The sequence below is a fragment of the Nicotiana tabacum genome, chromosome 12 (assembly GCF_000715075.1).
Source record: "Nicotiana tabacum cultivar K326 chromosome 12, ASM71507v2, whole genome shotgun sequence".
Taxonomy (NCBI): Eukaryota; Viridiplantae; Streptophyta; class Magnoliopsida; order Solanales; family Solanaceae; genus Nicotiana; species Nicotiana tabacum.
Genome location: NC_134091.1, coordinates 19,923,982 through 19,996,070, shown reverse-complemented (window position 1 = coordinate 19,996,070; position 72,089 = coordinate 19,923,982). Strand labels below are relative to the sequence as shown.

At 35.4% G+C, this 72,089-nt stretch overlaps 3 protein-coding genes and 1 pseudogene across 3 annotated transcripts; 3 read left to right on the top strand and 1 right to left on the bottom strand.

The window, feature by feature from the left end:
• Positions 1 to 20,775: 20,775 nt before the first annotated feature.
• LOC142167041 (uncharacterized) lies at positions 20,776 to 21,717 on the bottom strand. Its single transcript, XM_075227192.1, has 3 exons — positions 21,560 to 21,717; positions 21,367 to 21,439; positions 20,776 to 21,321 (listed from the first exon to the last, which is right to left on the bottom strand). The coding sequence occupies exons 1-3, from the start codon at positions 21,715 to 21,717 to the stop codon at positions 20,776 to 20,778; spliced, it is 777 nt and encodes a 258-aa protein (XP_075083293.1).
• A 15,028-nt stretch (positions 21,718 to 36,745) lies between these two features.
• On the top strand, positions 36,746 to 38,761 carry LOC107807534 (WUSCHEL-related homeobox 4). Its single transcript, XM_016631942.2, has 3 exons — positions 36,746 to 37,069; positions 37,687 to 37,974; positions 38,307 to 38,761. Exons 1-3 carry the CDS (start codon positions 36,761 to 36,763, stop codon positions 38,460 to 38,462), a joined length of 753 nt encoding a protein of 250 aa, XP_016487428.2. The 5' UTR covers positions 36,746 to 36,760; the 3' UTR covers positions 38,463 to 38,761.
• A 5,269-nt stretch (positions 38,762 to 44,030) lies between these two features.
• Positions 44,031 to 48,788, top strand: LOC107807539 (polyadenylate-binding protein 2-like; annotated as a pseudogene).
• A 1,486-nt stretch (positions 48,789 to 50,274) lies between these two features.
• Positions 50,275 to 51,919, top strand: LOC107807544 (putative acetyltransferase At3g50280). Its single transcript, XM_016631957.2, has one exon. It carries the CDS (start codon positions 50,312 to 50,314, stop codon positions 51,668 to 51,670), a length of 1,359 nt encoding a protein of 452 aa, XP_016487443.1. The 5' UTR covers positions 50,275 to 50,311; the 3' UTR covers positions 51,671 to 51,919.
• The last annotated feature ends 20,170 nt before the right edge of the window (positions 51,920 to 72,089 follow it).

The following is a 72,089-nucleotide window of genomic DNA, read 5'->3' as shown; positions in this document are numbered from 1 at the left end:
TTGAAAGAACAACTCTTTACTATGGGAGAATATAGTGTTTTGATTACAATGTAAGCATGAAAAAACTTACCCTCTACCGAAATGATAATCATCCCTTTTTATAGTAGAGGGATCTTACTTTAAATATAATTAAATATACATAGTGGAAGACCATGATATATCAGCTTTTTCACAATTCCTGTCGAGATTCTCTCCTCTAGTGGGATTACAACGGATCTTGTCTATGAGCTCGATATTTGAGTCTTCGGTCTTGACTCGAGCTCTCGATTTTGGCTTGAGCTCGATTCTGACTCGGACCCTTGAATTGATTTGGGATCGATGTTGGTCGGTCTCTGGATCATAAGCTCGATAATTTTACTTTGCATCATAGCTCGATTTGGATTCGGGTTCGATAAGGATATCGGCCCCTCGGACTCGAAGCTTGTTTGTACCAACTTCAGAACCCGACTCGAAGTCTCGCTTCGATCGATTATGTTTCAAACTCGATCGATCATACGAATGCCGAAATTTATTTCGACCGCATACACACATATTTTTCGGGCGAAGGTATTCAATTGAAATTTTTTTCATTAATTACCAGTCAGGTCAAGTAATTTGAACTTCTATAGAATGGCCAATAAGAAAGGAAGGTGGAAAATACAAGAGTTTTACAAAGGTAAGTAACTTTAAGTTTTTGCTGTTTTTATAGGAAGTTACTTAAAATATTATTTTTTTTTCATGGAATATGATTAGTTTTTGAAAAAAAATTGAAGAAATTTTTTAACTTCTCAAAAATTGGTTTTAGGGCAGTTTTTGGGTAATTTTTTCTTCCACTCACAAAACTTTAACTTTTTGTTCAAATAAAATGAATGTCCAAACACAACTTCTAACTTCCAAAAATTATTTTTCAACACAATTTCAAAAACTCTTTTTTCAAGTTTCAACCAAATTTATATTTAAAAAAATTAAATCTTTATCCAAACGCTAGCTTAAAGATTCCAAATATTCAAGTATAAGAAGTCTGAAACACTGCCTAAACTGTAAATAGAATCCCTAATCATTTTCTTCGACACTATTTCTGAATAGAAACATTATTTTCAATTTCCGAGATATCTGTATAGATACCATATAATACAATCATACTTAACGTGTGTGTATGTTTAGTTTTTCTAACTATATACAACTGAAAATACATAAGTGGTTCCTAAATTTGTTTGGAAAAAGCATTTACACACCCTAATTAATTTTACATGCGACCATTTAACCTCCTAATTTTGTTCAAAGTGGAACTTATACCCGCACTTGCTGTAGGTCATACCTTGCCGGTTGATGGTCCTAACCCCAGCAGTGGATTCAGATAGTCCCATATATATATATATATATATATATATATATATATATTTATTGTGAAGGCTATTAGAAGAATTAGTCTTCGAGTACACGCTTTGCGCGTAAATTCATATCGACAAATAAATTATTTTAAATAATAGTATAAATATTATTAAGTAATGAGTTCGAGTTATAAAATAAAATTTATTAGAAAAGTATAAGTTATAAGAACTTATTGCAAGAATATCGTACAAAAAATTAATGTTATTTCTATAACCTAATACAGAAGACAAACAAATAACATGAAAATACTTTTATCATGATTCTTTAAAGATTGGCAAATAAAATAAATTATTGTTTTTGGTATTTTAGAGATTTCTTTTTTGATAAAGGTCTTTATAGATTTGAGAATGAAGAGGTTGATCCTCATAGAAAAAAATTGATTAGTATGACATAAATTCAAAAAATGACTAATGTTGAGTGAATATTTTATAATAGTAACTTAATATATGAAAAATATAGGAAGATGTAATTTGTTGGGAAAAAAGTTTAATTAATGACAACTCATTTAATTTAGAATATATTTTATTTTTTGCTATTTCATCTTATTGCTTCAAGTTTTATTTTTAGTAATTTCACTCTTAATACTATACTATAGCCAATATCTTTCACTGCTAGTGATCTTCTTATTTTAAAAAAATTAAATAATTAATTGTCAACTTGAAAAATAATTTTACTTGTATGATGAATTTTATAAATAAATAAATAAATTTTTTACAAATTATTTAATTCAAAGAGTTATATTTGCTCTCAACTTTCATGAAAACAGCTAATAATTTTCTTATGCAGTTTTTTAATATTATCTCATTCTTATTATTAAATATTTAACAACTATTATAATTTTATTAAATAAGAATTCTACCTTTATAATTTTATTAAATAAGAATTCTACTTTCAAATGGTAAAAAAGTTAGTCATACATTTCATTTTTGAATTTTTATATATATTAGTTTTAGGATACGCGTGTTGCGCCTCCTGTCTGAATGAGAACAAATTATTTGAAAAAGTACATAAATATTATATGAAAAATTGTGTTTGACTAAGAAATAAAAGTTAAAGAGAAAATGTAAACTTCTGAAAATGATAAATGTCGATCCTATTTAACTAACTCAATAAAGAAAGAAACTTTACCTCACAAAAGGTAATCAGTTATCTCGGTTAATATATTCAACTTGAAATTTATCTCAGTTTAATCATTTTATTGCTTAAACATTACAAATTATCATGCTTCCTTTTTAGTTTTAGTTAGAACACATAACCTTTGAAGATTTAAGAGCTTTTTCGAAAAAATTTCTTGAATAGTTATATGTTCAAATGTATTCTTAAGTTCATTCTAGAAGGTACAACATGTCAGCTAACTCACAAGATGCTTTTTGTTTTCTTCTGGTGAGCAAATGCAAGTTATTCTTGTTCTTTAACTAATACGAAATACTATATAAATTATTTTCAATATTTTAAATATTGTGTTTGTGGGTTGTCTTCAATATTAAAAAATTAATTAAATTATAATCATGTCTAGTGCAAAATTAATTTTTAAAGGATAAAAAAAAATACTAAGAGGTTTTTTTGTTTTAAATATAATATAATTCTTTGATAAGTTCTCCCGTAATATAGGAGTTATTGATGATCCATAAGTCCTTTTAACATATTTTTAGCAATCTATTACCGGAATAAGAATCGAAGATGTAACAAAAAAATAAAGAACTGAAAAATTAGGAAGAAAGAATAAAAATACATACATACATCTACACGCTGAAGGTATTTCATGGCTACAAGTTTTTTGGTTTCTCTGTGTCAGTTGCTACCCCAAATTTCTAGCTATACCAAGTTCTTTATTTTGTCAAACTTTTACACCTTGCAATTGCAATGTAAAGTAAAAGAATTCTAGACTAACGTGGATACCCTTATTTAGGATCAGAATCTTAATGATATAAAAGTTCTTAGTTAATTTAAATTTTTAAATATTAGGGTTCTTTAAATATGGAAAAATTTTAATAAGTAAAGTTTTAATTGATTTCAAACTCTTAAATATTAGGGTATATAACTAAATGACTATTTTGTCATGAAATCAATTAGTGATGTTGACTCCTGCCAACCATCTTTCTCTCTCTATGTATCTTTTCTTATATTTTAAATATTTTCTTAGTTATTTATTTTAATTATCACTAGTAGAAAAATACAAATTTTCCAGGAAAATTTCTCACAGATATATTATCAGTGGCAGTTCCCACTGTAATTTAAAAAAACTCACTGGGAAATGGAAAAATTTTCTTTTATCTTTTTTTTTTAAAATGTTCCCACAGATTATAGGTGGGATTATTTGGCGCAAAAAAACGTGCAATTTGTTTCCCACCGAATAAGTGTGAATGCAATTTGTTTCCCACCGAATCAGTGGAAAATACATTAGAAAAATTACTATATAAAATTATTAAACTTTTTCCAATAAAACGGTGGGAATCTAAAGATAAAAAATTATTTTAATATTCTCACAGATGCAATGGGAAATGGAAGGGTTTTCTTTTACCTTTTTTTTAAAACATTCCCACAGACTATAGGTGGAAATTATTTGGCGCAAAAAAGTGTGCAATTTGTTTCTCACTGAATCAGTGGGAATACATCAGAAAAATTATTATATAAAATTATTAAACTCTTCTCAGTGAAACGGTGAGAATCTAAAGATAAAAAAATATTTTAATATTCCCACAGATGTAGTGAAAAATTCAAAATTTTAAAATTTAAATTTTGGTCCAAAAAACCCGCGAGGTTAAAAAAAATTCACAAAAAAAATGAATTTAATAAGACAATTCTCACAAATATTCCGAGTGAATCAGTGGGAATATCTTTCCTATTATAGTATATCCCTTCTTATTTTTTTTCATTTTCACTCTCATTCTCTTCTTTGCAAATCCTCCATTCTTGTCCAAGGAGCTTTCACTCATGTAAAATCAAAGGTAATATCATATTCACTTATGTAAAATCAAAGGTTAGAGGATTATTATTAGATTTTGAACTCGATTTAGTTTTATGAAGCCTGGAAACTTTTTCTTTCATATAATAGTTGTAATTCTTTTGCATAATACTTTCAAACAATCGTTGGAGGAGTTCATTGAAAGCCAACCAACGGATGATCAAGAAAAGCCAATCCAACCATCCCAGGAGAGTTATATGGACTTGTGGAATTTCAAACAATCATTGGATGAGTTCATTCAATTGGATAAGAATGAATGCTGAATTTTTTACTTGAGTGTTTAGTTGCATTATTGGTTTATTGTATTTCTATTTTTGTTGGATGTTTATGAAATGGATCAGAATCAATGCTGAATTTTGTATGTGAATGTTTAATTGTATTTAGGCTTGTTGTTGGTGGTTGTATTTTTTGTTTGGAAGGTGGTGCAGTATAAAAAGCAGCACAATGCACAAAAATATTTTCCAGACTTCCCACTGAATTCCGTGGGAAGGTTCGTCCTTTTAGTTACAGATCTTGCATGATTCCCAGTGATATCGGTGGGAAAGTTCATACTTTATGCATTTTTCCCACCACTTCCCTGGCTAATATATTAAAATAATAAAAATTACTAATAATACTTCCCATGGATTGTTGGTGGGAAACGTCACTATTTTTCCTATTAAATCTTCGCTGGAAAAATCGTGGGAAACTTCCCACTACTTCTCTGGGAAGTTTTTTCCCACCAGGCCTTTTCCGGGTGATCCGTTTCGGTGGGAATGCGGTGTGAAAACTCAATTTTTTCACTGATTTTCCACTGATTTTGCTGTGGAAAAATCATGAGTTTCTAGTAGTGTATTGACTGTAGTTTTCAGATATTATGCAAAAAATAATAATTATATTTAATAGTAGTACTTATTATAATGTAAAATTATTTTTTTAATACGAAAATATTTTAGGAATAATGTTTGAATAAAGAATAAAATGATCGTTCAAATTTTCGTGGACATTTGGATCTATCAACTGATTAATTTAAGTTTTCTAACTTTTATAATAGTAATAATAATAAATAATGGATAAATTCCTTATTTTATCTCTTTAATGAGTTTTTTTTCACCATCTTCTCGAAATAGATTGACTAGAATTCCTCTCATAATTCTGTGCTATATGACATTGCCCTCAATTATTTATGTTGATGAGTTAGTGCTTTTTCTGTATGAGAAGATAGAATTCGTGTTGATGCCTAGATTCAATTGGTTAAATGGATATTGTTCGTAAAATGATTGTTAACAAATTGATGGAATATGAAATTATTTATTTAATGGAATATTATAGTTATTAAGGATACAAAAATAAAAAGCAAAAAAAGAGAACATGTTTAGGACAACTAAAACATGTTAAGGAGAACATATGTTGGGAAAGTTCAGTTAAATTTAATGATAAGATTTTCTACACAGTTTAAATAATGAAAGATTTATAATTAAAAGTTTAGTTATTTTCAAACTCCTAAATATTAGGAAAATAATTTAAATGATAATTTTGTCTAGTGTAAAATCTATTTTTAAGGGGTAAAAAAGACGAATAACATTTCACTAAGAACTTTCGTGTTTTTAATATAGTATAGATAGATATAAATATATCTTATTGTCTTTCTCTTTTACATAATTCAATATGTCTCTGGAGTTCTGCATCACGTGAGGTGACCACTCCAGAAGAGAAAAAACCAAATCTTGTATTGAAAATAAGTTCACTCTATTATGAAAGCAACTCTACTATGAAAGCTGTCTAGGCAATTAGCAAATTAGGTTAAGAAGCTAAAAGCTGTCTCGAGAAACGGAAGGAAAACATATCTTATCGGCCAGTACCACCAATTTCTTTATACACAATGCAATTTTTCTATAAAAAAAAAATTACATAATATAGTCGCTCCACAAAATAATAATAACCGTCAAAATATATATCTTTCGTATAATATACATATAATAAGTACATATTTTATATATAATCAACGTACATTTTTTTGTAGAATTAACTAGCGACTATAATTATTTTTTATTGGCCAGCCAAATGTGTTAACCCCCAACCCACCAAACATCCAAAAAAAGTAAAGGGTATTTCTTTTTACTTGTATGTGCTGTGAAATCTTTGACTGCTAATCTTGTTTGTTTTTCTTTAAATTTCCCTTGTTTATTCATCTCTCATGTCTAAATCTTGCATATTTTAATTTTTGGTAGGTGTACCTAGTGATCTATGATACTGAATGAATTATAGAGTGGGTGTTTCATCAGTTCAGGTAGCAATAATTCAATTCTAGTGTCTAGACTCTAGATTGGATATTTTAATTTATTGAAGAAGCTACAGATGTTCAATTGTTGATGTGCACTATGGGGAGGATACTGGCCAAGTTCGAGTAGCTGACTGCATTAATAACAAACATTATAGATTTATTGTTTAAATGAGAAAATAACAGAATCATGGGTTTGGTATATGGTTGGGTGGTAGCAGTTATAATAAGTTGTTCAGCACCAGGCAGCAACAATATGGTAGTGGTTGAATGAACAAAATTCTCAGCAGGTTCTACCCATGTACTCTTTAACTTAATTAAGTTGAGGCGACAGCTACGGAGATAATTACAGTTAAATTTTTTTATAACAGTATTCTTATATAATAACCTTCATTATAAAAGTCAAGTTTTTCTCGAAATCGATTTTTATATTATATTTTACTTATATAACTGCTTTTTACCTAGAAAAATAATATTTATCTTTATAGCAGTACGTTCTTTGTAAAATTATCTTTTTACAACAGCCATGTAGAATCTCTAAGAATACTAATAATAAGTTTAAAGATTTTGACCTCAACCTACTATTAATTGGACCGAGATAGAAGATTCAATTGTTAAGCTCTTAGCTTGCCTTTAAGGGAAAGCTATCATATTGCTAAAAGTTTGGACATAAATATTCACCAATTCAAATGTTATATCGCTAGTAAGAGATTAGAATCTACGGTACAGTTATAGAGTTCTTTCATCAATCTTAATAGAATTTGATCTTCTAATAGCTTTGAAATATGTGTCTTAGAGTTTAAATCCTTGTACTTTTAGTTATAAATTTATTAACAATGTATTACCTTTTTTTAATATTTAATTAGTGTAATATGCATATTTTTTGAGTATTTAAATTTAAATAATTTTCTCATCTTATATGTAACATTTACAAATAAAAAAAACAGAATTTTGGATATTTTGTTTATAACAGTCAATAAATTTTTATACGTCAAATGTTGTTATATGTATAACAGTTATTTATTATAAAAACTAAAAAATATTGAATCAAATGATATTGTTATAGAGAAGTTTTGACCGTCGCAATTTTCTTTTTGATTTAATAAAGGGAATGTTAACACAAAGAACCACCCTTAGTTACTGGGTGACATTCTGAGATGTGAAAGAATTAAACATGAAACAGTAACACTTTTTCTCCAAGTATGTTAGGAATTTTTACTGACTTAAGTATAATAGTAATTATTTAGAAAAAAGATTTAGTCAGCAAGAATGCACAACATAATATAATTAAGACGGTAGTAACAGGATACGAATTACAGATACACAAAATCAAATTATAACTGGTCTTGTTTTCACTTTGTCAATCATTTTCAATATAATTTTTAAATATTAGATTTTTTGTTAGTTAAATTGTTTGTCTCTGTCACTTATAGTTATTTATCATTCAACGAATGGATGATAAAGGAACCATTGATATTAATCTAATCCATGTAGAATGCACGGTTCTTTGTAGTTGTACATAATCAAAATATTAAAAATTGTATTTACTCTTTCTATTTCAAATCATGGGGGAGATTTATCCGGTGGCGAACCCAGAAAATTCAATAAGGGTATTCAAAATGTTCAATTTTGAACACCCTTTGCCAGTGGGCTATGCAAGAGTGTTCAAAGTCTATTTTTAATCAATAATAAGTAATGTTTTACCTTATACGTAGTATAATTTTTCGGCGAAGAGTTGCCAACATAGCTTCGCCCCTAGATTCATCCTACATAATTCTTAGATTATTTCACCAAATAACAAAATCATGGCTAGGGAACTATACTAGCTACCTACCCAATTATTTATTGTTGAAATTTTCGTGATCAACGATATCGTGTACCGAACCTTATACATGCATGCTGCATAAACAAGGGATAGTTATAATAGGGTTTCAATCAGTACCGACGGTAGTAGTTCAAATGTAACATGTATGTGTAACGCCTTAATATATAAGAGAAATATTTTGATGGGAAGGGTGAAAATTAGGGTTAATTTTCTGATTTTAAATTGATTTTTGACAAGTTGGTGGAAGGATTTGGGTCACAAAAGAGCAAGCATGAAGAGACTGCAATATTATCCTGTACGTCGCTATGCTTAAAGGCACCTACTTAAAAATATTTTCATGATCCTTTTTTAACATAGATAGTAGGTGAAACAGTGAAACATAAATGGAATAAAATAATTTATTTTCACCTGAAATAGAGAGAGCATAAGACAATAAACAGCCAAAATGTTACAACGTTTATCCTTCCCTAACGAAATTAAAGGACTTCAAAATATTTCTAAATGATCCTCACAACAGAAAGGAGAAAAAAAAAGTGAAGATAATTACATGCTTCTCTTTCTCTTATATAGAACTTCCAAAGATTTCTTTACCACATAGTCATGGAACACTTCCGATGCCGGATAAATTTTACAAATTGTCATATAATTATGATTATTTTTATCAAAGTCATATAACTTTATTTTCTCATACAAAAATCATATAACTATGACTTTTTTTCATAAAAGTCATATAACTTTGTTTTCTCACACAAAAATCTTAAAACTTTCATTATCTCACACAAAAATCATTGCGGTCGAAAAAACAATTTTTTCGGTAGTATTTTCTTATTTTACGTTTTTTTTATTTTTTATTTTCAATCTAATAAATAATTATCCAATTAAAATAGGAGAAATATGAGTATATTTTTAGCCGTTCCCAAAAATAATAGCCGATATATATATATATATATATATATATATATATATATATATATGTGTGTGTGTGTGTGTGTGTGTGTGTGTGTGTGTGTGTGTGTGTGTGTGTGTGTGTGTGTGTGTGTGTGTGTGTGTGTGTGTGTGTGTGTGTGTGTGTGTATATGCAATAAGTTTCGGCCGGCTGATTAATTTTATATTTTTCCCTTAAAATAGGAATGACCCAACCCGGCCTGACCCAATACCCATATACGTAAGTTAAAATAATACTAAAAATGAATTCTTCTCCCATAAGAAACTTAATTTGGAATGCATGAGATTCTAACAAAAAAACAAGAAAATAAAAGATATAATTAGACTTGAAATAAAAATGCTATCGATTTGAATAAAAATCTTGAAAAGAAAAAAAATAAAAGATAGAATTATCATGTTTTGAAGGATTTACTATTCACTTTTAGTATTATTTTAATTTTTATATATGAGTATTGGGTCGGGTGGGCCAGGTCAGGTTGGCTCATCCCTATTTTAACTGGATTATTATTTATTGGATTGAAAATAAGTAAATAAAACACCACAAAAGAAGAAAATACTACTGAAAAATTATATTTTCCAATCACTATGATTTTTGTGTGAGTTAGTAAATTTTTTATGATTTTTGTGTGATAAAACATAGTTATATGACTTTGGTGAAAAAAAGTCATAGTTATATGATTTTTGTGTGAGAAAACAAAGTTATATGACTTTAGTAAAAAGAAGTCATAGTTATATGACTATTTTTGAAATTTACCAATCCGAAAAAAGTAACTAACCTACTATTACATTCACACATTTAAACTATACTAATCTCTATGTTCGCGCGTTGTACGAGAAGAGAAATGCATACTGACAGTAATAAACTTTCAATTGCATATACTATTGAAATATATACACAGTACGAAATTAGTTTCTTAAAATAAATTAAAAAAATGCAATATATCATATAATCAAGTCATGAATAATGTTTTGACATAATATAGGAGGACAAATTGAAATTAAATATTCCGGAATCACATAGTTATGTGACTAAATTTGTAAAACAACTTAAAGAATACACTATTATTTATTCTGTTATCAGAGGTTATGATTAATTTTAGTTAAGCCTTAAGGTATATGAAGTTTAATATATATCTTAAGATAAACATATATTGATAATGGAGAAAACAAAGCTTAAAAGTCATTTAGTCAATAATGTCCTTTATCGAACTTTTTTTAGTTGGACGTTATTCTATTTCAAGTATTACACATTTTTATGTTTAAACATTTTAATTTCTTAGACACACATTGAAAACACATTTGTGTGATTATACAGAAGAAATCATATTATACAAAACTTATCGCTAGGAAATTATTCAACTCAAATTCTAATTAATCCATCTCTTAGAAAGCACAGGAGTCATTATGTGTCTATACGATAATATACTTGCTCATATCAAAATTGTTTAGTATGTCCAAATCAATTGTCACAGAGAACATTGCGATGTCATTTAGTATATATATGTTTGAAAGTAATTAATTTATTATGTGTAATAATTAGTGTATATATTAAAACATCTTTGAAAGTAATTGATTTATTATGAGTAGTCATCAGTTGAGATTTAGCGTTCTGAGTTGCAAATTAGTGTATACATTAAAAGATTGTCATACCTACCAAATCAAATGTTATATCCCAAATTATTATTATTATTTTGATGAAATAATTCAATTTTGAAGGGTATACAAAATTGGTCAATATTTGAATTAGAAGGACCCGTCTTTGGGTAAAAAGGAAATAATTTCCTAATCATAACAATTTACCCATATTTATTTACTCCTACATAAATTTATAGATTATTTTGGTATAATAAATATCAAATTCTATTTAAAAACTACCTCTAATTTTGAAGCTAAAACAAGATAGACCGCTAATTATATGGTTTACATGTTTAAGCTTACTCTAACTTTTTGTTTCTTTTAGGTATTCTTTCATGTGTTTAGACATTTTAGGTATTAGTTGGTTTCAAACTCCTATATTTTAGGTACTAAATGTTACAATTTTATCCCATATTCTATTATTTTTTTTGAAGAAATAATTTATTTTTAAGGGTATAAAAGTCGGTCAATATTTTAGAGATATTTTTTTCGTTTAATATTTACCGATCCAACATTCGTGCTTTTATAATAATATAGAAGATAGATAGATATAGATATAGAAATAGATATAGATAGATGTATAATAATATAGATATATAAATAGAAATAGATAGTTGTAGATATAAATATATACGTTCTCAATCGGGGAAGATATAGGGAAAAATAAGTACCATTAATAAGTGTTATAGTTTTTCTTTTAAGCTTTATAAATCGGTAAATCATTTAAAATTTGATCATAAGTTAAAATTCAATCTACAACATATGTTGTAGTAAATTACGTAAGACACTTTAATTTTTAAAAGAAAATTATTAATGTGCTTTTTTAATTCAAGTAGAATCAACTTTATAGGGTCGATGTATGTGTAGTTTAAATCGAAAAAGAATTCCATCATTGAGTAATTTAATTACAATTAGATCCTTAAACTATACAAATATTTAAGGGCATAAAAGTCGATCAATGTTTTAGGGATATTTTAGTCGTTCAACATTTAGCATAAATTATTCGTGCTTTTATAATAATATATATATATATTTAAATATATATATATATATATATATATATATATATATATATATATATATATATATATATTTTATTAGCTATTATTTTTGGGAACGGCAAAAAATATATATTTCTTTAATATTTATCCTTTTCTTTAGCAAGCCCAAATACCTGTTCGAGAAACGAAAAGAATCAAGCCCATATATATGTCTGTCTATAGAGCAATCCCGCAACATTTAGTGAACTCTTTCGGCTCAACTGGAGGCAACCTCAGTCCAATTTAAACCCAATTCACTTGAATATATACCGCTTATATATTACATTCCTCGAAAATATATTACACATATTTCAGGTTACTCTTATATTAAAATTAACTACTCTTTTACTGCTTTTAATTCTATTTATATTGATTGTTTATCGTATATTTCTGCTAGTCTATGTTTTATGTTGCAAATTAAACTTTTTAAGTCGCATCTACTCTAGAAAAATATTTTCTTAGGCAATTAATAAATTAATTTATGAATTTGAATATTTAATCTAGAACATACTAAACTTAATTACATAAAGTTTAAAGGAAATTTGAGGAAGTGCGAATAAACTTATAACCAGAACATGATTCAATTTCTTTCTTGAAGGAAATTGAATATATTGGCTTTTATTTATATTTTCCTCGTAAAGTGGTGTCTTTTAAACATGTCATTATAATTTTAGAAATTGAATGTTATGAACTTGTCATAGATTTGCTGACTTTTGCACCCAAAAGATTATTTAATTGCGTTTGAGCTTGCTTTCAAATTGGATTTAACCTCCAAAACTATTTAATCAAAAGTCAAATTATTCATTTTGTCATTTCCGTAGACTAATTAATCTCATGTGAAAGGTTTGCCATAAATGTAATTTCAACTACTACTAATATTACTTTTTATAGACATCAGACAAAATAAAAAGAAATCAATATTAGCTAGTGGCTAAAAAGGGTGAAGAATTATGATAACATGTGCTGTTTCCCATTTGGATGCAGGAGCTTTTTTAGCAGGGGAACTTTTAAGCTTTAGGGAGTAAAAAAGATCTAAACCAATTTCAGATGTGTTCGGCGGGAAAATGTGAATGATAAAAGAATATCCACTAATGCTGAAAAACACATTTATTTACATCAATTTTAAGTTGTCTTTTTGTGGATATATTCAAAAAAGGGAATTAAAACACTTGGGAAATAGCATTATTTCCTACAATTCCTAGTGGGAAAGAAAAAGACATTTGGACTTTGAGCAGAGTCAAAGATTTTTAACTCTTCTGAGTTTGTGCAGAACACCACACAAAGTGTGTAATTTTTTGCAAAGAAAAGAAGTTGGAAGCATATAGAAAAAGGCATTGGCACGAAAACAACAAAAGCTCAAAAAGAAGGAATAAATTGAAAGGAAATGAAAGGGAAAGTTGTTTTTGTATTGGGAGAGGGATCTTTTAGTGCACTCAATTCACCTACTTATTTTTGGTCTGTCATATCCGTTCACAACTATCCTTAATAGTGGTTGTCTAGCCGCGACGAACTCCAGTGTAGTTTTATCAGATTCAATTAAACTTAATATTTTTTTATTATACGAATCATATATATATATATAATTATTTAAATTTTAATTGACACAAAATAATATTAATTTAATTGTGGAATATAAAATTTAAACATATCAAAGTTAAATTCTTTTTGTGGAGTTGGTGTTTGGAAGGGAAAAAGAGTGTTCTCCTCTAACAAATCACTTTCACCGCAAATTTGCACCCACTTTCCCTTACATGACATGACAATTTTCTCCATGCGATTATGGAATGTTACTCTCAACCACACACTTTCTTTTTCTTTCTCTTTTTTCCCGGGAAAAAAGAAAAAGGGGGAGAAAAAAAGAAAGGTAGAAATTAAATAGACTGTAGATCCATAAAGTCATGACCTAAGTAGATAATAAAGTCGATGTTGGTCTAAAATCTTAGTTGGGGGAATAATTATTCAAGAATCAAAATGATGGCTTCCTCCAATTTCATCACTTTCAATTCACTTTATTTGGCATATGTATGTTAAGGGTAAATAGCCATTGAACAACACTGATATCGTCCTTTCCTTTTCCATCAATTTCATACCTATAAAGGCTTCCAAGCAAAACGAGAACTTTGGATATATTACATATGTTAAAAAAGACTTCTTGGCAAAAGTGGTTTGAGGATGACATTTCATCTGTCTTTGCAATTATATTATTTTTCTTTTTGCCATACTTCTCAATAAAATTTGGTACCACGTGTCAAAGCCTTTTACCTATTCTTACCGACATGTTTGTCCCTGGACAGACCCTTTCACGATTCATTTGTAATTTTGGTTCTCATTATTTACTGAAATTGCTTTGTTGCACTCGATTCAAATATACTTCTACATGTTACTCGTATGATATCGCACCTGTTTTGAAAATGTTTTTTCAGCCGAAGTCCGAAAATAGCTTCTTTAATTCACACAAAAAAGAAATAAAGTATGTGTACATCAACATTTCACTTGTGAGACGACACTTGATATGTTTTTTTTTTTAAATAAATTATAAATATTACCATAACAATCAAAAGCTTTACAAACTAAGGTGTCATTTGGTTGGGTGTATAAGAATAGTGTTGAATAAGGTGTATTAGTAATGCAAGGATTAGTAATACATAGGTTAGTAATGCAAGCATTAATTACGTAGATATTATTTCTTATCCACTGTTTAGTTTAGTGTATTAAAAATTAAAATACATTGCATAACTTTTAAGAAAATAGTTGTTTACAAGAATGCCCTCCATATTCTTTAGCTTAAGGGACTTTAAGGACAATTTTGTCTTTAACCATGCTAATGCATGCATTACTAGTCTTGGTATTGCTAATATCATGGTTTACTATGTATTAGTTATACATAGGATAATACCAAATAGATCGTATAATTAACACTTGCATTTATAATACATAGGTTGAAAAGTGTACCAAACAAGGGTATTAGTAACACCAAAAGTTAACGCATGCATTATTTTCTCTAATGCTTTTTACCAATAACCCCTAAGAGCATATGTTGTTGTTGTTGTTGTATTGTTGCATGTTACTCGTGTGATAGTCCTGTGTCACTCAGAGCTCGTTTGGATTGGCTTAAAAAGGATGGCTTTCAGCAAAAATAGTTTTTAAGCCAAAAAATACTAAGTTGAGGTTGTCTAGCTAATTGTTTTTAGCTTGTTTTAGACAGTTTTAAACTTATTTTAAGCACTTTTCTTTGCCAAACATTAAAAAAAATTAAAAAGAGCTTAAAAGCTGATTTTGCCAATTTAAAAGTCAAACCAAACACCCTCTCAATCTCACTATTAGAGTACTAAGGTTTTAAGTTAGGTTCACGTGCTAGCTGATGGGAAGAGGTAGAGCGGTCAATACGGTTGGCGCAACCCAGCCTAACCCAATCCACGCGTGTATTGGCATGTGATGAGTTAGTTTGGGCTGGCCCACTATTTTGATGGGCCTTAAAATGATCAGCTCAACCTAACCTTACGTGGGTCACCGGCCCCATGGGCCAGCACACTATTTTTAAAAATTATTTTTTATATTTTTTAAAATTATATATATATATATATATATATATATATATATATATATATATATATATATATATATATATATATATATATATATGTTGTTATGTGGCTAGCTTCCATAACAAAGTAAAGTCGTATGCCCTGTGAAAGAAGCCATTTTTCCTTGGCATGTATGCCCGTGACCAATAATAAATTTGCAGGATCTTCAATCATGTGAAAGTTTATTATAACTTTAATTTCAATTCAACTTAGGTAAAATTCAGATTAGCCTAATGGTGAAAATAGTTAATGTCTGTGGCTAACAATCACAACTTAAGCAATCCCTTGTGATTTTAGGAAAACTATGAAATATATAGTGACATAAAATTCACAGTTAAAGTTGAGCTAATCTATTAGCTTGAACTAATAATCTCTTGTAAATCTAACAATTAAACAAGTGATAGTACTTATATCAGTCGTATGATAAACAAGTTCAACAAACATTCATTGCGAGCAAATGAAGATCTGATGGTTCCTGCCCAACAAATTACCTATTTAGACCCAAAAAGACCATAAATGAACTTTCATTTTATTTAAAGTCGGATTTTCACGAAATGAAAACAGGCGGTATTGCTCTACTTTTGTTGCCCTAGTTTATATATCGGAGTACACCTTGAGCATATTGCTGATAAATGAGTTGTATTTCTTCATATTTCAAAATCTAATACCTGGTTTAATCTATCCTTATAAACTTCTTTTTCCGAGGGATATTGCATCTCAATGAATTAAAAATGAAAATATACGTCGCAAACGTTATTAAAAAGCGTATTTATTTTTCTCTTATATAAATGTTTGAAGCTGGGCCAAGGGGACACGTGCAAATGATCGCAATTTTCTTACTCTTAATGATGGTTTTCCACCATTTCTTCCACTGTGTGGGTTCCCACAATCATGCCAATTTATCCCCCTTACTTCACTAAAACCTTTTTCTTTGACCAAAGAAAAAAAACCCAATCAAATCATCATATTTTCCATCGTTTTTTAGCCTTTTGATTGCTACTCATTTGTGCTTTGTACCTTCAAAGTGATCATCTACTACTATCATAAAATCAACTCAAAAGGTTGATGCCACTGTCGTTTTATCATTCTTTCACCTTGTTTCTTGTCTTAAGTACCCCAACAATATCTTCTTCTATCATGTTGTCTTTGTACTATTTTGCCTTAAGAGTACACTGTTTATTTCAATAGAATATTTTGCCTTAAAGAGTACAACCTAGCACTTAAGTTGAAGATATATGTACATGCAACGACATGCACTTGCATCAAAATTGTATTAAGTTGGGCATGTCCAAGTCATATATAGTTTTTGAGGAGGTTTGATTTTTGTGAGCTTGATAAATCTGAGTTCACACCTCAGATTTATTCATGCAATCTCAATCGAAGCTCAGCCATGGTTGAGAATGAAGAGAGGAAGAAGACAATTACAGAGAAGAAGGAAAATGATTCTATATATGTCAAAATAAAAATAATTACAAAATATATACCTCTAACTTAACTATAGTTGTAACAATTAACTATAGTTCTAACAACCTAACCATGGTCAATTGGGGGCCACCACTAACTACTAACTAACTATTCTTCACACTCCCCTCAAGCTGAAGGGTGTAAGATATTAAGCACTCCAAGCTTGCCTAAAAGAAAAGTATGTTGTGAATGGCCAAGTCCTTTGGTTAACAAGTCACCATGTTGATCCTTAGTGCCTATAAAGAGAGGCATGAGCAGACCTTGCTTGATTCTATCAGTACGAAATGGCAATCAATCTCTATGTGTTTAGTACGTTCGTGAAAGATGTGATTAGCTGCTATTTGTAAGGCAGACTTACTATCACAGTAGACATTCACAGGCTGCTTGATAGTCACACCTAGCTCAGCAAACAACCCCAACAACCATACAACTTCGGTTGTTACTGCTGCTAAACTTCTATATTCTGCCTCTGCAGAACTTCTTGATAATGTATGTTGCTTTTTTGATTTTCAAGAGATGAGTGAATCACCAAATTTGATCAAATATCCTGTAACAAATCTGCGTGTGTTTGGAGAACTAGCCCAATCAGCATCACAGAAGCAAGTCAAGTTATCTTCATTCGACTTGCCCAGAAGGATTCCCATTCCTGGCTCATGTTTGAGGTATCTGACAACTCTCACAGCTGCATCCCAATAAAACTTTTTGGGCTCCTGCATGAATTGACTAAGAGTCTATACTGCAAATACAATGCCTGGCCTAGTGATGGTAAGGTAAATCAGCCTACCAATCAGTCGTTGATATTCATTTGCATCAGATAGTACCTCATCATTTATAACACCAGTATGTCTATCAAATTCTGCAGAAGTAAACTTTTGATTAAGATCAATTGGAGTGAGAACAGGCTTGGCACCTCCTAGGCCTAAATCAGAAATCAATTGGAGGCAGTATTTTCTTTGGTTCAAAAGAATTCCACTCTTGGACCTTAACACTTCAATCCCCAGGAAGTATTTAAGATCACCAAGGTCCTTGACCTTAAATTGTTGATGAAGCACCCCCTTAGTCTCATTGATGAATTGTGTGCTATTTTCAGTTATCAGCAAAACATCTACATATATTAGTACTGCCACAAAGTCTTCACCCTTTCTCTTAGTAAACAAGGAGTAGTCATGAAGGCTTTGAATGTATCCTGCAGCTATGAGGGCCTCACTAAGCTTGATGTTCCATTGCCTTGAAGCCTGTTTCAGTCCATCTAATGATTTCAGAAGCCTGCAAACCTTTGTCTCCCCCTGCTTTTTGAAACCTTGAAGGAGCTCCATGTATACTTCCTCATACAAATCACCTTGTAGAAAGGTATTGTATACATCTATTTGTGAGATATTCCAAACCCTGGAAGCAGCAAGTGCAATAACAGACCTCGCAGTTACCATTTTGGCAATTGGTGAGAAGGTTTTATTGTAATCTAAACCTTCTCTTTGGCTATACCCCTTGGCAACCAACCTGGCCTTAAACTTTTCTACTTCTCTACTAGCTTTGTAGTTGATTTTATATACCCATTTTGACCCAATGGCCTTTTTTCCTCTTGGCATATCAAAAACATCCCATGTCTTGTTGTCTTCTAGTGCCTTGATCTCCATTTCCATTGCTTCAATCCACCTTCTGTCCTTTGAAGCCTCAGTAAAGTTCTTTGGCTCAGTCAGCAGAGAGATGTTAGCTAGAAAACTTCTGCATTTGTCCTTCAACTTAGCATAAGACAAGTAGTTAGATAATGGATATGAGGATCCCTGGCTCCTTTTTGTGGTTACATAATATTGTAACCATAAGGTTTTCTTTGAGGTCCTTTTTTATTTCCTTATCTCATTATTTTCTAGTTCTACAACTGGTGAGATAATGACATCACCTTGCAGTGTAGATTTCTATTGTGCTGGTGCTAGCACCCTTGCATCATCTGAACGAGACTCAGCAACTCCTGCTTCAGACATGTTTATGTTGTTGTCCTCTGCAACTACTGATAGGTGCTGCTCATCCTGTGCATATTCTTCTGTGTTGCTATCTTCCATAATTGTTGATAAGTGCTGCTCAGCATGAACATTTTCTGCAGCTGCTTCATTCTCTTTTTTTCTAGTATCAGCTGTTGTGTGTGAATCATGACATCTTGGCTCAGCTGCCTCCTCTGAGCTATCATTTCTAGTCCTCTCAGGTTGCAAATCTGCATTGCTGAGAGGTTGTGTTACAAATATCTATGTTGTTGTGTGTTCTCCTACAATTGGAATTTGAGAGGCTGACTTGTCAAATGGAAAGATATGTTCCTTGAATATTACATCTCTGCAAACAAAGAAACAGTTAGTAGATAAATCCATCAGCCTATATCCCTTCTGTGTTTCTGTATATCCCAGAAATATGGCTGCCCTTGCTCTCGGTGAAAACTTGTCTTCTTTGATCATGTTAGTAGCATAGCAAAGACATCCAAACACCCTCAAATGACTCAAGCTGGGTGATTTGTTATATAGAGCTTCATATGGAGACTTTCCATTTAACAAAACAGTAGGCAATCTATTTATCACGTAGACTGCTGCATTAACACACTCACCCCAGAATCTTGTAGGGATATTAGCTTGAAATTTTATTGCTCTTGCTATATCTAGGATATGCCTATGTTTCCTCTCCGCCACTCTATTTTATTGTGGAGTGTATAAACAACTGCTCTGATGAATTATCCCATAAGAGTTAATCAATTCTATCATGTGTTTGTTAAGGAATTCTATCCCATTGTCTGTTCTAATCATTTTTACCTTGGACTGAAACTGTGTTTGCAACATAGACAGAAATTTCTTAAGCACCATAACAACATCACTCTTCAATTGAAGCAAATGTATCCAAGTATATCTTGTATTATCATCAACAATAGTTAGAAAGAAGTGTTTCCTATCATGAGTTGGGTACTTATATGGTCCCCAAACGTCCAAATGCAAGAGAGAAAGAGGCTCCTCACTTGTAGTCAAACTCCTAGAAAACACTAATCTACTTTGCTTAGCAAGAGGACATATAGGGCAGTCATTGTTTACTGCTATGTCTACAATTTTATTATGAAAGAAATCTATATTCTTCATAGTACTAACTGAAGCATGGCCTAATCTTCTGTGCCAAAGTGCTCCATCTTCCCCATCCTTCTTTGTGCTTGTGGATGCAAACTGTTTTATTCCCTTGATGAATTTGTCCAAGTCTCCCTTGAAACTTTTCTTCTATATGTACAAGCCACCCTTTTCTCTACCAATCCCCCTCACCTTGCCATTGTAAAGGTCCTAGAACAGGCAGAAGTCAGGAAAGAAATTCACTGAACATAACAGTTGCCTAGTTAGCTTAGAAACTGACAAAAGGTTAAATTTGAACTCAGGTACAAACAACACATCATCCAATTCCATTTTATCAAGAATTATTCCTTTACCAATGTGTGAAACAATAGCCTTTTCTCTTGTGGGTAAATGAACATGTTCATTGCTATGTGTATTCACTTTATCTTTGACTACTAATGCCTCTAATTCACCAGCAATATGATGTGTAGCTCCAGAATCAATTATCCATTCTGTACAAGGGAAGTTTGTCATTAAGGAAGTAACCATACCTGCCATGTTGGCTTGACATTCACGAGTCTCCTTGTTCAACATGCTTAGGATCTGCCTGTACTGATCTTAAGTGAAGTATGGCCCTGTCTTCAATGCATCATTGCTGCCTTTCCCTTCACATTCCTGTATTGGTTTATCATTTCCAAAAACTCCAGTTATTATGTTAGCTGCATATGTTTTCCTATTTTTGAAATCATTTGGATATCCAACAAGTTTGTAGCAGTTTTTCTTAGAATGGCTCGGCTTATTGCAATATTCACACTTCACAAATGACTTCTTTCCCTTATATCTGTTGATTTGCATTCTTGGTTGTATTTTACCTGCTTGCATAGCAATAGGATCTCCCTTATTTCCTACAGTTGAATTAGAATTCTGGTTTTCATCTTCAATTATCAAAGCATAAGCTTGATTCAGAGTTGGCTCTATAGTCTTCATCAGAATTTGTCGTCTTGCCTGATCATAAGTCTCATTAAGTTCACTTAGAAACTGCATCAACCTTTGTTGTTGAAGGTGCTCAACATATTCCTTCGAATTAGGAATAGGCACCATTGCATCATACTCAGCCCATAGCTCTTTGAGCTTTGTGAAATATGCAGATACAGAATCTGTTCCCTATGAAATAGTGGCTATCTCCTTGTGCAATTGAAAAATTCTCACACGATTCACTTTGTCAAACCTTTCTCTCAGATCCTCCCAAACCAAATGCGCGTCAGATGCATACACAATTCCGCTAAGTAATTCCGTAGAAACTGTGTTCATGATCCAGGATAGCACAATTGCATTGCATGTTTCCTAATCTTCATGTAATGCAAGCTCGAGTGAGTCCTGTTTGCATGTCCCTAGCACAAACCCTAGCTTCCTCTTAGCTTGCAGTGCAATTCGCATTGATCGACGCCATAATCCATAATTTTTTGATCTTGTGAGCTTTACAGGAATCAAAATCGAGCTAGGAGTATCTAAAGGATGTACGAACAAAGGATGCGTGTGATCGATTTTATCAGTCGCCATTGACGGTCGTTGGTCGAGCTTCGTGAGGAAGACGATGAGAAATTACTGTTGATCGAACTAGAATTTGTGGAAATTTAGATCTTTCACTGCTCTGATACCATGTGAGCTTGATAAATCTGAGTTCACACCTCAGATTTATCCATGCAATCTCAATCGAAGCTCAGCCATGGTTGATAATGAAGAGAGGAAGAAGGCGATTACAGAGAAGAAGGAAAATGATTTTGTATATGTCAAAATGAAAGTAATTACAAAATATATACCTCTAACTTAACTATAGTTGTAACAATTAACTATAGTTCTAACAACCTAACCATGGTCAACTGGGACCCATCACTAACTACTAACTAACTATTCTTCATAGTTTTACGTCTCTCTTCTTTATGTATTCACTTTTTGGATCATAATATAAAAGGCAGGGGCGAATACCAAATTCACATTATCACAAGGCGGCTTTTCAAAAAAAAAATTGAAGATATATGTACAACTTCCACTAATTGAAGAGCACGGAAATAAAACACAAATTATTGGCACCTAAAACACATTACACACAATTAAAGGTCCTTCGTGCATTTAAATTGCATATGGCCTTGTTTGTTTGGAGTGCATAGAAATAGAGAATGTTGATATACCAACAAATTCAATTGTACCATATAATTGTAAAAATGTGTTATTTTTTTGGATTGGACTAATAAGAAAAGTGTGTTAGCTAAATTGAAATAGTGAAAGTTTTGAAAAGAAATACTAAACTATGAGAAACTAATACTCCAGAACAATAACGTTTAAGATGCCAACACATTACAAGTTTTATGATAAACTAATGCCACTATCAAACGAGTAACCAACCGCTTACAAGAACTCGTGTGCCAATATAATAATTAGAAAACATTACAAGGTAATAGTGCAAAATAATTTACATAATTGATCAATACAATTTAACTAACAGTAGCAGGTTAATTATTACACGATTTTCCGATATAATTTAACTAACAGTAGCAGGTATAAGGCACACACACGATATATGTTAGTGCACATACTTGTATCGGGTAAAATACGTTAGGGGACACGTGGAATCAAAATTGGGAGGATGAAAAATCGGGCACAACTACCTCGTGTGTCACCGAAGAAGGCAAGTCCGTAAGGGCATTAAGCATGTTGCACACGAAGATATTTAATGAAGAATATTTTACAGTATTAAAGAGTAAGGGCTAATTAAAAAAATCTGAACATTTATGTTTACCGTTAGGTTTTTATTATCACACCTCGATAATTATCATTAGTGGTGGGCCCGACCATTACGCCCTATGTGCTATAAATAATAGGCTCAGCTATCATTGTAAGGGGCGATTTTCTAGGCATCAAAGAACATATTCTAATACAACATTTTGATATTATTTCTCTCTCTAGCTTGTTGTTCTTATCATCATCGTGCCCGGAAACCCTGTTCCAAGGCTCTCCAAATCTATCGATTTATCTACATTTGAGCTTAGTATCTTGTACGGAAATTGATTAATTCATTATCTTTTGAGATCAAATTGATTCATCTGTCTAGAAATCACGAACAAATTTAACTGTATCATATTTCGGGTAAATAGTTTGGCGCCCACCGTGGGGCCTAGACAGTCGTATGGTTAAATTGATCCTTACCTCCTCCACTTGCAAGGCTTGATCGTTCTTGTCTTAGCAAAATCACAAATAACGGCAATCAATACCATTAACAACACTCACAATCCTGAGGTTCAAGGGGAACACCCCCATTTTGAGGACTCAATCAGCGACACTCGCGATGAGGGGAAAGATGTCACGCTGGTGTATGATGGGCGGTACCCGAGACAAGTGCGGGAAGCGATTCCAGATGATGCTAACTAGGGGCATGTAGCAGATGTGGTAAGGATCCCGCTAGAGCAACAAGCAATCATCTTAGGCCACCTCACGCGGCAGGATCAGGTCATGACAGAGTTAAAACAAGGGCTATCGGGCGCTTCAAATAATGTAAATAGGCGAGATCCAATTCCTCCCGTTGTTCCTACAAACCAAACAACGCAGAGAGTCGACAACAACACTCCTAGGGGCGAAGTTGGCTCCGACGGGGCTGATGGAGCAGATCTGGACTCAACAGCGATAACGATCCGTTCAAGGAGGAACTCTTGCGGTTCATAAAGGAAGTAAAACGCCCGTATGGACCAAATCCCGGGAGCACCCCCGGTATTGAAAGACCCGAGCTCGAAGAAGTACATCCAATTACCGTACAAACCGAGTGCGACCCCGAAATTAATACTCAAGCGATTTAGAATGCCTGAAGTGCTGAAATACAACGGAACTTCAGATCCACATGAACATATCACCACCTACACAACAACAGTGAAAGGAAATGATCTGGCTCCTCACGAAATTGAGTTCGTATTATTGATAAAATTTGGTGAGACTCTCATGAGGGGCGCCTTGACATGGTACTCATTATTACTTGAGCATTCCATAGATTCCTTTGAAATGCTCGCGGATTCGTTCATCAAGGCCCATACCGATTCCAAAAAGGTACAAGCCCAGAAACTGACATATTCAGGATCGCGCAGGGAGAATCCGAATTATTACGAAGGTGCGTTAGCCGGTTCCAAAAGGAAAGGATGTTATTACTGGTTGTCCCGTACGAATGGGCAGCTGAAGCGTTGACTAAGGATTTAAACCCGAGAAGTTCAGATGCTTCCCGGGAGTTAAAGGAAAGTCTGCTCGAGTTTTGAGCAACAACTTGGGCAGATGTCCCCAACCGGTACGAGTCAAAGATTAGGATCGAAGATGATCAGGTTGATTTCCCGTCACCAGCAAAAGGACAGGAGAATAGCAAGGAAAAAATGAAAGGCAATGTCGAATCAAATAGACTAGTTTCAAGGGGCCGGTTTCTACCCTACAAGCAGATGGAAGGTCACGACAGGAGCTTCCGGTCGGTGGATAAGTTTACCAATGACAAGAGAGCTGATCGCAGGCGGAATAACAGATCGCTGCAGGATAGAGAAACTTTGGGGCCACGAGGTCCTTCCCATCTAAAATTATCACAATATAACTTTAACATCAGTATGGTAGAGTTAGTGTCGACCATGAGAGATATCAAAGAGGCAAGATTCCCGAGATCGATATGGTACGATCCCAGCCAAAGGGATCCACATTTATAGTGTGAATACCACGACACTAATGGTCAACGGACTGGGGACTGCCGGCACCTCCGTGAGAAGTGGCAACACTATTAAAAACGGTCATCTCAGGGAATTCTTGAGTGACCGAGCCAAAAATAATTACGGCCGGGACAGGAGCGACACGCAAACCTCGAAAGAAGGAGAGGAACCTCAATACAAAATGACCAACATGATCTTCGGAGGGAACGATATTAACGGGATCACATTCTCGGCTGCGAAGAAGACAAAAGTATCGACAACCCACAGTAAGAGGCTCCGGGATGATGATATCACGTTCACAGATGAAGACGCGGAGGAATTACTACTGTCGCACAATGACGCGCTGGTAATCTCTTTAAATGTGTTAAATTTCAAAATTAAACGTGTTTTAGTGGATCCAGGAAGTTCCGTCAATATCGTACAATGGGGAGTTCTAGATCAAGCTAAACTCACCGGGAGCATCATCCCGACAACAAAGCTCATTGCTGGATTTAACCTCGCAAACGTGACAACCCGAGCGGAAATTTCACTGCTTACGGATACCGAGGGAGTAATGAAGATGGCTCTCTTTGAAGTAGTAGACGGGGACCTGGGCTATAATATCATCCTAGGAAGGTCGTGGCTACACTTAATGAAAGTTGTGCCTTCGATGTACCACCAATTGTTAAAATTTCCAACACACGAGGGGATCAAAGCAGATAAGGGGTGATGAACCGGCAACAAGAGAGATGAATGAGATCTCGGTTTCCCATAGCAAGGGAACGGAACATGCAGCATAGCAGTTATCGGAGCCGACTTCCGACCCCGAGTCGGAGCAATATCATGTACCAAGGTATTTTTAGGTACCGGAGGAAACAGACGTAACGGAATCCATGGCAGAAGATCTAGAGCAGGTTGCACTGTTCAAAAAATTCCTATAAAAGAATTTCCATTTGGGAACAGGACTACACCCCGAGCTCAGGTCAGGTTTTATTGAATTCCTTAAAATTAACGCTGATTGTTTTGCATGGTCGCCCGAGGATATAACACGAAACCTAACATAGATAGTCATGCATAAGTTAATCTTGGACCCGATCATACCTCCAGTAAGGAAAAGAAGCGCCCTATTACCGAAGCAAGGAATAAATTCGCCAGAGAAGAGGTAACCCATCTACTTAAGATTGGTTCAATCCGAAAGGTAAGATATGAAAACTAGCTAGCTAATGTGGTAGTAGTTCCTAAGAAGAACGATAAATTTTGCATGTGCGTAGATTATAAAGATCTTAATAAGGCATGCCCGAAGGACTCGTTCACATTGCGAAATATCGATCAAATGATCGTCGACGCTATGACCGGGCACGAGTTAATGAGTTTCCTCGATGCCTATTTCGGGTACAATCAGATCAAGATGAACCCGGAAGATCGGGAAAAGACTTCGTTTATAATAAATTTTGGTAATATTGTTACAACGTAATGCCCTACGGACTAAAAAACGTCGGAGCCACTTACCAACGACTCGTAAATAAGATGTTCGAAAAATAAATAGGAAGAACTATGGAAGTATATATAGACGATATGCTCGTTAAGTCTCTGCATATAGGTAATCACCTGAGACATCTGCAAGAAATGTTTGACATACTGAGGGAGCACAATATGAAGCTTAACCCCGAGGGGTGTACGTTCGGGGTAGGATTTTGTAAATTCTTAGGATTCCTGGTCTCACAAAGAGGAATTGAGGTGAATCCCGACAAAATCAAGGCCGTAGAGGACATCCCGGATGAACTATTCAACCTAAAGGAAGTACAAAGACTCACAGGTAGATTAGCGGCTTTGAGTAGGTTCATTTCCCGATCATCGGAGAAGTGTTATCGCTTCTTCGCGTTGCTCAAAAAGAAAAACAACTTCGAGTGGATGCTAGAGTGTTGGAAAGCCTTGAAGGAATTGAATAAATACTTGTAAAGCCCTCTGTTTCTCTCGAAACCTAAAGAAGGAGAATCATTGTTGGTCTACCTGGCAGTCTCAGAAGTTGCGGTAAGCGCAGTTTTAGTCCGGGAGGAAAAAGGTACACAATTCCCCACATATTACGTTAGCAAAATTTTAACAGGAGCAGAAACACGCTACCCACATCCTTTCAAGGCACGTTGGCCCGGTGCTTAGGTGCATCAAAAGCCAATTACGTCATGAGAGAAGTCCATGAAGAGATATGCGGCAACCACTCGGGCGCAGATTCTCTAATGCTGAAGTTAGTCCGAGCGGGATATTACTGGCCCCGTATGGAATAAGATGCCAAAAAAATTACGAAAATGTGATAAGTGCCAAGTCCACGCACCACTAGTACCTCAACCGGCGGAACCCCTGTATTCAGTTCTGTCCCTGTGGCCGTTCATCAAATAGGGAATGGACATCGTCGGACCGTTACCACTGGCTCCTGGAAAGGCAAGGTTTCTTTTGATTTTGACTGACTATTTTTCAAAATGGATGGAAGCAGGTCCTTATCAAAAGATCGAAGAGCGCTAAGTGGTCGACTTCCTGTGGAAAAACATAATTTGCAGGTTCGGAGTACCGGAGAAAATTGCATGTGATAACGGGCCACAGTTTATCGGCGCAAAAGTGACAAAATTCCTTGAAGATTTGAAGGTAAAAAGGATTACCTCGTCACCGTACCATCCGAGCACAAACGGACAAGCAGAGTCAACAAACAAAACAATTGTGCAAAATCTGAAGAAAAGGCTAGAAGCAGCAAAAGGCCGCTGGCCCGAGGAATTGTCGCGGGTACTCTGGGCCTACCGAAAAACTATCAAATCTAGCACCGAAAAAACTCCATTTTCCCTCGTGTATGGCGCAGAAGCTTTGATATCGGTGGAAGTGGGGGAGGCCACTTTAAGGTTTTCCCAGGCAAATGAAGAATCAAACTATGAGGCAATGCTAATCAACTTAGAACTGCTCGAGGGACGCATGAACTTGGCACATGTAAGAATGGCAGAACAAAAGTGGAGAATGGATCGGTATTACAACCAAAGAACCAACCTTCGTTACTTCAAAGTAGGGACTTGGTCTTGAGGAAGGTGACTCAAAACACCCGAGAACTCAACGATAGCAAGATAGCCTCTACATGGGAAGTCCCTTACCAAGTTTCAGCTATCACCGGTAAAGGGTCATATGAGTTAGAAAACCACAACGGAGACAAGTTGCCCAGCAACTGGAACGTGGCTCATCTTAAAAAATATTACTGCTGACAAACAACATTCAAACAACAGTGAGATAGAAAGCAAGGTTTTTTAACGAGGCAGTGACCACAAGCATACTACAACAACATCAATAATAAGACATTTTATGACAAGGCAAAACAAACAAGTCTCCACCCGAGGACGATAAGGTAATCTTTGATTCGGTAGCAAATTCCCACCGAGAAGTTAAGTTTGCTACCGAACAAGGGTTATGCGGTCGTTCACGAGCAAAAATCACTAGGGATTGTCAGGTATCCTTTCGCTCGACAGCTTGAACTCCTAAAGGGAAAGCAAAATATGTTACCGAGCTTAGGGTTACGCGGAAATTTATCGGTGGAACCTTCGAAGATACAGGACTTCCGGTGTACCAACTCGTATTCTTCGCATTAGAACACTGGGGGGGGATAATGATATGATTATAAGGCAACATTGAAAGCCACGTCAACCGGGAATGAAAATCCAGCAAGGCAACTCTGAATGCCACATCAACCGTGAATGAAAATCTGGCAAGGCAACTCTGAATACCACGTCAACCGGGAAAAAAAATCCGGTAAGGCAAAAAACTGAATGCCACACATCATCGGGACCGGGTACTGCACAACCATCAACGAAGAAACAAGATAGCCACAAGTCAAGGCAGCTTCTTTCCTACGTAGCAAAATGCCTATGTAAACTATGAAAACGAAAGGAATGAAATGAAATCCTTTTCCTTTTGTCTTGTTTCTTGTCTACACGATGAGCTAATTTTGTCATTTAAAAGTTAAACAAGTACTTCAAATGTTAGTGCCGTAATGAATAGGAGACGTCATCTTCAAGAGCACCGTAAACATAAGAGGGCCCTCTCTTATTGAAACCCTCATGTTAAAGGGTTTGTTCTGGAAGAATATATGCCCGAAACTGAAAATGCTATCAGGATAAAATAGACCCGAAGCCACATATGAAAAAGACGTAGAAACCAAACTTGCGCAAATACTTATTGAAACCCTCATGTAAAAGGGATAATTCTCGACAACAGAAATGCATCGAAGAAAATGCGCCCGAGACCACATATAGAAAAATCAAAAAATATGCAGACATTCAAGCAAAAGAAAAACTCAATCAAATATTTGAGTAAAAATATGTATTCATTCACAAGAATCAGCCAAAAGAAACACAAAACAGGAAAAGAAAAAAGTAAGTTGCATCATCACTGGAATCAGGAGGAATAGAAGTATTCATATCCCCGGGAGCAGTAGCCGGTTCAACCGATAACTTAACATCTCCCCAACTTGATCTTCAACATCATCGCTTTCCAATTCCTCTTCAGTATCAGAAATATCGAAATCAGAATTAGAAGAACCGGGAGCGTCAGACCGCGTCGGGAGGTTATTCTTTGCAGCCAACTCAAGCTCGCGTGCCTTAGCAATTTCGGCATCAATATCAATAATATCAGTGTTGGCTGCTTCCAAGGTTTTTCTCCTTATGTTGTATATGGAGTAAGTTTTTTCAATAACGAGGGAAGCCTCTCGGTGCCTGAGTTCTTCTTTGAGCTGCGTAACCTCGGTAGAAAGATTATTCCGGGCGGACCTAGCGGGCCAAAGACTAGCATCGAGATCATGGACAGTTGAACTATAAATCATGTTGTGCTCGATAGTCTTCTTATGCTTCTCCTCCAATCGGTCATGTCTCGCCCCCGCGGCAGTAAGTTCTTCGGCCTTAGAATTCAAGGCTTCTTCTAAATTAGTTATCCTTTCAGCAGCAGCAGCCTCACAATCATTGGTAACAAGAATGGCATTTTAGATCTCAGCCCATTTAGCCTTGACTTCATCAAAGCAGGCCCTCAGCGGCGCAACTTCCCGGCTGAAGGTTACCACTTCTTGCTCACTTTTGCTGCAAACGGGTTTCCAAAAGATTTGCCTCAGTGGCCCCGGTTTCCAGTTCTGAGAGGCAAAAAACAGTCTGGTCCTGTTCCGCTAAAAGCTTATCTTGTTCAGAAGAGATTTCCTTCTTCTCGCGGATTAATCTTTGAAGGCCCTCGGAAGCAAGAAAATTGGCCTACGAAATAAAAAGGGGTGAAACTTAAAATTCACTCATTCAAAAGCTGAACAAAATAGCAGAGAAAGAGAGAAGCATACCGTTGCAGCATTATACATGCCATTGTTCAACAAACACTCTCCCGAAAGTGTCTGAATCTTTTCCCAATATTTCTCTGAAGCCAAGGGCTTCAGATAATTTGCAACCTCTATCGACCGGGAAAGAAGGTTGCATCCGGTAGATACCGAGAGGGTAACATTCCTCCTTATCTGAGGATCTTCATAAGGGGTAGCATAATTTTGCCCAAAATTCCCACGAACAGGAGATTGGGGAAGAGGAACGCCTTCAGCAAGGTCAGGTGCGGCCGTTGGAGATGATGTTGTTGGGAGAAGCGAGGATGAAGATGGAAAAGAGGTAGTAGCCACTGGTGGCGAAGAAGGTGGTGATAAAACTAGAGAAAGAGAAGAGCGGGAAGTAGCTGCACTAAAGGCAGTACTGATTGCTGGGTGTTCACCAGCCGAGGATGACACTGACCTGATACTCTACCTTGCAGTATGGGGCACGATGATTGGAGCCCGAGAATGGGAGTTTGCATTTTCCACCTAATTAAACTCTCCCCAAAGTGCCGAGACATCATCCTCGGCAGGTGTGACTGTATCAACAGGTTGAGCATCTTATTGAGAAGATAAGGATCGTTGTTTTCTATCAAGAATCTCCCTCTTCAATAGCTTCTTCATCATCAATCACTACGGTGTCTATGACCAGCCCGGAGGAAGGACCAGCCAAAGTCACCACCTGGGATGATTCGGGGGCAGCAACCTTTGACCTCTTATTCTTCTCCCTAGACGCAGAGGAACGCCTTCTTTTTGGTTGCTTGTTCTCTGGCCGGGGACCCCGTGAGGAAATATTTGTGCCCGGAGTAGACCCGGAGGCACCCGTTCGAGCAAGCGCCTCCTGGAGTAGCCTCGCCGTATCTGCAGGGTTGGCCAAAACATCCTCTTCGGGGATCTCGACTGAGCCCCGGAGGTAGACCTAATTTGACAAACAAGTCAAGAGATTCAGGCAAAATCCACATATGCAAAAACTAAAGGAAATCAAATCATAGTTACCATAATTCTTATCCTTCCACCCGTATTTTATGGACAGTTCTTTCCACAGGCGGATTTCGGGCATGGTGATGTCCAAAATCTTTTGAACACACCGGTCCAAGATTTCTACCACTGATGGGGGCCATCAGGTCATTATAACATACAGAAGTTGAAAGATTAATACAGGCGTAAAAAACATTTAGGAGGGGAGAACGTATTAAAAGAAACTCACGGGAACGGTTCCAAGCAACCGGAAAGGATGAGGCCGTTGTTGGAATAATGTCATCGGAGGCAATTGCAACAAACTGTTCCATCCATCCTCGGTCATTGTCATCATTCATGCTGGAAATCAAAGTATGGTTTCAAAGCTCCTCTCTGGTTTCAAAGCACAGGCGCTAAAAGCAGGCAACCATCCTCCACACAGAAGGGCTTACCTGTGCCAAACATACATGGTAGCGAAGGCAGAATTCCGCTTTCACGAAATCGAGCTCCCCACTCAAAGAGACCGTACCCAAATATAAAAGGGTACGTGTATAAGTATGTGAAACCCTCTCTGGGAAGGGTCACTCGCTCCGATAGGTCGGGAGCGATGACGTCCAAATTCGGGCAGCATCAGTCTTCCTTCATAGCAGGGATACTGGAAGGACGAATGGAAGATGGGTACCTACTAACCGCCCATTTACGAGGGTTATCAGTGGGAAGTTTCTCCTCCAGATCCTTCAAAGTACTGAGCCTTTTGGGGATTATGGAACTTACTGTTGGGGGAGCAGAATCTTCGTTTTTGTTCTTATTTTTCGAAGAACCAGAACGTTTAGATGAAGAAGCCATTAGAAGAGGAGAAGAAGAGATTCTGTGTTTGGAAAAGATTAGAGAAGAGACGAAGAGAAAGAATGCATGTTAGAAGTTCAAGAAACTAGTAAAACCCAAAGGAAAAGGGAGTTGATACGTATAGGTAAATTTTTGGGCGGCTAAAATACTCGGCTCTAATTACCTCGATAACCGGCAGAAGGCGTGCTAAATCATAGGAAGACGCGTGTTCTAGACATTAAATGCGGGGAGACAGGTGTCTAATCAACCGTCAGTAACCTACAAAAGGGATTATGGTAATTTCCGCCAAAAGGGGATTCTCACCAACTTTCTGGTAACACAAAGTTATGTCATCGGAAAGCAGGGGGACTATCTGTATTGGGTAAAATACGTTATGTTACGTGGCCACCTGAGAAAGGGGACACATGGAATCAAAACGAGAAGGATGAAAAATCAGGCACAACTACCTCGTGTGTCACCGAAGAAGGCAAGTTTGTAAGGGCATTAAGCATGCTGCGCCCGATGACATTTAATGAAGAATATTTCACAGCATTAAAGAGTAACGGTTCATTAAAAAAATCTGAGCATTTATGTTTACCGTTAGATTTCCATTATCACACCTCGATAATTGTCATTAGTGGTGGGCCCGACCATTACGCCCACTGAGCTATAAATAATAGGCTCAACTATCATTGTAAGGAATGATTTTCTGGGCATCAAAGAACATATTCTAATACCACATTTTGATACTATTTCTCTCTCTAGCTTGTTGTTCTTATCATCATCGTGTCCGGAAACCTTGTTCCAGGGCTCTCCAAATCTATCATTTTATCTACATTTGAGCTAAGTATCTTGTACGAAAATTGATTAATTCATTATCTTTTGGGATCAAATTGATTCATCTGTCTAGAAACCACGAACAAATATAACTGTACCATATAATTATAGAAATGTGTCATTCTTTTTGGAATGGACTAATTAGGAAAGTGTGTCATCTAAATTGAAATAGAGGAAATTTTGAAAAGAAATACTAAAGTGTGAGAAACTAATACTCCAGAACAATAACGTTTAAGATGCCAACACATTACAAGTTTTATGATAAACTAATGCCACTATCAAACGAGTAACCAACCGCTTACAAGAACTCTGTGTGCCAATATAATAATTAGAGTAAATTACAAGGTATATACATTAATAGTGCAAAAACATTTACATAATTGATCAATACAATCTAACTAACAGTAGCAGGTTAATTATTACTCGATTTTCCGATTTAATTTAACTAACAGTAGCAGGTATAAGGCACACACACGATATATGCTAGTGCACATACTGAAACTCTAATAAGTTTTATATTACTGAACAATACCTTTGCGTTTGAGTCTTTGAGTCCCCTTATAAGTATAGAATGATGAATAATGAGTGTGTTATTATATTTATATCCGAAATGACCATAAGAACTTAAGTCATTATGTAGTTCTCATACGTATGTTATTACGATCCTCTAATCTACTTTTTACTTCTTAGTTCCATAATTAAGAATGTTCTTAGGCAAAATGTTGTCATCATAGTTCGTCTGATCCTCTTTCTTCTTTTACCTTGAAAGATGAAATTACTGGTCACTTTAATCACTCTATTGAAGCATCTGTTTACAAAAAAATTCATTTTGCCAACCTTTATATCAGCTACAGAACCATGAACACTGAACACACCTAAAAAAATCTAAAAGTTGGAGATTTACCGATCACGAACAAGGTGGATTCAAAATTTAAATTTTTATAGATTTAGATTCAAAATTACACTACTAATTTTTTAGGTTTAGAATTTAAATTAAATATTTATATATATTTAATGAATTTCTGGCAAATATACATAGTTTAAGTTGAAATTATGAATTCAAATGAACACATCACTTCTAGAGTAGATACACCCCTGACCATGAAACTCTAGACACTCATACGAATAAATGCTTCCTCAATCTAGAAAGCTTCAGTTTAAATATAATCTTGAACGAGTTTAAAGCAAAAAAATAATATAGTAAATGTAGTACTATGTACTCGTATTTATTTGCTTACAAGTCGAAAATAAAATTTTGATCAGGTTGAATTCCTAGGGTTATTGTCCCTCTAACGTTGGGGCACCGAAACATGAAAATAGGATAATGTGATTTTTCAACATTGAAATCATTACCATGTGAAATATTTCTACGTAGAATGACTTCGTGCCAATAAGACAACTTCTTTGGTTTCTGGCCGAAAGGCCAAAAGGACAAACTAATGCAGTAGAATTTTTCAATCTTCCCTAGGTTTTGTAGGTATCTCTGTTGATTTGGTTGGGGAAAATGACAACAACCTTTACCTATATTTTCCAACTATTTTAAACTGTGAACGCAAAATTTGTAAATTTTGTGATCTTTGTAAATTCTTACCTGGGGTGATATAATATTGGAAATCAAATCTGATACTCATGTACGTTAAATTTGACAGTCAATATGAATAATTTGAATAAAGTTACTACTCCTATAAATTTGTCAGAAAAAAACATCCCATGTTTGATTAGACATCACTCTTTCTATGTCTCATGCGCCTTGACGTATATGAAAAAATATTTCCAATGCTTCCTTTATTCAAAGAGTGGTTACTTGTCATTTGACACTCTCCACGCCAAGCTTTGAAAAACGTAGTAGTAGTAATCTTATGAAGATATGCCTATATCATTTAATTTCTTGCTTTGATTATATTATGAAACATTTATGATGAGCTTTTGGTCTATGGAAAATATTTGGCGGGTAACTCTCCATCCTCACCTTAAATACACAAAAGGAGCATAGAAATTAAAGAAATAAAATAGAAAATGGACATATTAGCCTTTTTTTAAAACCATTTCATCCAAAAATTAATTAAGGCAATAAACATAAGGCTATATAATATATGATTTAATTTCATCGCCATGCCCTATTGACAAATTAATTTTACATGTTTCATTCAAGAAAAATTATAAATTAAAGTCATGAATTCTAGCATTACTGTTACCACTCATTACAAAATATTTTCACGTGTTTAAACGAGACGATTCATACAATTCAATAATTTTTAACTTTGCAAAAATATTTTTAGTTTCAAAGGCGGATAGGAAAAAGGAGATTTATGTTCATACCAAAATCAATACGATCAAGATTAGAAAGTATAACGTACATCTTTAAGGATCGGGAACATGAATTTCAGCACTCCCTTGAAGACTTTCACTAAAAAGTTTTTGTTGGATTCACATTTCAAGTATCTTGCTGTCTATCTTTAATTGAGGACAAACTATATATAAATATTATACTCAAGAAATATATACCTGCCTTCAATTGTATGCCTCCACGTTTGTGAATGAGCCTAAAATCATCTCTCTGAAGTATATATTTTAGTCAAGCTGTAGATTTTCTTTTTACCTTTTTTTAAAGCTAGAGAAATTAATGGGTTTCGGTGCATTCTTGGAATAATTAATTAAAAGAACAAAGGATCTAGAAACACAAAAGAATAAGAAAGAAAATATTTACCAACGGTCTTGACTATCAATTGAGCATAAATTAATAATTCAATCATTGATTGGGTGACAGATAATTAGGGGCTTTACTTTGATACACTACTTTGAGCATGTGCTTGAATCATGCAAAGATTTTGCTATACAAAAATGAGATAAAAAGTGAGAATGGTGGTTTTATAATATTTGGGAAATTGGAGTATACAGTTCCCAAAGAAAAAGGGATATATTTGGGGTATGTGTATATCTAAAGCTACATCAGATGGATTTTGGTCATATATAGTATACAAATTCAATATATATGTGTACACACGTCATGCATGTAATACACATACTATAATATTATAAACGTAGTGGTATTTTTAATATCTTCCACCACTTAAAGACGGTATTCAATTTTTCCACTCACTAATTTATCCATATAATTTCTTTATTTTTTTTCCCTCCCTATAATCTCTCTTCACTTTATAGTGATAAAGTTTAGAAGGAGAAGAGGCCACCGAAAAGCATGGACGACTTATAATCATGAAAGTAAGAAGAAAAAAGAAAGGAAAGGCAAAAAGAAATAAAATGAGAAAAAAGAAAACCAACTCATTGCATTTGATTAGACTAGGCAACTACACACACGCATACATTCACCCACACGCTCACCTATCGATAGATTCATTCATTCATAACAATTATATACAATTTTTACACCTCTCTTTTCCCCCCTCTCTCTAGCTATCTAGATCCACTTTTTTTCTTGCTTTTTAAAATGGAAATCATAAGTCAACCTCACCTCATCATTTGGTCTTGGTTCTTCTTGGCACCCACCTCATTTCCCACTTTCTTTTATTGTTTTTTTCCCACCCCTTTTTACTAATATACACTAAGTCGTATAAATAAATTTTTACACTATCAATACACTTTAAAATTATGTAATAAGTTGTCTCTTTTATTTTTTTTCATAATTTCACTTATTATGAATTATTATTTTCTTTTAGTTGACATGATAGTATAAAAACTCGTTTACAATGTCAATGTGTATCAGTTATACTCCACCTTTTATTAAGAGGCGGACCTATCTTGTAAAACGGGATCATCGGGTCACCCGGAAAGTTATGCATAATGTCACATGTATATGTATATGTCTTTAAAAAAAAGTGATATATACATAACAGATTTTAGTTAAACGCAATTGTAGCAAATTCTGGTCCACCTATGCTTTTATTAATAGTGATTTCACTTGTATATAATGGAGGCTCCTCTGTCATCAATGTTTAAAAATTCCAACCCTCCAATGTACATGGGATCATCATCAGGAAGCTTAAGCATGAAGGTGCATCAGTTCACACGTGGATTAATCTTAGAGCATGATTCAGCTGCTCCTTCACTTACACTTGGTTGTAAACGTTTGCGACCTCTTGCTCCTAAGCTCTCAACCTCCACAAATGATCCTAATATTGTCACTCCTCCTTTCGATCTTAAGAGCTTCATTAGACCTGAAAGTAGCACTAGCCCTGGAAAAAATTCATTCAACGACGACAAGAAAGACTCCTCTCAGGTAATTTACTATCATATACATACGTATCACTTGCCAGCTATACTATATAATCCCTATGACTTTGAACAAGGAAATATAATGGTGGGATTCTAACATGTTTCTCTAGCTGGGAAATGGAACACATTTTTAAGTGTTTCTCAAGTTTTTAGCAATCTTAATTAAATAGGGTTTTTAAGTTGCGGGAGTCGAGAGTCTCCCGGAAACAGCATCTCTATCCTTTTCAGGGTAGGGGTAAAGTCTGCGTACACTCTACTCTTCCCATACACACTAATGAGATTTTACTGGGTATGTTGTTGTTGTAAACTGACAGTATAAAGAAATTTTACATTTTCGTAATTTGATCAATTATAAACAAGTTATCGCACTTGCATTTTTTAATTACTATTGGTGCAAAGAACTTCATCTTTTATTTTGCTAGGTTAATCTCAGTTTTCTAAATATCTTGTACTATTATTACTTAGCTATTAGTGCTTCTTTCATTTTTTTTTTTAGCTGAGGGTCTCTTGGAAACAGAAGGCTGTCATACACCCTCCCCTTCCCAGACCTCACTTATAGGAATAGCACTGGGTCATTGTTGTTGTTGCACAAAACTTAAACTTTTTTAACATGTTATGTAGGTGGAATCGCACCCGGGAGGTACAAGGTGGAATCCGACACAAGAACAGATAGGAATACTGGAAATGCTGTATAGAGGTGGGATGCGCACACCCAATGCCCAGCAAATCGAACAAATCACAGTACAGCTAGGGAAATATGGGAAAATAGAAGGGAAAAACGTGTTCTACTGGTTTCAAAACCACAAAGCTCGTGAGAGACAAAAGCAGAAGCGCAATAGTCTTGGTCTTAGCCAAAGTCCAAGAACACCTCCAGCCATTGTCACTAGTCCTTTGTCATTTGACACTAGGGTACGTCTCATCTCCTTACTTTCCTCAGACTTCTGCTGTATAATTTTTTCTACACTATCAGTACATAATAAATAAAAAAGTTAGCCCGTTGCATAAGGCATACCTAATGCAATGCTTCACCTTCGAACTATAAGCCATAAGTTAAAATATTTAATTATGGAGTTATATGGATTGTCATCGTAAAAAAATATACACTATTGGTCTACTATCAGTCTATTTTGACGTGTTTTAGCATGTCGTTATCATTTTTTATATAATTAAATAATTATATGTAATTATCTTTTAAGTAATAGTAAAAATTCTAATGGTTAATGAATTTTCTATTCTTATAGGGAGAAGTAGTGAGGGAGGAAGATAGTCCATACAAGCGAAAATGCAGAGGTTGGACATTTGAATATTTGGAGGAAGAGGAAAAGAGAAACTGTAGAGAGGATAATGGTGATAGGACTCTTGAACTCTTCCCATTGCACCCAGAAGGCATGAGATGAATTAAATGAAGGCTTAGCTGCACAAGAATATTCTTTTTTATGATCTGACTCTTCTCATTTTCGTCATCTTTTTACTTGCATCTGCATGCTTAAGTTTCTACTTTAATTTGTTCCTTTTCTTTCTTTCTTTCCTTATGTATCGGGAAAGAGAAAAGAACAAAGACATCAGATCTATGTTAGTCTGTACCAATTAATTCCCTTCTCTTGGATTCTGGTTATTAGACTTATTCCTGACCTAAAACCTACTATATGTGTTACATGTTTCATGGGAAATGCTGCAAAACTAATCTACTCTATTATTCTTCCTACTACAGTCACGTAGCTTGCGTATTGCACATTTTAAAAAAAAAAAATTGGATTTAAGTATGTATTTCGTCGTTAATCTGTCGCTAAATCGCTCGTAACTAGCTATTAGTATTTTTGATAATCCGTCTCTAATCCGTTCCTAAATGATATTAGCAACAGATTTTTCTGTTTAAGTGATTTTCTTGTAGTGTATTATATATAATTAATTGTCCAAACCTTGTATTTATATTAATAAATTTATTAAATATGTATATAACTTTTAAAATTCAATAACTTAAAAGAATTAAAATTTTAAATTTATAATTTTAAAATACTGGCTTCGCCTCTAACTATACTACTACCACTTCCAACTTTCCTTCTTTTTTTTACGTTTTATTTTTTCTGTTTTTCTTGTAGATGATACTTTTGACTAAAGTGCTGATCAAGACGCTGAAGTCCACGCACATATCTTTACATAATTCTTCTTCTTTTTTATCTTTTGTTGTTATTGGAGAATTTCAAAATTGATAGGAAGTAGTGGTTGATCTTTACTTTCATGCTATAGTTTGATGTTTGAATATTTTAGTAATTTCGGGAAGACTTTGATAAAGTAACTTGGCATGTCAATCAGAAGACATGCAATTTTTTAATTTTAAAATATTGACTAATGGATTGTGGGGTAGAAGATCAGTTTATAGATACGAATTTGGAGGGAAAAGCAAAAGAAAACATAGATTTAAAATAAGAGTAGGGTGCAGTTTGGAACAACCAAACTGTATGCGATGAAAATTACACAAATAATTAAAGATAATTCATGATGGAGTTTCGATTTGGTGGATGAAAAAAAGGAGTTGATTGATTATCTTTGTCCTTTTCTCCTTTAGTTAGTATAATTAACTACTTAATTGATAATTGAGTTTAGAGGCACCAAAAGAAGAGAGGAATCTCAATCAAAAAATATAAGTTAGATTGTGAGTTAGATAAGCTAGTATAACTTATGAACATCACGGCAAGGAGATACGATTTATTTAAAAGTTGTAGTTTGATTGTCGAGTGAAGGTCGAAAATTAGGGCAAGAGGTTAGTGGGTAGTCTGAGTTTCTTCTTTTTCATACCAGTAGTATTAATATGTATTCTCGTATTTTCTTATTCTTAGGTTCCTATTACTACCTTTTATTATTTTTTTCCCTGTCTTCTTATTATCTTGTTTCATGTAAACTAAGAGTCCATCAAACTGTATAGAAAACCTGGTTCTTTATCAGTTCCCACAGAATACACAGCAGTAGGCAAATAACACAACAATATTTACGTATAAAACTCCCAACTCACGGAATTAAAAACCACGACCTAGACTCGTCGGATTTTAACCTCATAAACTGAGCAACTTTAGATTACAACATATTGTAACCTAGGAATTAAACTATTAATCCCTTACTCACTTACAATAATTATATTGCAAGTTCCTTTGTAATAACTCTATTACAAAGCTAACCACTTGACTAACTCTAGTCAACACAAATACAAGGTTTATGATTTATAAAGTGTCATACGAAATGCTTCTAAATATGTTGAATAGGAGTTACAAGTGAATAACATAAGTAAAGACACAACAATACTAAGGATACACGATGTAATCAATGCTGGGATCTGGTCCTTCTTCGTTATGTTGATGTTTTTGTTCTTCAAGTGGCTGCACATAAATATGTTTTAGGTTTTGCAAGTGTGGGTAATCCCTTACCTCATGTTGGTAATATATAAGTGTGGTCATCAAAGATGATACAAGGGAGTGCCCGGTACACAGCATGCTTCAACAATGCTGTTATATTGTTGCATGTGCAGTGCATCAACTTTAACAAGATGTAAGAGTTGACTTATACTGTGACTGGAGGAGCTGATATATATCTGTTCCCTTAACTGATTTCATTAAAACTTGTGCCAGGCATTAACTTGTTATTCTGAACGCGGAGAGGCTAGTTGTATCAGGTTCCTATATGGTTCTCATATTAAGTTTGTTAAATCATCAAAACAAAATGTGCATAACTTATCATTGTTGTTGTTATCGCTTCATTTTTATGACTTTTACAGTATCGTTTTTCCTTACCATTACTATTGTGCTTATGCTTTCTTTGAGTCGAGGGTCTATTAGAAACAATCTCTCTACCTCCACAATGTAGGAGTAAAGTTTGCGTATACATTATCTTCCCCGTATCTCACTACGTGGGATGACACTCGATATGTTGTTATTGTTGTTGTTTAGTTTGATTATTGATAATGGAGTTAAGAGGCCCGTATACACATATACAAAGAAAAAAAGGTATCAAAATTGAGAGATAGAGTAACAAATTTAAGAGGTAGTATGTCATTGAGTTGAGATCGGTAGTATGTCATTGAGTTGAGATCGGTAGTATGTCATTAAGTTGCAGTACTATATAACACTTGAACTTGCTAAAACAGATTAAAGCTCAAATCTAACATACCTCATAGAACGAAAATAGAAGTCGATTGAATGACAACCATGCAAAACAACTTCATATATCAACATTATTTCACACATTTAAGGTTCTTCCTAGCATAATAAGAAGACTAATAATAAATCATATACTTAAACTACACTAACGACGTACAAAGAATTATTACGATGTCTGTTTATAACTTAAATCCAACATTAAAAAAAAAACAGTTACATAAGTTGCAGCTTATAATAAGCATCATTACAAGGAACTATCGGGTAAGAAGATCAATTCCACATTTAAACTTAAAATCCTTCCATTTTTTCTTTACAAATTTTATTTTCAGGGAAAACTACAATATCTTTATCCAACATACTGTTCTTATTTTTTAGAATATAAAGTTTACTGTATTCTTTATTTACTTAAAGATGTAAATTTTCGATGATTTTACATTTACCTTTTAGATGTTCTTATAGGAACGTGCCTAGCACAGGTAAAATATGGAATTTGGATCTCACGCGAAACTAAGTGACAAATTAGGCCCAGTAGCGAACATTTCCATAGGCGGAAAACATGGGCAAACAATTGATTCTCGTATGTCGTGGCCTGTGGGTCAAGGCCCAAAGGCTATTGTCCGGTACACCTGGTGAAAATTGCATGGGGCGCCCTATTTGGTCGCCCCCTTTCAACTTATACCCGTTTTGTTTTTTCGTTTGTATCCGTACCCATTTTTTTGTTAAAAGCATTTTAAAAAGATGATTTTGCCCTTCAGGACTATTGACAAAACTGTAGACTGCAGGACAACACTTCAGCATGTTTTGGCATGAAGTTTTAGCAAATGAACTAAATAACCTTAAGCATGTTTAGTCTGAAATTTTAGTAAATGAACTAAATAACTTAAGCATAATAAGTCTAAAATTTTAGCAAATGAACTAAATAACTTAAGCATGTTTAGTCTGAAATTTTATCAAATGAACTAAATAACTTCAGCATGCATTAGCAAAAACTCATTCGAAAATTACATATTACAAGAAAAAAACTTAAGCATGTTTAGTCTGAAGTTTTCGCAAATGAACTAAATAACTTCAGCATATTTAGTCTGAAATTTTAGCAAATGAACTAAATAATTTAAGCATGTTTAGTCTGAAATTTTAGCAAATGAACTAAATAACTTAAGCATATTTTGTATGAAATTTTAGCAAATGAACTAAATAATTTCAGCATGCATTAACAAAAACTCATTAGAAAATTACATATTGCAAGACAAAAACTTAAGCATGTTTAAACTAAAGTTTCAGCAAATGAACTAAATAACTTCAACATGTTTAAACTAAAGTTTTAGCAAATGAACTAAATAATTTCAACATGTTTAAACTGAAATTTTAGCAAATGAACTAAATAACTTCAGCATATTTAGACTGAAGTTTTGGATAAAACTCATGACAAAACTGTTGAATGCAGGATAAATAACTTCATCATACATTAACATGAAGTTTTAGCTTCAACGTAAAACAACTTCAGCTGCTACTATAATTGGCTGAAGTTTTACACCATCTCGCATGCTAATGAACAACCCCCTAGTACTGTAAAACAACGTCATCTCCAAACGTTAGAATGCTGCTACGTTTATTAGGGCTTGTTTTACAGTATGCTAATGCGAATGAGGTCATCTCCAAAGTAGCATGCTAATGCTAATACTATCAGGGGTGTAATTGTCATATTATTAAGGATTTTTTGTCAAATGACTACCAAATTAATAATTTTTTAAAATAGGGTACAAGTTAAAAGGTGACACAAATATAAGGTACGACTGCAAATCCTCCGGTACACCTACGAGAAACTTTTTGGGCTTTTGATGCATTTGGACCGTCGACAAAAATAAGAGGCAAGTGTACAAATAGTCATTTTTAGGGATGCTATTTAGAGATTAGCCAATATTTATTTCGTCCTAAATTTTTAAACTAAAAATCTCAATTTTAGGACAATTCAAAATATTTTTGTCTTGAAAAATTAAAATAAAAAACTAAAATTAAATAGCAGCCCTTTAGAGTGGGGTACTTGATGTAATTTATATCAAAAAAGTAACTACAGTTACTAGTAAAATATACAAAAATATATATACTAATTAAGTATAAAAAACCTAAGTAGATATATATATATATATATATATATATATATATATATATATATATATATATATATACTGTGTAAATTTCCTGGAACTAACTTACTAAGTAGATAAAATAATGAGAACTACCATCGTTCCCTTTGCTTTAGAATTTGTCTCGCCGTTTTGGTACAATCAAATATTATTTTAATAATAGAATACTTTATGATATACGAGATGAAAATTTTAGAATTAGTCCAATATTTATTTGCATTAGATTTTATGACACGCACAATAACCTTTTCTCCTTTTTCCCGAAACGCGTGATCCTGACCTCAAAAATAATAAATGTACTTTCGACAAATCACCTTACTAATTCAACAACTTTTCCAGTAAAAGCGGTAAAACTCAGTCCTTTTTAATCTAAGGGTAATTAAAAAGGCGTGGTAAATTTCGCTGCCCCGTAATATATCCCCGGATAAACCTGAAAATAAACAGAAATCCACGTACCCAAAAGACTCGTGCTCATAGCATACGTGGCAAGATCTACCGAAACAGTCAACAAATGCGAAATACTGGATCACGTCCTTTTCGTCACTTGCTGAAATAGCCAAAACGCTTCGATCATCCAAAAAATATAACAGACGGTCCAGATTTGTTAATCACATCATATTAGGGTTCTCGTCTCCGGCAGTATAAAAACCTCACAGTTTCCTCTTTGCCGGTTTGCGGTGCAGTTTTCTCTGCCCTCCCCAAAGCAAAAAATTATCCTAATTTTTCTTTCATATATATTTTTGTCTCTCAGTTTACTCACCTCCCGCCGGCACCGTTCGGTTCTCCGACGATAATTTATCCCCATTTTATCCTTCCAAAAAATCTTCTAGAATTTCACTCTGTATCCAATTTTACTGTTCTTGGATATTGATAAAAGGAAGAAAGGACTTTATTTGGAGAATTATGGCGCTACAAGTGCAGCAACAGACTCCGGTGGCGGGTCAAAATGGTGTGGCGGCAACGGCTGGTGGCGGCGGCGGCGCCGTCGGTTCATCGCCGCCGGTGGTAGGAAACAGCCAGGTTGTTGTGTCGACGTCACTGTACGTGGGTGACCTTGACTTTAACGTGAATGATTCGCAGCTATATGATCTGTTTAACCAGGTTGGTCAGGTAGTATCAGTTAGGGTTTGTAGGGACTTGGGTACTAGGAGATCCCTTGGTTATGGCTACGTGAACTACAGCAACCCGACAGATGGTTAGTACTGTTCTTGAAACTGTCTAATGTTCACTGGTTTTAGCATATCCTTATTGAGTTTAATGTTGATATTATGTGTTCTAGAACAATTGATAGTACTAAGCTGCAATGCTAACTAGCTGAGGTTGGTTATATGGATCCTGTATTAGTTCTGTACCATTATACCATATCATTTCACTACTAAATAATCTGTCCGGAATTTTCAAATTTTTTGGGGTTACATTTAAGGTGAAATGACTCTTAGGTAGCAGCTTCTTGCGCGCTGTGGTTGTTGAAGTTTGCTTGTGTTTCTTGAGTATCTTTTTATTTTTCTTTTATTGATAATCGAGAAATCCCTGAGCTCCAGTGTAGCACGGTACGAAACTTGATAGATAATGGACTAACACCTTTGCCTAGTTTCACTAATATACTAGGCTTGTGAATATTACACAGCACAAGTGCTTATCAAAATGTTCCACGTAGATGTGGGCGTCATTGATCATTTGGGAGTCTTTTTTCCTGAAAGAGCAGAATTTCCCTTGCTTTGTTTGAAAATTTGTTGGTAATAATTTCAATTGGAGTGAGATGTATCATTTAAGGTTGTGATGTTGTTAGTTCTATATGACTTGCTCACTGCTGTGTGGAATAGAATGTGCCAAATGGTTACAAGTTAGGTTGAATGGGAATGGTCCTTTTCGGTTCTTCATTTTTCTGTTGTTTCATATGGTTTTGTTTTTCTGTTCTCCCTTTGTTGTTTCAATTGGTTATTACACAGATTCACTGGTAATAATATTCCGGTGAAGATATAATGCTTATGTATTTGTTCGTTTCCAAACAATAATGTACGTCTTACATTTGTTGCCTTTTTTTAATTCACAGCCGCCAGGGCAATGGAGGTGTTGAACTTCACTCCTATTAATGGGAAGTCCATTAGGATAATGTATTCTCATAGAGACCCCAGTATCCGTAAGAGTGGAGCAGCTAATATTTTTATTAAGGTATTTATAGCTGAACCTGAAATTTTCAAGAACATTTTGGTTTATCATTTGATGCCTTCTCCGCATGGCTGGAGCTTGCTTGAACATTTAAGTATAGCATGAAATAGGTTATATGTATTTTCTATCCGGGGCTGCAGTATTTGTTGCTTACATATAGCTGAATAGTACAATTTTTTTCATGGACCAAGTGAAATACTTTTGACTGTAACGTTCACTCAACGTCATATAGTCTCTTTCATGTGTTTCTGTCCTTGTAAAGCTAATGTATTAGAGAAACATCTGCAATGCTTCTTTTATTGCTGATTAAAATAATCTTTTTTATAATCTCGTTGAATATCTTAATCCCTGTGTTACCTGCATCTGTTCTTGATGTTGATTTGTTATTGTTTTCTTACACGTGGGCATTTGGTTTTCTTGTACAGAATTTGGACAAATCTATTGATAACAAAGCTTTACATGACACTTTTTCAAGCTTTGGGAACATTCTTTCTTGCAAGATAGCTACTGATTCTAATGGTCAGTCTAAGGGCTATGGTTTTGTACAATTTGACAGTGAAGAGGCTGCTACAAGTGCAATAGCTAAGTTGAATGGCATGCTTATGAATGATAAGCAGGTGTATGTTGGGCATTTTCTTCGCAAACAGGAAAGAGATTCTGCAATTAGCAAGACTAAATTCAATAACGTCTATGTGAAAAATTTGGCAGAGTCCACAACAGATGAGGAACTGAAAAAAACTTTTGGTGAGTTTGGTAATATTACTAGTGCAGTAGTGATGAGGGATGCCGACGGAAAATCCAAGTGCTTTGGGTTTGTCAATTTTGAAAATGCTGATGATGCTGCTAAGGCTGTTGAAGCTTTGAACGGGAAGAAATTTGATGATAAAGAGTGGTATGTTGGGAAAGCTCAGAAGAAGTCTGAAAGGGAACAAGAACTGAAAAGCAAGTTTGAGCAGACAGCCAAGGAGGTAGTAGATAATACAAAGGAGTTAACTTGTACATTAAAAATTTGGATGATACCATTGACGATGATAAACTCAAGGAACTTTTTTCGGAGTTTGGCACAGTTACTTCTTGCAAGGTAAACTGCGTATATCCAGGAATCTAATTCTCTTGGACATACCACTTTTCGGCATTGGCTGAAGCCTTAGGCCTGTTGTGTTACTGTATTCTGCAGGTTATGCGAGATCCTAGTGGAATCAGCAAGGGATCTGGATTTGTTGCTTTCTCAACTCCAGAAGAAGCTTCCAAAGCTGTAAGTTATTGTTTGTGTGAGTTTTTCTTTTGGGTTGATGAAATGCTGGTTAAGATGACACATTCATTTTAAATTTTTGGGGGTTCAAGCTTTCTGAGATGAACGGGAAAATGATAGTTAGCAAGCCACTCTATGTTGCACTTGCTCAGCGCAAAGAGGAGAGAAGAGCTAGGTTGCAGGTAAGAATCCAAGCGGTCCCATTCTTTTGACATATAGATTATATTTTCGAATACTGCTCTATAGATTGCTCATAGTTTCTAGCAGATAATAATGTATCTTTTCAAACTTTATCTTCTTGGCTGATTTCTGGTGAGGCATCTAAAAGAGGTATTTTTGAACTGTGGCTCAATAGCTGATATGTCCTCTTTGCTGATCACTTCAATCTGCACTATATTGTCCCTTGTGGGACTTCAAATAAAAAAATTGTGTAATGTATGGCATGCCGCACTGCTCTTGTATACACAGGCACAATTTTCACAACTGCGGCCAGTTGCAATGGCTGCATCTATGGCTCCTCGTATGCCAATGTATCCTCCTGGTGCTCCTGGTATTGGACAGCAACTATTTTATGGGCAGGCTCCTCCTGGTATGATACCACCCCAGGTAACCATCTTCCCTTTGGTTGGAGTATCAATACTAGCAATGCTTGTGGATCTCAGTCTCTTGGGTTATTTCTGCACATCCGTTTCATAGTTTAATGTAATTGGTTGGAATAGTGGTTTCTGATTAGAGGACAAGACTAAGGTTCAGGATTGCCTAAGTTTGAGTAACAATACTATAAACTCTTCTTGACATCAGGTTCTTTGGTTACTTCTGGATGTCATTTGCACAGTTTTTTATGTTCTTGGTTGGATGGTTGGTTTGTGATTATAGAAGAAGACAGGTTCAGGATTGCCTAACTTCATGTGGTTGAGTCAATAAAAAGTAATAAAAGTCACTCTTTCTTTTGGGAGAAAAATTAGGATTCTATGAGAATTGTGTTCTGTATAGTAAAAAGAGTGTTGTTTCAGGCTGGTTTTGGCTATCAACAGCAGCTTGTTCCTGGAATGCGGCCTGGAGGAGCTCCTTTGCCCAACTTCTTTATGCCATTAGTCCAGCAGGGTCAGCAAGGCCAGCGACCGGGTGGTCGACGTGGTGCAGGGCCTGTGCAACAAACTCAGCAGCCCATGCCCATGATGCAGCAGCAGGTTAGTCTCTTATCTCTGTTGTAGAGTTTATCTTTATGAAAGAAAAGTCATTCTGAAATCATCTTTTCAGATACTCCCAAGGGGAAGAATGTATCGGTATCCACCTGGTCGTAATGGGCAGGAGGCGCCAATACCAGGCCTGGCAGGGGGTATGCTTTCTGTTCCATATGACATGGGTGGCATGCTGCCTCGAGAAGCTGCTATGGGACAGCCTATGCCAATTTCAGCATTGGCTTCTGCCCTCGCAAATGCACCACCTGAACAGCAGAGGACGGTAAAGTTCATTTAGTTGCATTGTTATTTTGTTGCCCACTTTAGTTTGATTTCTTTTAACATTGTGCATTATGTTGCAGATGTTGGGTGAAAGTCTGTATCCACTTGTTGATCAGCTGGAGCACGAGCATGCAGCAAAGGTGACGGGCATGCTTCTTGAGATGGATCAAACTGAGGTCTTGCATCTGCTTGAATCACCAGAGGCGTTGAAGGCCAAAGTTAATGAGGCTATGGAAGTTTTGAAGAATGTTCAGCAGGCTAATAGCCCTGCTGACCAACTAGCCTCGCTTTCCCTCAATGACAACCTTGTGTCTTGAGTGATTATGCGCTGTCCAAGTAATGCGGAAGTCTCCTTTTTGATTAGATAATTTCCTTAGTAGTGAAATAGATTTTGCTAGGATGACCTTTTCGAGATAACTTTTTAGGTTTTCGTTATAGGATGTTTTATTTTGGATTCCGGTTAGCTTTATACATTGTGGAAGTTATCTTCCTTTTATGTTATGTTATCCAGTCTTGAATCTATTATGCTTTCGTGTTCTGAATTTCACTATCCGGGCCGGCCATCTTTTCAGTCTTTTTGGGTTTTAATATTGTATTACAATGGCAAGTCCCGGCAACACAGGTTTGATCCCGGGCATCGGCACTATGAAATTTGATCTTTGGCGGAATAATGGTTAGTTTTTAACTACATTTGTGGATACAAAAGATTTGTGGGACCGGTGGTATGGGTTATAACTCATTTTGAGATAAGTATTTAAGAAAATGGGAAATTTGAATTATATCCTAGTGTTTGGCTCTGCAAATTTTTTAATTATTAATTCTAGGTTACCTTAGAATTGTTTGGTTCGATGAAGAACTTGATAATTGCCAAATGTTAGTCTTAAGTGTCGGCTTCATAATTACGTTATGTGTATGTGTTAAAGTTAATCTCCTCTTGCTCAAATTATTTATTAGAACTTAGAACCTCTATTTAAGTTTGATATACACAATTTATCATTTTTTAGAACTAAACATCCATGTGATCTTGTGTGAATTATAAAATAACTGACATTAATTTATTTATTAGAACTTAGAACCTCTATTTAAGTTTGATATACACAATTTATCAATTTTTAGAACTAAACATCCATGTGATCTTGTGTGAATTATAAAATAACTGACATTAATTTATTTTAAGAGAGAATCACAATTGAACTTTAAACTTTAACTCGATGAAACATTGATTAGTTTGACTATGAGACTTAAAAATGAAGAACAAGAATAGGATCTGCCTCCCCAAGTCAACTTTCCAAAAACAAGATTTAGTTTTAGACTAGTCTACAACCACACAAGTGAATGGTTCATTACAGCAACTCCAACTCCTGTTACCGACTTTGACTCGAAATAGCTAGTTGAGTCTTCAAAAATCATATGAATAAATTGGTAAGAAATACTTGCTCAGCAAGCAGTACTATTCATTACTGTGGTGTCAGCTACCTACTATTATAAGTACATTTTTCCGACTAAAACAGCCAAGATGATGAAGTAAACGACAGTAATATAAAATACTTTCGCAACTTCCCAGTATTTTATGTGCACCTTTTTTCAGCTGTTTGTGACTGTCAATGAATTTATCAATGCAAAATAACTTTTACATTATTAAGTCGCCTATGTGAAAATAACAGCTAATTTATTAAAAGAATGGGCATAGTAACCTAAAAAATAAGGCAAGTTCATACGATAATAGGTTAAAATATATTTATAGCGTAAAACTTCTTTTACACTGCTAATGTATACTTATAAGAGATTCTTAGTATTCAAACTCATTTATTTATTTATTGACTATTGTAATTGGCTTTTGACCATATCTTGGCTTTGACAATCGAGCGATTCGTCAAGATAATCTATGCAAATATTAGATGTCACCAACCATTATCTACTTATTTAAAACTACTATTTTTACCTAAAGAAAATTACAAACTTTCCTAGAAACCCCTCAACAGGTTGGTAAGGGTGTAGGTAAGACAACATCAAATTCTCTATAAAAACCCCAATCTTCATACAGAAAAAATAAGAAGAACACGCAGAAAAATGTCTTCTTCTTCACCTACTGTTCAGCACTTCTCAGAATGTTTCATTAAACCACTTTACGAATCCGAGGAATCTAAAAAACCTGTTTATTTATCATCATGGGATTTAGCAATGCTCTCAGTTCATTACATCCAAAAAGGTCTGCTTTTCACTAAACCTTCATCTTTTAAACTTGATATTTTTTTGCAAAAACTTAAAGAATCCCTCTCACTTACCCTTGTCCAATTTTATCCCTTAGCTGGTCGACTTTCTACACTTAAACAAGAAAATCCTCCTCTTTACACTGTCTTTATTGACTGTGTTAACACCCCAGGTGCAAGGTTTATTCATGCTAATCTTGATTTAACTATTTCTGATATTCTTTCACCAAAAGATGTTCCTTTAGTAGTTCAATCATTTTTTGATCATGATAAAGCAATTAATCACGATGGACATGAATTATCTTTGTTAACTATTCAAGTTACAGAATTAATTGATGGGGTTTTTATTGGTTGTTCAATTAACCATGTATTAGCTGATGGTTCTTCTTTTTGGCTTTTCTTTAATACTTTTTCTGAAATTTTCAAAGCCAATAATGGACAGAAAAAACAGAACATTCCAATTTCCATTTCTAAATCACCACCTATTCATAACCATTGGTTTCCAAAAGGACATGGTCCAATTATTAATCTTCCTTATACTCACCATAATCAATTCACTAGTAGACATGAAGCTCCAAATATGAGGGAAAGATTTTTCCATTTTTCAGCAGTGTCTTTGAAAAAACTCAAAGCAAAAGCAAATATAGAGTGTAATACAACCAAGATTTCAACTTTACAAGCTTTGTCAGCTCATATGTGGAGGTGCATAACTAAAGTTAGAAATTTTCCATCTGATCAAATGACAAGTTGTAGAATGGCTATAAATAACAGAGCAAGATTAGACCCTCCATTGCCACAAGAATATTTTGGTAATTGTATTCAAACTGTTCGAGGAAATGCCACAGCTAGTGAACTTCTTGATCAGAATCTTGGCTGGGCAGCTATGAAATTGCATAAATCTGTGATTAATCATAACAATAAGGAAATTCGTGAATGGGTTGAGAAATTGGAATCTGGTATGGTTTATCAGATGGGATTTTTTGATCCTTGTAGTATTATGATGGGGAGTTCACCAAGATTTGATATGTATGGAAATGAATTTGGATTAGGAAAAGGTGTGGCATTGAGAAGTGGATATGCAAATAAATTTGATGGGAAAGTGTCTTTGTATCAAGGAATTGAAGGTGATGGTAGTATGGATTTGGAAGTTTGCCTTTTACCTGAGTTTATGGCTTCTCTTGAATCTGATGAGGAGTTCATAGACAGTTTGTCAAGTTAACTAGGTGCTGTGATATTGTAGAATCTTTTATACAAGCTTGCTTTGAATCGAGTGTCTATCCGAATAGTTTCTCTACCTTAATAAGGTTGCATACTGTTAACTTCCCCAAATCCTATTTGTGGGTGGGAATACACCAAGTATGTTGTCTGTGTTTGATATTGTAGAATTTTTGCTTTTCAAGAATGGTGTATGATCAATATTGATCAGTTTGACTTTTGGGGATTAAACAAAATTTGCTTTCCTCCGTTAGTTTAATGTTTATACACCAAATGTAAAAGTATTTTTATAATGTTGGATCATTTAAAATATATTTACAGGTATAATAAATAAAGTTAGTAATCCGGAAAATGACTCAAGTAACATTGCACAGCATATTAAATTGCACTCATAGATTTTATTGGACGATAGCGGGTAAAAATTTACCTGCATCAATATTTACATCAAACATATATATTTTTTTTTTCATGGTTAAGAAATAAACTGAGCTATGAATGTGTATTAATTACTTATATTTTAGTAATAAAAGTGCATGTCAAAGCATATGTTAGTTATTAATTGACCTATTGTAAACGCTAGATTTATGTGAATTATTTTCCTGTACAAATATTACTAACAAAAGAAAGAAGAAAATTGCTCTTTGTTTCCTCACTCACCAAAAATGGTGAATCAGAGTTGGTGTATAAATAATTGCTCTCTTCTTTGATTCTTTCTCTGTTTGACCAATCGAAACTTCCTAGCACTTCATATTTCTACATGAAAAGAATTTTTTTTTTTGTTAAAATGAAATGTATCTATCTCTTCACACATACTCTCTCATATATAAACAACATTATACAAGGTTTGACCTAACATTTAAAACTCTAAAAATCATATCTTATCAATGTAACGACCCGATTTGTCGTTTTAAAAATTTACGCCCCGTTCAGTGACTTAAAGTCTCGAGCAGCTTCGCAATATGTATTATGACCCACGGGTGTGATCGAATTTGATTTACTGAAGATTCGAAATTAAATTAAAAGAACAATCCTTATTTAGAAGCTTAAATGGAAAGAGTTGACCGGAGAATTAACTTTTGAGTAAACGACTCCGGAATAAAATTTTGATGATGTCAATAGCTCCGTATGGTGATTTTGGACTTAGGAGCGTGTCCGAAAAATTATTTGGAGATCCGTAGTGGAATTAAGTTTGAAATGGCGAAAGTCGAATTTTCGAAAAGTTCGACCGGGGGTTGACTTTTTGATATTGGGGTCGAAATTCGACTCTGAAAATTTTATTACCTTTGTTATGTCATTTATGACTTGTGTGCAAAGTTTGAGGTCAATCGGACTTGATTTTATAGGTTCTGGCGTCGTTCGTAGAAATTGAAAGTTTCAAAGTTCATTAGGCTTGAATTAGGGTATGATTCGTATTTTTAGCATTGTTTGATGTAATTTGAAGGCTCGACTAAGTTCGTATGATATTTAAGGACTTGTTGGTGTATTTGGTTGGGGTCCCGGGGGGCCTCGGGTGAGTTCGGATGCTTAACGGATCGAATTTGGATTTGGAGGAGGAGCTGAAGCAGCTCGGCATCTAGTATGATCGCACCTGCGCGAAAAAGGGCCACAAGTGCGAGCTTGCGGATGCGAGGCATTAGTCGCAGAAGTGGAAATGCATGGGCTAGCCAGGCACCGCTGGTGCGAAAACTTTTGCCGCGGGTGAGAAGACCGCAGGCGCGAAGAAATCACTGCGGGTGCGGACATCGCAGGCGCGAGAGTTTTGCCGCGGGTGCGAAGACCGCAGGCGCGAAGAAATCACCGCGGGTGCGGACATCGCAGGCGCGAGAGGTTTGCCGCAGGTGCGAAGAAATCACTGCGAGTGCGAAAACCCTTGGGCAATACAAAAACAGAGGAGTTCCGAGCTTTTGCCATTTTTGGGCATTTCAAGCTCGGGTTGGGCAATTTTTTAGCAAAGTTTTCACGGGAAAACTTGAGGTAAGTCCCTTGTGATCATTTCTACTCCATAATATTGAATTATCATCGAATAATCCGACTAGATTATATGTGCTTTGAGGTGTAAATCGAGGGTTTGAACTTAGGGATTTGAAAATAAGATTTGAAGATTTGGAGGTCGAGTTGAGGTCGGATTTTGGTAAAATTGGTATGGTTAGACTCGTGGTTGAATGGGCTTTGGTATTTTATAATGTTTTTTGGGTTCCGAGACGTGGGCCCCACGGATAATTTTTGAGTTAAATTTCGGATTTTGTTGGAAAATTAGTATTTTCATATGGAATTTATTCCTATAATTAGTATTTTACTGAATTGAATTTAATTTGAATAGATTTGAGCTGTCCAGGGGATTTATTCAAGCAAGACGACTATTTTGGAATATCAGTATAACTTAAAAAAAGGTAAGTGTCTTGCTTAATTTCGAGCGGGGGAATTACCCCTTAGGCATCGAATCTTATGTGTCATTTGTTAAATGTGAAAAGCCGTGTACGTGAGGTGACGAATACGTACTCGGCTTATATGTGCAAATTTTATTGAGTTAAAGTCTCGAGCATATTGTGTAGTAAATTGAATAATTGTTGGCATTTATTTAGTCATCTATTTGCCATGCTTCAATTCGCATTTATTGAATTTGTTTTTATATGACGATTTGATGTGCATGTTACCCGTATATTTTTGAGAATTCCGTGAGTTTGATGGTTTGATATTCTGTCACGACCCAAACCGATGGGCCGAGACGGGCACCCGGTACCTTACTCAACCGAGTACCAACGTAACGTATTTTTCGTATCATACTATCATAGGTAATTGAGCCGGAGAGGCTGTCGTGAAATAAGTAGAATAAAACATTAGAAAATACTCAATATAGGGTGACCCAACTTGATATACCGACTTATACATATGACGTACTGGCCTATAAGGCCATACTAGTATCCGTATACATGACATCTGTCTACAAGCCTCTAAGAGTACATAAATATTATAAAGGTCGGGACAGAGCCCCGCCATACCAAACAATACATATTCAAATCATACTGACCAAATAGGCAACTCCGGAGCAAGTGGAGTGCACAAACACCTTTTGCTGAGCTGATAGCCTACTAGGAGAACTCTCAACCTGTCTATTGGGACCTGCGGGCATGAAACGCAGCGTCCCCAGGCAAAAAGGACGTCAGTACAAATAAAGTACCGAGTATGTAAGGCATTACAGTAGTATATAAAAGACATGAAAGAAACATGGAGTAAAGAACTCAACCTGAAATTCTGAATAGCTCTGTGAATCATGAAAATTTATAATGTCATGCATATGCGTATAAATGTCATACCACGCATAGGTATATGTATACATAACATCATCAAGCCTCTGAGGGCATCCCATCATATCATCTCAGCCACTGTGGGCAAAATCATCAACGTATACCAGCTGATCAGGTGGTGGTGCGTATATAACGCCGTAACCTTTTTCCATATCCCATATACATATAATATACGCGTATATAACGCCTTCTGGTCATGGGTCAATGTACATGTATAAATGCATGAAATGCATAAGAAATACGTTAATAAGATTTCTCGAATATCATAAAATCAATATGCCTTTCAGACAAACTTTATCAAATACGTATTTTTCTGAGACCCATGAATAGAGGATATAATAATAATTCACATAGGGAATCAAGAATATAGACACCCCTAGTATTTCTATGAATAGAGTCATTTATGAAAGTTGCGTATTTTGCTCGTTTCGTTTGTATCATTTGGATCATGCCAAAAAGAAAGAAGGGATAGCCTTAACATACCTCAAGTCGTCAATGCTTTAATACCTTCTAAGAAATTCTTCAAATAACTCAATTCAATCTACCACATCACAAGGAGATTCAAAATCAGTGTTGAGTAATGGCTAAGTCCACAACTTAAACTAGTTGCTCATTTACGTAAATTTGGGCAGCATCTCCCCTGTAACTAGGCCCTCCTCCAATACCATAAACCAACAACAACAAGAACACAACAATAACAACATGTAAGCACCATTTTCCAACCTTATCTCCATCACAATATACCACAAAACAGCCCACACACCCTAATCAGTTCATACATAGAACGACAACCAAAGTAGTGTCAAACAACTTAAACAATGTAACGACGAACGACCAGCCCACCATTTCATCATTATGTGGTGTTTCTTCACACCATTTATCCTTCAAAACTCCATTAAACAGTAAAAAAAATATACAGCCCAAAGGCAACACGAAATAGCCCACAAAACAGTCCATTACAAGTCAAATAACTCGAACTCACGACTTCCGATCATCATCCCGTGAGTTCTAACTATTAGGAAACGAATTTATGAACTTTTCTTGATATTTTAAAGCTTAAATAGAGAAATTAGGAATTTTTATTAACTATTAAATACATTCCAAAACTCAAACTACAAAGAAAAAGAGAGGCGATATAGCGATACTTACGTCATAGGGATCGTTTTAATGTTATCGCTTCTTTATTTCGTGTCCGAGATGATAGTATTGTTTGAAGCACTATTAGAGAGCTCAAGCACCGTTTTTATGGAGTTCTCTGGTCAGATGCTATGTAAAAATAAAGAGAAAGAGACGAGTTAACAAAATATATATCAACTTTTGAAAAGTCAAAAGGTGCTAGCTTGGCACCCTCTCATTCGTCCATCTTCCAACGCTTATATCTTTTTATCCGGATGTCGTATGAATGAATGATTAAGTGTGTTGGAAACCACATTACAAGACCTTCAATTTGGTATATAATATATACCAAAAGACCTCATATAGCATCCGAAATATATTTCTCAAAAAGCTCTGTTACATGGCAAATCCTTCGTCGGTGTTTCCGCAACTTTAATCCGATTTTTCTAAAACTTCATATTTTCTATCCAAACATCATATATAGACATATTATGACTTTAAAATTATTTAAATAATGATTAACAAGTTTCATATTTATTACGTCACCTTGGGACGCACATGGTGTAACAATCTTCCCCCCTTAGAAACACTCGTCCTCGAATGTTAAACTCCCAGAAATCTATAGAAATTTTGGCAGTCTCCTCTGTAACGGTACTACTACCAACCTGTCACACATCAAACCTAACAATACAAAGCCACACAGGGCCACAATCATCAATAACACCAATGGCCTCACACGACCAATAACAATAACTAACATAAGAATCAAGTACCATATACGTACCTAAAGGTTATGATGTCTCAGTCTGATCCTCCTCCGGAAGTGGAAACAAGTAAGGATACCTAGTCTTCATTTCTTATTCAGCTTCCCAAGTCATCTCCTCCACATTATTGTTAATCTAAAGTACTTTAACCGAAGCTACATCCTTAGTTCTTAATCTCCGAACTTATCTATCTAGTATAGCAATGAGAGCTTCATCATATGATAGTTGTTCTGTAACCTGAACATCGTCAACTGGATTGAATTTAGAGGGATCTCCAATACATCTACGGATCATAGACACATGAAATACTGGATGTACAGACTCCAATTTGGAAGGCAAGTCTAACTCATATGCTACTTGGCCTACTTTGCGTATAATCTTATAAGGTCTAATGTACCGAGGGCTAAGCTTTTCTTTATTACTGAATATCTTAACGCCTTTCATCAGTGATACATTTAGGAATACCCAGTCATCTACCTGAAACTCCAAGTCTCGTCGTCGATTATATGCATAGGACTTCTGATGACTCTGAGCTGCTAATAGCCTTTCCCGTATAAGCTTAATCTTCTCAACTGCCTGTTGTACCAACTCTGGTCATACTAACTTGGTTTTCCCCAACCTCAAACCATACGATAGGTGACCTACACTTCTATCTGTAAAGAGCTTCATATGAAGCCATCTGAATGCTGGAATGATAACTATTATTATATGCAAACTCAATAAATGGAAGATGATCATCCCAGATACCCGTGAAGTCCATCACACAAGCCCATAGCATATCATCCAATGTCTGAATAGTACGTTCAACCTGACCGTCTGTCTGGGGATGAAATGTTGTACTAAGACTTACCTGAGTCCCCAATCCTTTTTGGAAGGACCTCCAGAGATTAGCTGTAAACTGAGCACCTCTATCTGAGATAATAGATATAGGGACACCATGAAGTCGTACTATCTCCTTAATGTAAATCCTTGCATAATCCTCTGCTGAATACGTAGTCCTGACAGGCAAAAAATGGGATGATTTTGTAAGTCTATCAATAATAACCCATATAGAATCGAACTTACGCTAGGTATGAGGTAAGCCTATGATGAAATCCATGTTAATCACTTCCCATTTCTAAGTCGGAATCTCTATAGCCTGTAATAATCCATCGGGTTTCTGATGCTCAATCTTAACCTGCTGACAATTAGGGCACTGAGCAACAAACTCTGCTATATCCTTCTTCATTCCGTCCCACCAGTATATTCCCCTGATATCATGATACATCTTCGTCGCTCCTGGATGAATGGAATAACGAGAATAGTGAGCTTCTCCCATAACCTGTTGGCGCAACCCTGCTACATTAGGAACACATAATCGACCTCAATATTTGAGGACTCCATCTCCTATAATCTCAAATGGTGTATTCTCCTTTTGAGGAGATGTATCTATGTAATAAGCTAGCACAGGATCCTTATACTGGCGTTCCTTCACTTCAGTTACTAAAGGAGATGTTGCCGTGTCCTGAATAGTAACTCCGGTATCACCTGAGTCCAGTAATCGAACTCCAAGACTAGCTAGCTGATGAATCTCATAGGCTATCCCACACTTCTCTGGCTATAAATATGACAGGCTACCCATAGATCTACGGCTGAGGGAATCAACTGCTACATTCGCCTTCCCCGGATGGTATAAAATATCAACATCATAGTCTTTTAGAAGCTCCAACTATCGCCTCTAACGTAAATTCAATTCCTTTTGCTTGAATATATACTGAAGGCTCTTATGATTCGTATAGACATCAACATAAATGTCATACAAATTGTGCCTCCACATCTTTAGTGCATGAATCACCGCGGCTAACTCTAAGTTGTGGGTCAGATAATTCTTCTTTTGCTTTCTTAGTTGTATTTAAACATATGCGATTACTTTTTATGGTCGTTCTTCCACTTGTTGCATGAATACATGCCTTATCTCACTGCCCACAAATACTGAAATTTTCTGTAACTCATATGATCTCAAATATCATCTTTTAATTTTTTTTGTCCTTCCCGTTCATTAGCCACGATAAGTGTCACTTTCTTATGGAGTGCATACAATGTTGTTGTAAGACTGTTGTTACAAGACCATTTCTTTCTTATGTCACTATGCTTAAGTTGAAGCCTTATTCCTTATTCCCTCAGCTAGTCTTTTTTTGTAGTACTTAAGAGAGACTCTTTGACTCCTGTAAAGCTGCGAGCTTATTACATCGTATACCCGAAAGAAATTTTTGATGTTCTTACTCACCTATAGTTATCCTTAATTACTTACCTTCGTGCCCTTGTGCTCGTAAGGTTGATTCTGAACTAAAATATTTTGATTGTCTTCTCAGTGGCACCATTTTTTTTTCCGTAACATTTATGTGGTACCTTTAACAACCCCAACTCCTATCTGAATATTTATCAAGGATTACGATGTCATCATATTTACGAGACTAAATTCCCTATGCTGGGTTTCGCTATGTGTATCTTGCACAACCTGCTGATTTGTCGGTACCCTCTTGTTTAGCCATGGCTAGACTCTTCCTGAATCAACTACTAACTACACGTTAGTCCATTCTCATATCTATATTCTGCGTAATCTCTCTTAGGTTATATCATTTGTCTTAACTTACCCCGCACACTGGCTCCTTACGTATCCTGTGTTCATTTGCACTTATTTATCAATAACATCTAGTGATGGAGCCCTTACTGCCTCTCCCCGTTGTCATGCTTACATAATATTCTGGAGTTGTATCATATCCGTAAGATCTGAATAAATGCAATCTCATTCCTTTTGCCTTTCTACCACATTCTTTCTTTACTATTCCATAGTTACCTTAACCACATAACTCCGACTTAATGCCATATCACACCATCTTCCCCCCTTTAGGGGGGTACTAACATTTATTGCTATGAAGATTTACCTATAAATGTTTTACCTCTTCATATTTGGCATCTTTTCACATCTTCACGGACTCTTACTTGCCTTGTGGTAACCCTTCTGTACCAGGGATAATTTAATTTCTTACACACAAAGGTGACACCTAGTGTAACTGTCACACTTAATCCCCTAAGCTTAACTCTGCTCACAGCGCTTGTTTTAGGGAAGCATCTTCCTGAATGACCTTTAAAGGTTATTTTTCTGTTGTCCATTCAATTATCGTCGGAATGCGACCTCTGAAATTCTCGCGATGTCAACTATTATCAAATTCTTAGGTCCCGAATTCATGTTCAGTTCATCGTATTCACTAGCCCATACTAATTTCTATTACTCCGGGGTCTAACTTTTCCTTCTGGTAATCATGTGTGAGTCACCAACTCATTTCTCGAAATGGGGACATGACTTTTTGCTAGGGACGAGAGCCATACAAAGGTAAATATTTATCTCTTCTAGGATTCCAATGCCAATCTTCTGAAATTTGTCAACATTCTAGTATTCATATCTGATTGTACTATTCTGGAGTGCACCATATGGGTGCCTCACAAGGAGAACCATTACCACGTTTGCAATATCCTTCGAAAATGTGAGCTAATGATAACAATCCATCCATAATTTTGGGTTACTTTAACCCCAGCTGGATGATGATATCCCATACTTCTCTTAAATTATATATGTTAGCTCCCACAGGGCATAACTGAAATGGGTGTTGTCAAGTGAATATATCTTTGTTATTGTTGAAAGTAACTCAGAATGCTTATATTTCTCTACCTGAATTGAAAATACAGATAATCTTCACTAACTCGGTACCTCGTATCCTTCTTCACCTAGCTTCTTTTACTTGTTGAAACTTGTATCTAACTTATGATTCTCTCGTTGCTTTTTACGATAGGGGTAGATAGATATTCATACCTTAGGGCTCCTTATCAAGAAGCTCACGCGTCGTATTACACACATAATCTACTGAAGGCTTTACATTTACTCATCATAAGCATGACGCAAAATCGAGTTCCTCTGACTCAACTCTTCCACAGCCACATTCAATCTCTTACCAACTGTCTTTCTGGATGTAGATATCATTGTATAACGAATAAATTAGAACTTAGGAGTTTGAATTTCTCACAACTGAGCTCTACCACATGATCTAGAGTAAGACGAAAGAATGACAGTCCTAAATGCCTTGTAGCCTCCTGCTTATAAGCGTGGTGCACAACACACCCATAAACAAGACTCTACTAGACACGGCTTGTAGACTCCCTAAGACAGAACTGCTCTAATACCACTTCAGTCACGACCAAACACGATGGGCCGTGACGGGCACCCGGTACCTTACTCAACCGAGTACCAACGTAACGTATTTTTCGTATCATACTATCATAGGTAATTGAGCCAGAGAGGCTATCGTAAAATAAGTAGAATAAAACATTAGGAAATACTCATTATAGGGTGACCCAACTTGATATACCGACTTATACATATGACGTACTGGCCTATAAGGCCATACCAGTATCCGTATACATGACATCTGTCTACAAGCCTCTAAGAGTACATAAATACCATAAAGGTCGGGACAAAGCCCCGCCATACCAAACAATACATATTCAAATCATACTGACCAAATAGGCAACTCCGGAGCAAGTGGAGTGCACAAATACCTTCTGCTGAGCTGATAGCCTATTAGGAGAACTCTCAACCTGTCTATCGGGACCTGCGGGGATGAAACGCAACGTCCCCAGGCAAAAGGGACGTCAGTACAAATAAAGTACCGAGTATGTAAGGTATTACAGTAGTATATAAAAAATATGAAAGAAACATGGAGTAAAGAACTCAACCTGAAATTCTGAATAGCTCTATGAATCATGAAAATTTATAATGTCATGCATGTGCGTATAAATGCCATATCATGCATAGGTATATGTGTACATAACATCATCAAGCCTCTGAGGGCATCCCATCATATCATCTCAGCCACTATGGGTAAAATCATCAACGTATACCAGCTGATCAGGTAGTGGTGCGTATATAATGTTGTAACCTTTTCCCATATCCCATATACATACAATATACGCGTATATAACACCTTCTGGCCATGGGTCAATGTACATGTATAAATGCATGAAATGCATAAGAAATACGTTAATAAGATTTCTCGAATATCATAAAATCAATATGCCTTTCGGACAAACTTTATAAAATACGTATTTTTCTGAGACCCATGAATAGAGGATATAATAATAATTCACATGGGGAATCAAGAATATAGACACCCCTAGTATTTCTATGAATAGAGTCATTTATGAAAGTTGCGTATTTTGCTCGTTTCGTTTGTATTATTTGGATCATGCTAAAAAGAAAGAAGGGATAGCCTTAACATACCTTAACTCTGTTGAGTCCTTAATACCTTCCAAGAAATTCTTCAAACAACTCAATTCAATCTACCACATCACAAGGAGATTCAAAATCAGTGTTGAGTAACGGCTAAGTCCACAGCTTAAACTAGTTGCTCATTTACATAAATTTGGGCAGCATCTCCCCTGTAACTAGGCCCTCCTCCAATACCATATACCAACAACAACAAGAACACAACTATAACAACATGTAAGCACCATTTTTCAACCTTATCTCCATCACAATATACCACAAAACATCCCACACACCCTAATCACTTCATACATAAAACGACAACTAAAGTAGTGTCAAACAACTTAAACAATGTAACGACGAATGACTAGCCCACCATTCCATTATTATGTGATGTTTCTTCACACCATTTGTCCTCCAAAACTCTATTAAACAGTAGAAAAATATATAGCCCAAAGGCAACACGAAACAACTCACAAAATAGTCCACTATAAATCAAATAACTCGAACTCACGGCTTCCGATCACCGTCCCGTGAGTTCTAACTATTATAAAATGAATTTATGAACTTTTCTTGATATTTTAAAGCTTAAATAGAGAAATTAGGAATTTTTATTAACTATTAAATACATTCCAAAACTCAAACTACAAAGAAAAAGAGAAGCGATATAGCGATACTTAGGTCGTAGGGATCATTTTAATGTTATCGCTTTTTGATTTCATGTCCGAGATGATAGTCGGTGTTTCCGCAACTTTAATCCGATTTTTCCGAAACTTCATATTTTCTATCCAAACATCATATATAGCCATATTATGACTTTAAAATCATTTAAATAATGATTAACAAGTCTCATATTTATTACGTCATCTTGGGAAGCATAGGGTGTAACATATTTGTGGGATCTAATTTCATTATGAATTTTTTTCTTTGCAAATAATTAATTAAATGAGCTTAAGAAGAGGTGTTAATATAATTATTTAAATTTGGATTAAGGAAGGTGTGCCCTATGTTGATTGTTTTTGAGGTTTTATATACATTGTGTGGAGCCTTGGGCTATTTGTTGTGAAATTAATTGATTGTATTATATCCTTGGAAGTTGTTATGGCCATTGGGAAAACTGTAATGTGAATTGATTTTTGTGATGTTGCCATGATAATTTTCCGTGTAAATTATTGTGTTGTGTGAGTTGTTATTTTGAGGATATAAGGGTGGCATTCCATTGTTGATATTATGTGGGTATAAGAGTGGCATTTTACTGTTGTTATGTGTGTTGGAATATTGTCTGGGTGGAGTGATAAGGGTGGCTATACGAGCGATAAGGACGGATATATGAGCGATAAGGGTGGCTATAAAAGAGATAAGGGTGGCTATTGATATTGCCAGGGCGAAGGGATAAGGCTGGCTATAGGAGGGATAATGGTGGCTATTGTGAGGGTGATATGTGATGATATGGAGTTGTTGCGTTGGTGATTGTTATGTGATATTGTGATTTTTCTTGTGTTTATTTTTATATCTTGTGCCATTGGTCTTGTTATTGAAAAATTGGTAATAGTCTGATTTATGTTAAGATTGGGGTCCGTGGCCATTGCCAGACGGATTATGATATGAAATGTGGGTACGAGGTGCCATGAGTAAATAATGATGATATTGGCACGTGAATTGTCCGTGCAGTTGTGATATGAAATGAGGGCACAAGGTGTTGGGAAAATATGATGATTTAACTATAGGCACGAAGTGCCGTGAAAATATGAAAGATGGCTGAGACGCGTGTTTATGAAAAAAAATATGAAAATAGGTTAAGACCCATGGTTGAATGATTATGAAATGAAGTGTCACATGGTGACTTATTTATTGGAAAGGATTACATTCGAAAGATATTTATTTAAAAAAATTATAATTGAGAGAGATTTATTGGAAAGGATTACATTCGAAAGATATTTATTTAAAGAAATTATAATTGAGAGAGATTTGTTTAAATGAAGTATATTTGAAAGATATTTATTTAAAGAAATTATAATTGAAAGAGAGTTATTTGGAAGAATTATACGTAAAAGAAATTTATTTGAAAAACTTGAATTAATTGGGTGTAACTGTATTTATTAATTGTTGAGCGATATTAATGGTGTTCTTGTTGTCTGCTGTGCATATCACTGATTGTTTTATATTGCCCTTATTGTTATTTGTTTCCTATTATTTTGTATATTATATTGCACATGCTATTAGACTAGTGAGTGTCTTGAATGTACCTCGTCTCTACTCCATTGAGGTTAGTCTTCATACTTACTGGGTACCGACCGTGGTGTACTCATACTACACTTCTACATATTTTTTGTACAGAGCCAGGTATTGGAGATCTCGGACTTGAGCAGAGTTAAAGCGGGATCGTAAGGATTCAAGGTAGAGCTGCTTGGTCGACGCAGTCCCTTGGAGTCTTTTCCTTTCATTGTACTATTAATTTTTAATCAAACAGTATTGTATATTCGGTCCTCGTGATCATCACATGTATTCAGTTAGAGTTCGTGACTCAGTATTACAAGTCTTGGGATGTTGTATATTCATATTTGTTCCGATGTTAGTTTTGATTACCTATTTAATTTTTTAAAAAAATGGCTTCAAAAATGTAATTAAAATCGGCTTACCTAGTCTTAGAGACTAGGTGCCATCACGACGCCTGTGGTGGGATTTTGGGTCGTGACAAGTTGGTATCAGAGCTCTAGGTTCACAGGTTCTACGAGTCACGAACGAGTCTAGTAGAGTCTTGCGGATCGGTACAGAGACGTCTTTACTTATCTTCGAAAGGCTATAGAACTGTTAGGAAATTTTCACTTCTTTCATTCGTGTCGGGAGAAATTTGTTGAATTTGAAATTTGAGCCTTTGTATCTCTATTCTCTCATAGATGGTGAGGACACGTGCTACCGGGTTAGCTAAGCAGGCATTTGCACATACTGCTAGGGCTGCAAGAGTTTGGGGCCCAGGTAGAGGCCGAGGCAAAGGTCGAGGAAAGGCACGTGCCGCGACTAGAGCACCTGTCAGAGCAACAGTTAAGTAGCCACTAGTACCTCTAGTTGGGGGACAGGTACCAGAAGCACATGTTGTTACCCCCGGACTTCGGGAGACTTTAGCACAATTCCTGAGTATGTTTGGTACATTAACTCAGGCGAGATTGATCTCTGTTGCACCAAATATTTCGCGGATTGGGGGAGTGGCTCAGACTCCTACCACAACTCCAGAGCAATAGGTTCACGTTGGTCAGACTCCGGGTGTAGTACCGGTACAACCTGTTATTCCGGTTCGGCCTGAGGTCAGGCGAGAACCATCAGAAGAAGAACAAAAGAGACTTGAGAGGTTTAAGAGGTATAGTCCACCTATTTTCAGTGGCACAGCTATAGAGGATGCCCAAGGATTTCTAGAAAATTGTCACCGTATTCTCCGCACCATGGGTATTGTGGAAGTGAGCGGAATTGCCTTTACTACATTTGAATTGTCAGGCGCAGCGTATCGGTAGTGGCAAATCTATGAAGAAGGTAGACCAACCTATACAACACCACCAACTTGGGCTCAATTTTCGGAAATGTTCTTGAAAGAGTTTGTTCCCCAGACTCTCAGAGATGTGTGGCGCACAGAGTTTGGACGGTTGCGTCAGGGCATTATGACAATGTCAGAATATGCTATCAGGTTCAGTGAGTTAGCCCGTCATGCACCTATCTTAGTTCCTACAATCAGATAACGGGTCTGCAGATTCATTGAGGGGCTCGATTATGATATTAAAATATGCATGGCTCGAGAGTTGTAAACTAATACTCCATTTCAACAAGTAGTGGAGATTGCAAGGAAGATTGAGGGTGTGTTAGGCGAGGAAAGGGAGTCTAAGGAGGCCAAAAGATCTCGAAGATCTGGAGGGTTCAGTGGATTTTACTCTTCAGCTAGGACCCATTATAGTGGAGGCTCGAACAGTCGGCCAGCTCAGTCCGCACATCAGATTACTCGGAGTGCTCCAGTACCGGCATGGGATTCCTGTAATAGTTATTCCAATTATCCGGCACAGACTCAGTATGAGAAACCGCGACCTCAGAGGGGCTGTTATGAGTGTGGTGACACTAGACATATTATGAAAGATTGTCCCAGACTTGGGAGGGGTGGATTTTATCAGGACACTTAGGCTATAAGCCCCAATGCAGTTACTACTCCACGTACGCAACCAGTTAGCGGTGGAGGACAGGCGGGTAGTGGGCGTCTAAGAGGTGGAGGCCCGACCCGTTAATATAATCACTATGATTTGGCTGAGGCAAATACACCAGATGGTGTCGTTACAGGCACGATCCTGATTTTGTTATAAAAGGATATTTTTCCTTAATTTGATTCGGTTCTGAATATTGAGGTGAGTCCTCCTATTATGCTCTACTTATGGGTAAGCTTCGTAATTTTGTGACCCACTTATATGTTATCCATGTTGGGAGAATTGAGGATGTGAGCCCGTATCTGTCATTTTTATTTTTGTGCACCATTGAGGGCTATAAGTCCAAAAGTAATTTTTATTATTCATCACAATGGGTTTAATATGTTTCGGAATAATTGATTCTAATTTTTATGAATTATATGCCCTACCAGTATGAGGGTTCATTATGTGTTGTGAAAACTATTTATGAATATATTGAACAGAAGAAAAGAAAGGAAATTAAAATTTTCAGTTGGCACAATGTGCAAAATACTTGTGATTCGGAGTTGAGGACGAGATCCTCACATTTTTATATGATGTGAAATATTTAAACAGGGCTACAAGCCGCGGTGGAAGTTATATAAGGACAAGGTCCTTGTGGTGAAATATTTATGAGTTTAAAATTCTCCTTTTGTCAAATTTAATTTGTAGAATAATATTAATAGGGAGTCACGCCTGTTAGGCTTATTTGATAATTCTTGTATATTTTCTGTTCATATTCAGCCATGTTCGTGCTGTAAATATTGAGTTTTAGCCTATGAGGTGAGTGCCCAGGTGGCGTTAAATGTGACTCATTAATCCGAGTAAGTAATCATGAGGTTTTCAAGCCTCACATTCAGTTGTCAGTGTTGTGAAAATTTGAAACGAGGGTGGTTAATATGAGATTAATTGATGATGCTGGAATTAATTATGAACAACTTTTAAGACCAGAGATGTGGTAATGAGCATACATATGATGTGCTTCATATTCTGATATCATTATGATAATGCAATGTTGAGATTAGTGTTATTGATATATACCTTGTGGTGTTTTGTTGGGTTATGGATGTGTTGTAGGAGTTATTTTGGTGTTACTCTAGCAGGTGGTTAGGCCAAATTACAAGGGAGACTCTGCCAAAATTTTTGAAAAATTTGGGAGTTAGTAAAAATCTGGGGGATTGAGACGTGCAAAAGAAGAGACAAATTATGTTATGTGTTTGAGGGTGAATGATCCTAAGCGGGGAAGAATGAAACACCCCAGAAAATTTTTGAAGTACTTCAATACTATCAAGAAAGTTGATGTGTGCATAGGCACGAGTTGCTATAGCCAGTTAAGACTAATACCGTGCGTCGAAGTGAAAATCAGGCATTTTGCAAATGATTGGAGAGTTAGGAATTTTTGCTCTAAAGCTTATAAAAATGGAGAAAAGAAATAATCTCAATTGAGATGGTGTTGTCGGACCCGTGTTAAATTGCGAGAATGTAGAATCACCAACAAGTATGTGTGCAAGAATATACTCAGCAATTTAAAGTCCTCAAAAAGATTCTTAGCACGTTCAAGGACAAACGTTTATTTAAGAGATGGAGAATGTAACGACCCGACTTGTCGTTTTAAGAATTTATGCCTCGTTCAGTAACTTAAGGTCTCGAGCAGTTTCGCAATATGTATTATGACCCGCGAATGTGATCGAGTTTGATTTACTGAAGATTCAAAATTAAATTAAAAGAACAATCCTTATTTAGAAGCTTAAATGAAAAGAGTTGACCAGAGAGTTGACTTTTGAGTAAACAACTCCGGAATGGAATTTTGATGATGTCAATAGCTCTGTATGGTAATTTTGGACTTAGGAGCGTGTCCGAAAAATTATTTGGAGGTCCGTAATAGAATTAAATTTGAAATGGCGAAAGTCGAATTTTTGGGAAGTTTGACTGGGGTGTTGACTTTTTGATATAGGGGTCGAAATTCGATTCTGAAAATTTTATTACCTCCGTTATGTCATTTATGACTTGTGTGCAAAATTTGAGTTCAATCGGACTTGATTTTATAGGTTCTGGCGTCGTTTGTAGAAATTAGAGGTTTCAAAGTTCATTAGGCTTGAATTGGGGTATATTCGTGTTTTTAGCGTTGTTTGATGTGATTTGAAGGCTCGACTAAGTTCGTATAATATTTTAGGACTTTTTGGTGTATTTTGTTGGGGTCTCGAGGAGCCTCGAGTGAGTTTGGATGCTTAACGGATCGAATTTGGATTTGGAGGAGGAGCTGAAGCAGCTGGGCATCTGGTATGATCGCATCTGCGTGAAAAAGGGCCGCAGGTGCGAGCTCGCGGATGCGAGGCATTAGTCGCAGAAGCGAAAATGCATGGGTTGGCCAGGCACCGCGGGTGCGAAAACTTTTGTTGCAGGTGCAAAGATCGCAGGCGCGAAGAAATCACCGCGGGTGCGGACATCGCAGGCGCTAGAGTTTTGTCGCGGGTGCGAAGACCGCAGGCGCGAAGAAATCACCGCGGGTGCGGACATCGCAGGCGCGAGAGTTTTGCTGCGGGTGCGAAGACCGCAGGTGAGAAGAAATCACTACGGGTGCGGACATCGCAGGCGCGAGAGGTTTGCCGCGGGTGCGAAGACCGCATATGCGAAGAAATCACTGCGGGTGCGAAAACCCCCGGGCAGTACAAAAACAGAGGGGTTCCGAACTTTTGCCATTTTGGGGAATTTCAAGCTCGGGTTGGGCAATATTTGAGCAAAGTTTTCACGGAAAAACTTGAGGTAAGTCCCTTGTGATCATTTCTACTCCATAATATTGAATTATCATCGAATAATCCTACAAGATTACATGTGTTTTGAGGTGTAAATCGGGGGTTTGAACTTAGGGATTTGAAAATAAGATTTGAAGATTTGGAGGTCGAGTTGAGGTCAGATTTTGGTAAAATTGGTATGGTTAGACTCGTGATTGAATGGACTTTCAGATTTTATAACTTTTATCGGGTTCCAAGACATGAGCCCCACGGACAATTTTTGAGTTAAATTTCGGATTTTGTTGAAAAATTACTATTTACATATGGAATTTATTCCTATAATTAGTATTTACTGAATTGAATTTAATTTGAATAGATTTGAGCTGTCCGGAGGATTTATTCAAGCAAAACGACTATTTTGGAATATCGGCATAACTTCAAAAAGGTAAGTGTCTTGCTTAACCTCGAGTAGGGGAATTACCCCTTAGGCATCAAGTCTTATGTGCCATTTGTAAAATGTGAAAAGCCATGTACGCGAGGTGACGAGTACGTACTCGGCTTATATGTGTAAATTTTATTGAGTTAAATCTTGAGCATATTGTGTAGTAAATTAAATAAATATTGGCATTTATTTAGTCATATATTTGCCATGCTTCAATTCGCATTTATTGAATTTATTTTTATATGACGATTTGATGTGCATGTTATCTGTATATTTTTGTGAATTCCGTGAGTTTGATGGTTTGATATTCGTGGGATCTAATTTCATTATGAATTTTTCCCTTTACAAATAATTAATTAAATGAGCTTAAGAAGAGGTGTTAATATAATTATCTAAATTTGGATTAAGGAAGGTGTGCCCTATGTTGATTATTTTTCTATCTCTGTTGATTGTTTTTGAGGTTTTACATATATTGTGTGGAGTCTTGGGCTATTTGTTGTGAAATTAATTGATTGTATTATATCCTTGGAATTTGTTATGGCCATTGGGCAAACTGTAATGTGAATTGATTTTTGTTATGTTGTCGTGATAATTTTTCGTGTAAATTATTGTGTTGTGTGAGTTGTTATTTTGAGGATATAAGGGTGGCATTCCATTGTTGATATTATGTGGTTATAAGGGTGGCATTTCATTGTTGTTATGTGTGTTGGGATATTGTCGGGACAGAGTGATAAGGGTGGCTATAGGAGCGATAAGGGCGGCTATAGGAGCGATAATGGTGGTTATAGGAGAGATAAGAGTGGCTATAGGAGCGATAAGGGTGGCTATTGATATTGTCAGGGCGGAGGGATAAGGGTGGCTATATGAAGGATAATGGTGGCTATTGTCAGTGTGATATGTGCTGATGTGGAGTTGTTGCGTTGGTGATTATTATGTGATATTGTGATTTTTCTTGTATTTATTTTTATATCTTATGCCATTGGTCTTGTTGTTGGTAAATTGGTAATAGTTTGATTTATGTTAAGATTGGGGTCTGTGGCCATTGCCAGACGGATTATGATATGAAATGTGGGCACAAAGTGCCGTAAGTAAATAATGATGATATTGGCACGTGAATTGTCCGTGCAGTTGTGATATGAAATGAGGGCACGAGGTGCCGGAAAAATATGATGATTTAACTATAGGTACGAAATGCCGTGAAAATATGAAAGAGAGTTGAGACCCGTGTTTATGAAAAAAAAATATGAAAATGGGCTGAGACCCGTGGTTGAATGATTATGAAATGAAGTGTCACATGGTGACTTATTTATTGGAAATGATTATATTTGAAATATATTTATTTAAAGAAATTATAATTGAGAGAGATTTATTGGAAAGGATTGCATTCGAAAGATATTTATTTAGAGAAATTATAATTGAGAGAGATTTATTTAAAGGAAGTATATTTGAAAGATATTTATTTAAAGAAATTATATTTGAAAGAGAGTTATTTGGAAGAATTATATGTAAAAGATATTTATTTGAAAAACTTGAATTAATTGGGTGTAACTGTATTTATTAATTGTTGAGCGATATTAATGGTGTTCTTGTTGTCTGATGTGCATATCACTGGTTGTTTTATGTTGCCCTTATTGTTAATTGTTTTCTATTATTTTGTATATTATATTGCACATGCTATTAGACTAGTGAGTGTCTTGACTGTACCTCGTCTCTACTCCATTGAGGTTTGTCTTGATACTTACTGGGTACCGACCATGGTGTACTCATACTACACTTCTACACATTTTTTTGTACAGAGCTAGGTATTGGAGATATCGAACTTGAGTAGAGTTAAAGCGGAAACGTAAGGATTCAAGGTAGAGCTGCTTGGTCGATGCAGTCCCTTGGAGTCTTTTTCTTTCATTGTACTGTTAATTTTTAATCAAACAATATTGTATATTCGGTTCGCGTGATCATCCCATATATTCAGTTAGAGTTCGTGACTCAGTACTACCAATCTTGGGATGTTGTATATTCATATTTGTTTCGATGTTAGTTTTGATTACCTATTTAATTTTTTTTTTTAAAATGGCTTCAAAACTGTAATTGAAATCGGCTTACCTAGTCTTAGAGACTAGGTGCCATCACGAGGCCTGTGGTGGAATTTTGGGTCGTGACAATCAAGTGCCAGCCGCAACTGTTTTCCTCAGGTGCACTCAAGAACAACGCCGATACAAACTAAGGACGAGATCCCAATATTAAAGATGTCTCTTGAATCCTTATGTTTGTTTAGTCTTTGTCTTTTGTTCTTTACTTGTAAACCTACACGGCTTTCTAGAAGTATTTTGTAGGACATCACTTAACCATTATTACTTTGGTTGTTTGGCTAGTGTTAGTCAAAAGCGTTACTTTGTAACAGAGTTATTACAAATGGCTTACAATAGAGTTATTGTGAGAGGTAAGGGATTAAGAGTTTAATTTCTAGATTGAAATAGGTTGTAATATGAAGTTTACTCAGTTTAGTGGAGTTGAAATCCTACTAGGGTAGGTCATGGTTTTTAATCTCTCGAGCAGAGAGTTTTCCACGTTA

Excerpts from the sequence above, each read along its gene's own strand:
- LOC142167041 (XM_075227192.1), bottom strand. The coding sequence starts at position 21,717 with ATGGCGACTGATAAAATCGATCACACGCATCCTTTGTTCGTACATCCT. Across the intron at positions 21,440-21,559 it reads CAAGCTAAGAGGAAGCTAGG|CGGAATTGTGTATGCATCTG; the intron begins GTTTGTGCTAGG and ends GGAATTACTTAG. Across the intron at positions 21,322-21,366 it reads GGTTTGACAAAGTGAATCGT|GGAACAGATTCTGTATCTGC; the intron begins GTGAGAATTTTT and ends ACTATTTCATAG.
- LOC107807544 (XM_016631957.2), top strand. The coding sequence starts at position 50,312 with ATGTCTTCTTCTTCACCTACTGTTCAGCACTTCTCAGAATGTTTCATT.
- LOC107807534 (XM_016631942.2), top strand. The coding sequence starts at position 36,761 with ATGGAGGCTCCTCTGTCATCAATGTTTAAAAATTCCAACCCTCCAATG. Across the intron at positions 37,070-37,686 it reads ACAAGAAAGACTCCTCTCAG|GTGGAATCGCACCCGGGAGG; the intron begins GTAATTTACTAT and ends CATGTTATGTAG. Across the intron at positions 37,975-38,306 it reads CTTTGTCATTTGACACTAGG|GGAGAAGTAGTGAGGGAGGA; the intron begins GTACGTCTCATC and ends CTATTCTTATAG.